Raw genomic sequence first — 72,089 nt, forward strand, 5'->3', positions numbered from 1 at the left:
TTCTCATCCCTTGTGAGGTTCTCTTGTTCATGCCTTCATCAACTTGTTGAGCGGCGTATTAGGATCCTCGACTATGCATGTTTGAATCCTTGTGTTGACTATTAGCTCCCAAGATCGCGACCTTGGACTTTTGAGAGAGGAAAAGGGCACCATTTCTCATTTTTGTTTATTTTCTCTTTTATTTAGTTACAAATTTGATTTTTCTCTTTGCATCATCCCTCTTGCCAACCAATTTGAGCCTAATGTTTTCCCATTCTTGTCTCAACCTCATTACAAGCCTAGCGACCTATGTTTACTAACCCCTATTAGTTAATGAAGCAATGGCCTTGCGAGGCGAGTGTGAAAGAGCGTCATGAATGTGAACGTGAATCATTTATGGAATTGGTTTGTAATTCTAGAGTTGAATATGTAAAGAAGTTTGAAAAAAAAAAAACCTTTATTTGATGAAATGAGAAATTTATTTATCTTGTATATATACTTGAATAAAGGGTGGTGATGCGAATGAAATCAAAATGTTTGGATATTCGTTTGAGTTGTGGTTGTGTTTTGAGTTTTGACCTTGAGGATCCCCCTTTCTCTTGCTTCACTTAGGAATTACCGCCACTATTTCAAATTGAATATTCCGACCTCTACCTTAAGCCGTGTCAGTACAACCCTTGTGAAGCCCCTTTGACTTTAAGAGTGCATGGTCAACAACCGGTGGAGGGAGATGGTTCTCAACCCTATGGAAAGAACGTGCATAGTTGAGATGTCGGGATGATCTTTTACTTCCTCAAATTAAATCTTTTTCCGGTTCCTTCGTGGAATCATGAGAAGCCATCTAGGGGGACGATTTGAAGCTAGTGGGGAGAACGCGGACCGTTTTAGAGGGGATTAGGGCGAAAGATGACTCACTAGTTCTCTATGCTTAGTTGAGGCTCGACTCTTGCAATCTCTAACATCTTGAGGTGTGCATGCATCACGTAGTTGAGAATAGCTAATACTCTTTGACGTTTTTGTCATGGTTGAGTCCAGATAAAGCAATTGTTCTTTGGATCTCTTATGTTGTTTTTCCCAAAACCATGCCATATTATGTTTGTCTTTGTGGTGTTTGATTTTCTTTCTCTCTTTGTCTTGCTTGAGGACAAGCAAGAGGCAAGTGTGGGGGATTTTGATGTGTGGCATTTATGCCACCATTTTAACCCTTTTTTACTACCGATTTCCCCCGGATTTGTCACTTGCTTATGCCTATTTTAACCCCTTTTATCTTGATTTTAGTCACTTTAGCCCCCTCTCGTATTTTTCCTCCCCTTTTTGTCTTTTCTTCTAGTTTTTACCTCCTTTTTATGTGTTTTGACAGCTCCCAGCGCTTATGTGCGATTCACGAATCAATAGCTCGAGTGGAGATGCCAAAGGAGCTTGGCAAAGGAGTGGAGATTCCAGGATGGAGAGGGCGCGCTGTTCTGATGGGCCGCGGGTGCGGGCTTGTTAGCCGCGGGCGTGGACAGGAAAAGTCTGAAGCCAGCGGAAGAAAGTGGAGATGGCGAGCCGCGGGCGCGGAGCATATGTGCCGCGGGCGCGGCACTTAGGCCCGCAGGCGCGGCTTTCTGGGTTTTACGAGGCTATTTACCCAGCTTGGAGAGGGCGCGGCTGCCTGTTCGGAGAGCCCTCTCCCTTGCCCTTTTTCTTCCTTTTGGTAGAAGACTATAAATAGTCCCTTGCTTGATTTTCTTAGCATCCACTATTCCATTTGCCCCAAAAAAATCATTGGTAGAGAGAGAAGTTCATGGTTTCTAGAGAGAGAAAACACTAGTGTTCAAGATTCAATCTTTGTAACCAAATATTCAAGCTTTATTCTAGATTGTTGCTACTACTTTGATGATTTGGTAATCTTTAATCTTTATAATATCAATCTTTACTTTTGTTTCTCTAGTTTTTGATCTTCTTTGTTTTATTGCTCTTACTTGAGTTTATTTCCATAAATATTCAAGCTTTATTAGTTTCTTTGATTTTCCTTTCAAGTTAGAATCATGTTAGGTTGTGTTGGTATTGAATACATGCTTATGTTAGTGTTATGGCCATTCCCTTCCTTCTAGCTTAGGTTTTTAGCTAGGGAAGGGGGTGAAAATCATGTGTATTTGAATATCTATTGATTATTGATTGGGACTTATTCTTGAGTTGATGATTGGAGCTATAATATGCTTGGAGTTAGTGTGTGCACCTCTAATCCCAATAATCTAGCCCTTGATTGAATGCATGAGAATGATTTAATCTAGGTGTGAATGATTTCGTCGACTTGCTTAAGTAGTTGCATGAGAATGAACTATTTTAGGTAGAGTTTATACTCCTAGAATCGGTTTCCTTTCGGTTTTCACTAGTACTCTTTGTTCATGATTGAATCCCCCTTTCCCTAGTGCTTTTGTCATTGTTATCTCTATAATCTTGTCCATTTATTTGCTTTTAAAAGTGTTTAATCTATTTCCCTTATTTCTAGTTTATTCTAGGCTCAATAGTAGTTAGTTTGTCCATAGAATTCTTCAACACAAATTCAAATACCACCTTTTGTTATTAGCAATTTCTCCTCGATTTCGTATTAATTGTGTTAAACCCCCGTTTCCTTGGGAATCAACCCTACCTTACCGCTATCTAAAGCAAAATTTGATAGAGCTAGGATAGGAGTTATAAATTGTAATTTTGATCTAGGATAATAAACTAACGACCTATTGTCCACCAACCAGTTGGGATTCCATGGTGAGGGCACTCCCTTTGGTACTCCTTGTACCTCTCCTAAGCTTCATAGATAGTCTCACTACCCCTTTGCCGAAAACCTTGAATTAGAGCTCTTGCCTCGGCCGTTTTCTTTTGAGAGTAGAATCTCCCTAAGAAAGTCGTGGTGACCTCATCCCAAGTCCTCAAAGAATTGGGTCTCACCTCCTTTTCAAGCCATTCTAGAGCCCTTCCTATTAAGGAGAAAGGAAATAGTTTTAGTCTCACAAACTCTTGAGTGACCCCATTCACTTTGATCGTGTTGCAATATTTCTCAAACTCGTTCAAATGTGCAAGAGGGCTCTCGTGTTTTGCTCCACTAAATTGTCTCCTCTTAATCAAATTTATCATTATGGGCCTAATCTCGAAGTCATTGGCTGGGGTGTTTGGGGGAGCAATCCCACTTAAAGCTCTATAAGCTCCCAGAGTTCCCATCTCCTTCAAGGGTCTTGGAGGTGGTGGTGGGTTGTCACCCATTGGATTTCTTTGTGGTTCCGGGTTGGACTCTCTTCTTGGGGAAGTGGAGGACCGCGAACGAGATCTCCTTCTTCTTATAAAGGTTTGCTCAATCTCGGGATCGTATGGCACCAACTCACGATGTTGAGTCCTACGCATACGCACTCAACAAACACAATTAGTAGCAAGGCTACAAGCGTAGCCAAAAAGGAAAACAACTCTTTTTGTGTGTTTAGTTTTTGTGAATTAGACTCAAGCAATCAAATAGCAATCAACAACACCGTTCCCCGGCAACGGCGCCATTTTGACAAGCGCTAAATCGATCGCACAATCTAGGATAGGTCAAACATATTTATAACAAACACCTCACTCAAACAAGTATAATGGCAAGCAAGGGTTCGATCCACGGAGAACGGGAATCAATTGCTAAATAATCGTAACGCTCAAGCTAAATCGAAATCAAGGTATGAGTGGTGATTAACTAACAAACTACAACTAAAGGTTGAATTCAAGGGATTAAATCACTAGGGGAATGGGATTCACTCAACCAATAGCAATTAGGCGAATAGGGAGGAGAAAGGATTATGGGATAGCAAAGACCACATGCAAGACCAACTTCAAACGATATGAAAACAACTCAAATCACTAAACTTAGATCCCTCATTAACTTAGCAACAAAAGATACATAATCATATTGCAATAGGTAATGAAACATTCAATCCACACTTCCATGTCGAACCAAACATTTCATGCCATCAAGTTCAATAATCTAGGTTAATTACTCCTATCATGAAGAACTAACAAGCAATCCCATATAATCCATTTTAATCACAATCCATCGTCAAAATCACTCCCAAACTCACATAATCACCATTAGGTTGGGTTTCACCCAACCCCTAGCTAAGGAACTACTCACACATCATATTGAAAAGCACAAAATCAAAGTTTAGGGTTCTATCTTGCTCAACAAACTTGGAATAGTAACTTGCTACAAATAGAACTAACGTTCAACAACAATCATCAAAGAACTAAAAGGGATTCAAATAACAAGGTACAACAAAATAAATAAGAGAGAAAAGTTACTAAAATGAAGCTTCAAAAATGTTGAATAATTGCTTAAAATATGAGAATAATCCTTAAAGTTTGCTTCTACAAATGATTAGATTTTTTAGAGTTTCTAAAACTAAATCAACTAATTTAATGAACTAAGGTGCTAACTAAGAGAGTTTTTGCTGAAAACTATTCTACTGTTTTCCTTCCCTTTAAAAACGATCTCAAAAGGACCTTAAATATTCCGTACAAAATTGGCTGAGATCGGGAAAAGGTCCGACCGAACTCTGGTTAGGTTCGGTCGGACTCAGGGTAGGTTCGGTCGAACTCTGGGTAGGTTCGGTCGAACCTCCCTGATCCTTGTTTGGTCGAACTTTTGAGGTTTGACCTCTCCTGCAAAATTGCTGAAAACTGGTTTGACACTGCCTTCATTGCACCTTGGAGGTTCGGTCAAACTTTTCAAAAGTTTGACCTCACCTTGGTTCGACCGAACCTTTCAGAGGTTCGGCCACACCTCCTCTTGCACTTCCTTTTCTTGCTTCCTCTCCTTCCCTTTTGCTCCTCTTGCCTTTGTCCATGGCTTCCATACTTGGCCAAGGGGCCTCCCACCGTGCATAGGACTGTCATGGAACCTGCAAAAGTGGAGCAAAGTTCACGAGAGCATGGGGATGATAAAATAATGCATAAAGATTATCAAAATAAGCGCAAATAAGCATTACTTTTCATCAACACATAAAGAAGCCATAAGAGGATAAATGAGGTGGAAAAACCTAAGAAAAATAGGAGGAAAAAGACCTAAATACTACCCCTAAGAGTGACATAAATGTCACTCATCACGTACCTAACAAAAATAACCTCACTATTCCTCCTAACTATGTAGTCGGGCAAGTAAGGGTCAAATCCTAAGAGACTAAGGTTCACCTAAATTATCTAGACTCAAATAATCACTAAGCAAGAATCAAATTAATGGTGGAATAAGCTAGGAACTAATGTATGGGAAACTAGAATAAATCAAAAGAATATAATGAATCAATAAGCTAAAACATCCAAGATCAAGTATCACCACAATTACGATCGATGCAATTATATATCTACCCCTAACATACAATTCCAATTAACATGGGGAAAAGTAAACCCTAATCAATACCAAGGACCTCTCTCGAGTATCAATGACTTCCCTAACATACAATCAAGCCTATTCTCATGGAATCATGCAAATTAGAGACATTAAACACTTTACTTCACTTCCCAATTATCAATTCAACTACTCTCGTGATGAATTTCAAACCCTAAATTAATTTACTCAATTCCGTTAAAACCCAACTCTCGTTATGATTGAAACTATGGAACAATAACAATACTAATTATCACTAATCTAGTATTGGCATAATCACAATCAATTTAGCATACACAATTGCAATAGTTATTAGAGAATTTAAAGAATTAATTTATGCATCAATCATAATTGGGCTACCCTAGATCTTGGAATAAGAAAACTACTCACACATATTGAAAGAAGCAATAACAATAATAATCAAGGAAAACATAATTCAAAACAAAAATAATTGAAAGAGAAAGGAATAGAGATGAATACCAATGATGCTTCAATTGAAATTACTCAAATTGTTAATCAACAATACCCAAATCTAACCTAGGAATTAAATTTCTAAAAAGTATTAAACTAGGGTTCTAGAGAGAGAAATAAAACTTAAGGAAAATAATAATTGTTCTAATGATGATTACAAGGGGTATTTATACCCTTAACAAGATAAAATTGCGAAAATATTAAAATCGGATTCCGCAAGCCTTTGCCCAGTCCAACCGGGCGAGCACCGCCCGATCAGGCGGATGGTATACGGGTTTCTCCACTTGCATTTTACTTCTTCTCCCTTGCGCCCGGTCCCACCGGGCGGGTGGTTCCCGATCGGGCGCGCAACTATGCTTCTCCAAATCGATTGCTGCCTTCTTGTTTCAACGCTAGGCTTCTACTCCTCTGTGTCTGGTCCCACCGGGCGGACCATGCCCGATCGGGCACGTAGGGATTGGAGCTGCAGCAATTACTCCGTATTAAACTCATCTTTCATTGCCCTGTTAGACCGGGCAAGCTAGGGTCAACAGGGCATAGGGGAAACCTTCTTCTTCACACACCAACCTCTTCTATAATCATCCAAAACACGTCCGATTCATCCAAGAAACTCTGTATTCCTATTAAAACTTATAAAAACACACCGAACACACTAGAGAAGAGATTGTTAGCGAGAAATGGCTCTAAAGAGCCTAAAACCATGCAAGAATATGATGTAATATCGGGATAAATCTATGTATAAAACGTGTATATCAGACACCATATCGAGCAAGAAGCTTGTTGAATATGGTGCTTGAAGTGTGAGCCCCCATCACTAATAATTCCCTTTTGAACACTAAATATAGGGAAAATTACCTTCTTAAGGGGATTTATGACCACCTTTCAATCATTGGTAGGAGAAGTCACGACTTCTGCTTACTTGGAGACATAATCCACCACAACCAATATATACTTGCATCCACTAGAAGAGACAACCGGTCCCATGAAATCCACCGCCCACACATCGAAGACCTCAAGTTCAAGGATACGAGTTTGACGCATCCCATCTCTCTCTGAAATGTTCCTCGTTCTTTGACATCTATCACATGTATTGACAAAGGGCCATACGTCCTCGAATAAAGTGGGCCAAAAGAACAACATTGCAAGACCTTCGTTACGGTTTTCAGGGCACTCCTGCAGCCTCCACATGGTGAGAAGTGACACATAGTGAGAACACTTTTAACTTCATGGTTGGGAACACATTTTCTTAAGATGCCATTAACTCCCTTCTTCAATAATATGGGGTCATCCCGTGTGTACCTTTTTGCTTCATGCTTGAGCTTTCTTCTTTGTTGTGATCTGAAGTCGAGTGGAACTACACTACAAGCCAATTAAATAACAATATCGGCAAACCATGGGGCCAATTTCTCTTCAAGAACATACAAAATGTCATCTTTCAAGGCATCCTCAATAGTTAAGTCATCCACTTGCATTCGATCACATCCCAATCTTGAAAGATGGTCTGCCACCACATTCTCGGCCCTCTTTTTGTCTCTCATTTCAACATCAAAGTCTTGAAGATGTAAAACCCATCTCAATAATCGGGGTTTAGCCTCTTTCTTACTTATAAGATATTTGAGGACAGAGTGATTCGTGTACATAATTGTATTAGACCCTATGAGATAAGCTCTAAACTTCTAAAAATAGTGCACAACCGCTAAAAAATCCTTCTCGGTGGTGGTGTAGTTCCTTTGGGCATCATTGAGAGTCTTTGACAAATAATAGATCACGTGGAGCTTCCCTTCTTTCCTTTCCCCCAAGACGGTCCCGACGACTTCATCACTTGTATCGCACATCAATTCAAAAGGTAAAGACCAATCGGGACCTTGGACAATTGGGGTAGAGCACAAAGCTTCTTTCAATGTACAAAAAGCACTTAGACAAAATTCATCAAATACAAATTCCTTGTCTTGCTGAAGGAGGGTTGTGAGAGTTTTGGCAATTGAAGAGAAGTCTTTAATGAAACGCTGGTAGAACCCAACATGCCCCCAAAAAAGACCTCACTTCCTTCACATTTGTGGTTGGTGGAAGTTTCTCAATTACATCTACCTTAGCCTTATCAACCTCTATGTCTTTTGGGGGATTTTGTGGACTAAGACAATAGCACTTTCCACCATGAAGTGGCATTTTTTCCAATCAAGCACTAGGTTGTCTCTTTCACACCTCTCCAATCAAGACGCGATTCTTAAGTGGTTCCTCCCACAGAGAAATCATCATTGAACACTTCCATATCATCTTCAATCATGTCACTAAAAATAGACATCATGCAACGTTGAAAGGTGGCAGGGGCATTACATAGGCCAAATGGCATCCTACGGTATGAAAAGGTACCATAGGGACATGTAAATGTGGCCTTATTTTGGTCCCTTGGGTCTATTGGGATTTAAAAGAATCCCAAATAGTCGTCAAGGAAGCAATAGAAGGCATGCTTAGTAAGCCTCTCTAGAATTTGGTCAATGAAGGGTAGTGACATGTGCTTGCATTCAACTAAAAATTTGTTCATAGTCTTCCCTTGCATACCACATTAGTCTTCCACACTTTTAAAGCTTGAAGCAATAAACACCACATTTAAAGTCTTGGCTTCGTGTAAAAATTTGTTCCTAACGAAGCAAATAGCCCATACCATTGCACACATTAGCAAATCTAGCATTTTTTTATTAGTGAGTACAATCAACATGAAAAAAATTACGTGAAACTATATTATATTTTCAAATTACGTGAAACTATATTCTCACCCTCAGATTTAGAGGTAGATCTTAACAACCCACCTATAAATGAATCTCTAAAATAAGCATGGATCCAAAGATGCTTAATCTTGAACATGGTTCCAAACCATTTATGAACTTGCAGGCCAAATTCTTCCAAAACAACATTCCAACCTTGAACAAATTCATAGGGTTCAATCTCCTTGTCTCAAACAACTACACTAAGTTTCTTCAAAAAATCAGTTTCATTACACAATTGTGGACCAAATTTATCAGGAACTGTACACATAATGTGCCACATGCATAACATGTGGTTGGCTTCATTGCACAATTGTGTGCATGGTTTGAGAGTGTCGGTGGTTGACTCTAGGAATTTCCATGCTAAGGTAGCTGGTTTAAGAACTTTAGGGTCCATGAAGCCTTAGTTCATTGCAAGTGGTAAGATGGTGTTGCTTTTCACGATGAATTTGATACCTTTGAGTAGGTATTTGTCACACAAATCCTGTGTGAGGTATTCTTGTTCAAGCCTTCATCACCTTTGTTGAGTGGCGCATTGGATCCTTGCCTATGCATTTCTTTTTCTTTGATTTGTCTTCTAACTCCCGATATCGTGACCGAGCCACTTTAGGGGAGGAAAAAGGATCTTTTCATTTTCGTTTGTGTTCCTTTTATTTTGTTACTTTCTTGTTTTCTTTTGCATTCACCTTCTTGCTACCCCTTTAAGCTTATTTCCATTTTTATTTTTCACTAGCCACATTACAAGCCCTACCACCTTAACCCTTAGTTTTGTGAAGTTAATTTTGGTTGGATGCTTGTTTTGACAATCAAGTGGATTTATGATGGTTTAGTTCAAAGTGTATGGAAAGTTTGAGATTTGAGATTGAAGTTGTTAGCATATGCAAGAAAAAAAGGAAGGAATGATAAGAGGAGCAAGGAAAAAGGATATATGAGAAAAGTGAAAACACACACACACACACACACATATATATATATATATAAACAAAATAAAAAAAAAGAGAAAAATTGTTTAAAATGTTGAAAATTGACCAAATTATTTTAGTTGAGATTGTTTTCCTAGTTTAAGCATTTGGGACAATGCTTTGTTTAAGCTTGGGGAGCGTTCCTACGCTTTTGTGTTTAACTTTTGTGTGTTTGTTGATAAGCTTGGGGGAGATGGCATTTTTGTTTGATAATTGGTGATTTCTTAAGTTAGTTTTTGAGAGATGGCCACTCTTTTGCTTCACTTAGGAAATACCACCAAATTTTCAAATTTTTACCCTATTTATACCCTAAGCCATGACATTACAACCCAATAAAGTTATTTAGACCCTATAGGGTTGAGTCTAGAACCGGTGGAGGGAGATAGTTTTCAAGCCTATAGAGAGGGATGTGCATAGCTAAGATGCCGAGATAACCTTCTCATCTTTTGTATTTCTTTATTTTCTTCCTGTTCCTTCGAGGAATCATGAGAAGCTAACTCAAGGGTTGATTTGAAGCTAGTGGAGAGAACGCGGAAGTATAGTGGGGACAAGGGTGGATTGAGTCTCCTAGAGTTCTCTATGCTTAGCATGTTCTATGTTTCAATCAACCATTGACATCTTATAGCATACATACATGTATTGTTTAAGAAGTCTCTTTTTCATTGACATTTTCTTCCTCTACCATTGTCCAACTCAAGAGCTCTTTGTGTTTTGTTTTCTTGATTTTGATTGTTTTACCTTGATTTTGGTTGCTAGAGTTACGGGTTAAACTCTTTTGGAAACCCTTACGAGACCTCACTCGTCCTCATAGGAGACTTTGGGATTTTAAGGGCTTGTTAAAGCTAAAAAAAACCGTGATTCCTACGACAATGATGAGTAAAGTGTATATTCTTTCCCCCTTTTTCTTTTCATCTTTCCTATCTTCCCTCTTGTTCTTCTTTGCCTTGGTTGTTCTCGAGGACGAGCAAAAGCTTAGCTTGGGGGAATTTGATGAGTATCATTTTATGACACACGTAGGGTAGGTTTTCTTCTAGTTTTAATCTCTTTTTAGCCCCCTTTTAGCATGTTCTAGCTTTGTTTTACTCCTTAGTCTTGTTAATCCTTTTTACATGAATAAATGTCTTTCTTGTAAAGTTTTCTTTTGCTTTCTTTTATGTGGTGTTTCCTTCTTTATCTTCTTTCCTTGGTGTCTTTTCCAGGTACTTAAGGAGTTGTCTTTGGAAAGGAATCAAGAGAAAATATAAGAAGGAGCAAAAGCATTGTGGCGCGCCTCTGGAGAGAGCGCGCAACACCTGAGTTGGCCGTGTGCGCTCTGGAAGGCACCGCGAGTGCTCCGTGCTGGGAGCACTTTTGGGGCATTTTGAGGCAAGAACTAGGAGCGCCTGCACCGCGCCTTAGCCGCGGGCGCAACAAATTAAGAGAGGGCACGCAGCTTCGGAGAGGGCGCACACCTCTGATCAGCCATTGAAGCAGGGCAATTGGAGCGCCCGCTCCGCGCCCTAGCCGCGAGCTTGGCAAATTTGTGCGAGGGCACGACAATTTCCCAAACAGGGTGCGATGACTGTTAGCCCCTCCGTACCCACATTTCCACGGGTGCGCAATTCTATGGAGAGGGTGCGCACGATTTTATTTTGTTCTTTCTATATAAATACTCTTGTAATTGCTTTTGGAAAACCACTTAGAAAATATCATTAGCTTAATATTTAGATTTTCTTTTTCTTAACTTAGCTTTGTAGAAAGAGAAAGTGAGGTTTTCACCAAGTTTGAACTTGGATTTTGAAGAGGAAGATTGATCATCTTGCTTGTAGACATTCACCTTCAATCGATGAACATTCTCTTACTCTTTTCTCTTTACTTTTGTTAATTGATTTTGCTTTTTCTTCTTTAAATGCTTATTAATCATGCTTTTGCTTGTTAATTTGATGATTAACTTGTTGATTGCAATGATTAGTGAGTAGTTTTCTTTGCTAAGGGTGTGGGGATGATGTAGTTAAAGCTTGATCATGCTTTTGATATAGAATTTGATTTGATTATGATTAAAGTCTTTGCATGCTTGATGTTCTTTAATTTGCTTTCAAAGTGCACATTGTATGTGAATTGAGGGTGAATAGATGCTTGATGATGCGATAGCGGACCTTTCTAGATTCATTATTGTCGATTTATGCTTGATTGTACCTTCTAGTATATGGTTCTAATGCGATAGCATAAAGGCTATGTTAGGAGAAACCTTTTTACTCGGATAGGTGGTTGGATTGGACCTTATTTCGATATTCAAGTATGCTTAGTTAGTGATCAATTAGATTCTATGTCTATGTATGTTCAAGTGGATCCTACATCTATCCATTCCCCTTAGTGCTTGCCATTTAGATTTTACCTTGTACTTTCGTTGCTTTTAGTGTTTTCTTAGTCAATTCTCGTCTTGTCGAACTAGCTTGAACGTTGATAGCATTTGTAGTGTTTAACCATTCCCTACGGATCGACCATTTGCTTACCATATACTTGTGTGTTTGGTTAGCCTAGGTTTATAAATTTTACTTGAATTAGGGATTAGGAACGACCAAATTTTCCCTTGTTCAATAAACCCCCAAGTTACTAAATCATGAGCCTTCCTCAAATCTACTTTAATAGTATACCTAGGGGCCTTGTTCTTATCATTATATCCTTTTAACATATCCTTACAAACTAAAGTGTTGTCCAGAATAGATTTACCTGCAATAAAATCCCCTTGACAAGAGTCCACAATATGTGGCAGCACTTCCTTTAATCTCACACATATCATCTTGGAAATCACCTTATAGATGACATTACAGCAAGCTATAGGCCTAAATTGTGTAACTTTAGAAGCGTTATCAACTTTTGGAACTAAAGTTAAAGTTGTGGCATTAATTTGCTTAAGAATCTTCCCACTCTCAAAAAAATCAAGAACAACTTTGACAATGTCATCACCAATTAAGTCCCAGGAAGCTTTAAACAGCTTGCTAGAGAGGCCATCAGGTCCTGGAGCTTTATCATCCTCAATATTCCATAAAGCATGCTTAACATCAGCCACAATAAACTTCCTGCAAAGACTTTCTCCCTGTTCTAAGCTCAACATAGGCCCCTCATCACACTACCATGCACTTTACCTGTAGCAAAACCAATAGTGCCTAGCAAACTTTTATAGTAGTTCAGAAAAGCTTCATAGATTTTGTCAAGATTAGTAACCAAACTTTCATCATCTGCAACTATTGAGAAAACACTATTTTGAATTCTTCTCTTCCTAATAACAGCATGAAAGAAAGCAGAATTCGGGTCCCCTCCCTTGAGCTAGTGAGCTTTAGCTTTCTGTTTTAAGAATTGATAACTTGCTCTATGAGTATTAGCAAACAACATCCTAGCTTCACTCTGCTGGGTAATTAACAATTCATTCCCATGATACGCTTGTAAAGCACTTTGAGCATCTCTCGACTTGACTTCTACAGCAGCATCAGAAGTCTCAATACAAGAATAATCATTAAGTTTAAAGTTTTCAACTTCTTTTTCACCTTTCTCAACTTAAGCACCACTTTTTAAATATAAGTGCCCTGAGTCACAGTCTGCCAGGCTTCCTGTACCCCATTCTTGAACTCAGAAGCATCCACAAACATGTTAAAGAATCTAAAGGTATTCTTAGTCTTGAAATCATTGCTAAACATCTTAACAACATAAGGACAGTGATCCATTAAACTCTTAGGGAAAAAAGTAGCCTTCAAACTAGGATGATCATCATTCTAAGCCTCATTCACTAACACCCTGTCAAGCTTAGAATAAACCATATCCACCCCTTCCTGTTTATTATCCCAGGTGTAATACATGCCCCCTACCTTCCAATCCACCAGACCACTTTGCCTCAAACATAACTTAAAAGGCTCCACCTCTTGCAATGTAATAGGTGTTCCTATTCTTTCATCAATATTCAACACATTATTAAAATCACCCCCCCAACAATAAAAGGGCCATTCATTGTGATCCCTATGCTCCTAATTTGATCCCACACCTCTGCTCTTAGAGCAACCTCATTTAATCCATAAGCCCAAGTACAAAATAAAGTGTACCCAAAAGTTTTATGGATGATTTTCATATGAATCAACTGTATCTCCACCCTTATCACAGTAACTTCAAAGATCTAAGGTAGCTAAACCACCCAAATCCTACCACCATCATATTTTTCATAATTGGCCACAACTGACCAATCACTCCCTAATTTGGAAAACACCTTCCTAAAATTCTTAGCCTTTACTTTAGTTTCTAGGATTCCAAATAAACCTAACCCATGATTTCTCATAAACTAGGGAACATCACAAGCTCTACTAGGCATATTTAGTCCCTTAACATTCCAAAAACCCCAATTATCCATCAACATTTTAAGAGCATTCCCCCTCCTCCAAAATACTAAACCTATTACCAGTCCTTTCAGCACTTCTCACTCCAAGCACACTGGTATGCACTGTCTTTCCTTTGTCCATCATCCGACCCTTCATCACACCATTCTCATCCTTCTCGACATGAAGTTGTTCTGTATCATGTGCCTTTTCCATATTTTGTCCCTAACTAGGCTTCTAGACTAGCCTCCATTCCTTCCTAACTGCTTTCTTCTTCTGGTTCCTAGCCTTAACAACATGGTTAGGGCATTCAAAACTAAAGTTTCCAATACCACCACACTCCTTACACAATATAGGTTTCCATTCATATACAACCTACTGTACCATACATCTACCTACTTCATCCAGAAATTGAATGGTGTTAGGAAACTAACCATTAACACCCACATGAACCGTCAACCTAGCAGAATCAAGCCTCTCCTTAGCAGCAGTAGCTATATCAGTCTTGATAGGCTTTCCTATAAGAGATGCTAGCTTCATCTATGTAGATTGCCCCTAGAATTTCATATCTAGATCAGGCAATCTGATCCAAACAGGAACCTCAGTTATTGAATCTTCTGCCAAATTCAATCCTGGAAACCATTGCTTCATAATGACAAGTTTCCTATCAAACAGAATAGGTCCCATACCCATAGCCTTTTCATATCCTCAATTGTTTTGAATCTAACAAGAAATACCCCATTAGGCCTCATTGAAACTTTATCCACCCCTAATTTTCCCCAAAATCTTCGAACAAAACCATTCATAGCATTATAAGATGCATAGCAAACCAAAGAATATTTCCATAAATCAATCTCTGGTTGCACATCATCAGTAGTGATTTGCAATTTTCTAATCGCATTTCCTCCATTACCATTTCTTACACTAACCCATTTCCCCATTTACCCCCTAACAGGTTCAACCCTTCATCAACTATATTCTGAAACAAATCATCTCTCCAAGATGCCCTACTAGCACCATTAGTAGAAGTAGATTGAAAAATGGGATTACGCATAACAAGGGTTTGCAAAACAGAGCATCGTGGATTTAGGTTTGCACAATTTGGGGAAAAATTGTGTGCACCATTTCTAGAGCTCAAGGAAGCATCAACAATCATTAATGGAGTAGGATTAACAAAGTTATCCCCAGAAACATCATGGACAGAAGTTCGAGGAAGCTCAACATCAATAGAGTTTGCGGAGTTATGAATTACCTGAAGTCATTGACTGAGTTGCTCCTGATGTTGTACACGATCATCCTTAGTCACCTCCTCTACCTGGATCTCTTCCACCATTGAAGATTCCAACCAGCTTTCCACACCGAAACTTTTTCCAAAGCTACACTTTAATTTATTCCTTTCTCTTAGTGTAATTCCCAGTCATGGGTTTCGATTTTTTCTTCGATTTTTGCTTTTTCTTTGATTTTGAGTTAGAATTCTTGCTCCCCTTCGATTTCTTACCCTTAGACATAGCTCAATCCGAGGATTTGAAGGTTCGAAAATGGCGAGTTTCAAGGTTTTCTATCTCTAGGATTTTCTCTCTAGGACTAAAGAACCTTATGTTAATTGTGTTGTTTCTTCAATAATATGGGCAGTCACTTCCTTGGGGATGTACATATAGCCATTCAAAAGACATAGTTTTGTAGGAGTGGATCCAAAAAATTTATTCTGCTCTAGTGGAAAGAGAGGGAAAGCATGGCTTAGGAGTGGTTCAATTCATTGCCACCTTGTGGGCAATGTGGTTACACAGGAATAATATTAGAATGCATTCCAGCAAGTTAGAACCAAATGGCATTCTACAGCAATCTCATTTGCTAGTTCAAAGGTGGAGTTGTGCTATGGGCAATGCTACTGATAGCTGTACAAAACAGAGGGCCGCTTCACAACAATGTTGGGTATAGAGAAAAGGCAACCTAACTTCCCCAACAATCTTAAAGTGGTAGACGCTTCATGGCGAAAACAAGTTAACAAGAAGCAGCATACAGTGGCAGTTGGCTGGTATGGGATGATAGGAGATGACTTCCACAGCTCTGGAGTGAAGAGGCTGCTAGCGTCAACTGTCTTACAGGCGGAGTGTAAAGCAATGGAATCCGGGCTACGTGAAGCATTAGGGAAGCATGAGCAGGTAATGATCAAGACAGACAACCAACAAGTTATAAGATTAATGAAGTAAAGCAAGCACCAGCAAGCATTAGGCCAATCATCGAGGAAATATGCAATTCAGCCTTACAATTTTCCTTTTGTCTATGAATTAAATTACCTAGGAATCAAGTGGAACAAGCCCATAGTCTAGCAACGAAGGCAACAATAATACAAACTTGTTTGACATGCTGCCAAAAAAAAAATAAAAAAATAAAAGGAGAAGAAAGGAGAGAGGGAACCCAAAAAAATCAAAGCGAAAAAAAGAAGGGGTAGGGGTCATTAAAAATCACGTGCAAGTCATGTGCTCAGGTTAACGCCGAAAATATGAGTCACTTGGCATTTTACAACAAAAATTTTATTTTGGGTGGTCTTAGACAACAATTTTTATTTTGAGTGGTTTTAGACAAAAAAAATTGGATTAAAAAGGTGGTTTTAGACAAAATTTCCTAAAACTTTTAAATGTAGTGGTAGTAAAAAAACAATTTCGTTTTTCTTAGGTGGTAAAGGTCAAAATTTTTTTATTATGTTTGTAAAAAAATTAGGTCAAACTAATACATGAATAGTAAAAAAAGTCTAACGTCCTAGAAATTTTGGGACGAAAAGAGTAAAATATAATTGTATGTGTGAAATTGAAACAAATACAAAAAAATAGAGACAGTAGAATAACAATTCAATTTTACTAAAGGGATATTCTATGTATGATATAATCATCTCTTAATCATTAAACATCTCCATTGGTGAGACTCAACTTTGAATATTGAAATACAAAATCAGTTGTTTTTTTTACCTTCAATGGTGATACCCAATCCACTTCTCAATTTAGCAATTCATGTCAAGTCTAATTTCCCAATGGTGATACTCTCTAAAATATAATAATGTCACTTTCAATTTATGGGCCATCAAATTCATATTATAAGTTTTTCAAAATAAAAATAAAACTTAAATAAATTACAAATATATTATAATATTGATAAAGGGCTCACATTTTTTGTCAAATGAGACTCAAAGTTGAGTATCTAAACTTAACAATTTTCTTAGATACCAACTTATTGATATCCTTTGCAAAAAATACACTCTCTCTCCTAAAAAAAAACTCCTTCAAGTGTTGAAGATGGTCTAAGAATAGATATCCTTTTTAGTCAATTATTATTCTCAAAATTTAAACCTGTCCTGTTTGGCCATATGAAATACACGAATAAAAATAAATACTTCTAAATAATTTTGAACACTGCCAAGCAACTGGATGTTTGCTGGATCTACATCTGCACCCTGGTCACCTTATTTCTAAATATACTACATATTTTTCAAATTCATTCTCTCTCTCTCTAAACTAAACCCTTCTTCTTCTTCTTCCTCTTCTTCTTCTTATTATTATTATTTCCGATGCGATGTCATCATCGCGTCGTCCCCCTTACAACATCATCCCAATCCACGACCTCTTAGCCGACCACCCATCTCTCCGCTACCCCGAAGTTCGCGCCGCACAATCCGCTCTTCGAACCACCGGCGACCTGCGCAAACCACCTTACATCCAATGGGACCAACATTACGACCTCCTCGATTGGCTAGGCTTCTTCTTCGGGTTCCAGTCCGACAACATCCGCAACCAAAGAGAACACCTCGTGCTTCACTTGGCCAACGCTCAAATGCGCCTTCAACCTCCCCCCGACAACATCGACTGCCTCGACCATGCTGTTCTCCGCCGGTTCCGCCGTAAAATTTTGAAGAATTATACCCTTTGGTGCGGGTATCTTGGTCGGAGGTCTAGCATCTGGATCGTGGAGAATCGTCGGCGAGATGATGATTTACGGCGGGAATTGTTGTATGTTGCTTTGTATTTGCTTGTTTGGGGTGAGTCTGCTAATTTGAGATTTGTTCCTGAATGTTTGTGTTATATCTTTCATCATATGGCATTGGAATTGAACAAGATATTGGAGGATTATATTGATGAGAATACTGGCAGACCTTATATACCTCAAATTACTGGGGAGAATGCTTTTTTGGATCAAATTGTGAAACCCATTTATAATTCGATTAGAAAAGAGGTTGAGAGTAGTGGGAATGGGACGAACCCTCATAGTGCGTGGCGAAATTATGATGATATTAATGAGTATTTTTGGAGTAGGAGGTGTTTTGATAAGTTGAAGTGGCCAATTGATGAATCAAGTACTTTCTTTGTGGTTCAAGGGAGGAAGAGACATGTGGGTAAAACCGGGTTTGTCGAGCAACGATCGTTTTGGAATCTGTATCGTAGTTTCGATCGTTTGTGGGTGATGCTGGTGTTGTTCTTGCAAGCGTCGATTATTGTTGCTTGGGAGCAGGAGGTTAATGGGAGAGGGTACCCATGGTCTTCGTTGAGTCATAGGGAAGTTCAAGTAAAGTGTTTGACTGTGTTCTTGACATGGAGTGTGATGAGATTTGTACAGTCCCTTCTTGATATTGGAATGCAGTATCGATTGGTTTCGAGGGAGACTTTGACGGTTGGAGTTAGGATGTTATTGAAGTGTGTTACTTCTGCTGTGTGGGCGATTGTTTTCGGGACTTTTTATGCAAAGATATGGACGCAGAGGAACAATAATAGGGGATGGTCTGGTGCTGCTGAAAGGCAGATCATTAATTTTCTGCTGGCTGTTGCGGTTTTTGTACTTCCTGAGGTTTTGGCTTTGGTTTTGTTTATCATTCCCTGGGTTCGGAATTTTGTGGAGGAGACGAATTGGAAGATATTTTATATGATTACTTGGTGGTTTCAGACCAGGATATTTGTGGGTCGTGGACTGAGGGAAGGTCTTGCAGATAATATCAAATATACTCTGTTCTGGATTTTGGTGCTTGCTTCCAAGTTTGTGTTTAGTTATTTCCTACAGATCAGGCCTATGATTAAACCGACGCGTATCTTGGTGAATCTTAAGGATGTTGAATATGAGTGGTATGAATTCTTCCGTGGCAGTAACCGATTTGCAGTTGGGCTTTTGTGGCTTCCTGTTGTTTTGATTTACCTGATGGACTTGCAGATATGGTATTCTATCTACTCATCCTTTGTTGGTGCGGCAGTGGGATTGTTTTCTCACCTGGGTGAGATTCGAAACATGCAGCAATTAAGGTTGAGGTTTCAGTTCTTTGCTAGTGCAATTCAATTCAATCTCATGCCTGGGGAGCAGCTGTTAAATTCAAGTGGGATTAAAAACAAATTTAAGGATGCAATCCATCTGTTGAAGCTCAGGTATGGGTTTGGTCGCCCTTACAAAAAACTTGAGTCTAGTCAGGTGGAGGCAAATAAGTTTGCTTGGGTATGGAATGAAGTGATCAGTATTTTCAGAGAAGAGGACATCATAAGTGATAAAGAAGTTGAGTTGCTGGAGCTCCCTCAGAATACATGGAATGTTAGGGTCATCCGTTGGCCTTGTATACTTCTTTGCAATGAGCTGCTTCTGGCACTTGGTCAGGCAAAAGAGCTGGTTGATGCACCTGATAGGTGGCTTTGGCATAAGATATGCAAGAATGAGTACCGCCGGTGTGCTGTGATAGAAGCATACGATGCTATAAGGTATTTGCTGCTTGCAATTGTTAAAAAAGGTACTGAAGAACATTCTATCATTATGGTCTTGTTTCAAGAAATTGATCAGGCTATTGAGATTGAGAAATTCACCAAGACATATGATTTGAATGCTCTTCGAAAAATCCATGAGAAACTGAGTGTTCTTGTGAAGATGCTGATCCAACCTAAGAAGGTTGATCTCAGCAAGGTGGTGGATGCATTGCAGGCCCTTTATGAGACTGCCATACGGGACTTCTATCTAGATCAGAGACCTACCGAACGCCTGAGGGAGGACGGTTTGGCTCCTCGATCTGCTTCTGGAAAGAGCCTGCTTTTTGAGGATGCCATTGAGTTGCCTGGTGAGGATAATGAGTCCTTTTACAGGCAGCTCCGACGTTTGAACATCATTCTTACCTCCAAAGACTCTATGCACAATGTCCCAAATAATCTTGAGGCTAGACGGAGGATTGCCTTCTTCAGCAATTCCCTCTTCATGAATATGCCTCATGCCCCTCAGGTGGAAAAAATGCTGTCTTTTAGTGTTCTGACGCCTTACTACAGTGAAGAGGTCATGTACAGTAAGGAACAGCTGCAAAAGGAGAATGAAGATGGGATTTCTACCCTATTTTACTTGCAGACTATATATAAGGATGAGTGGGAGAATTTCATGGAGCGTATGCATCGAGAGGGTCTGACAGATGATAAAGAAGGTTGGGACTGTAAGCTTAGAGACCTTAGGCTTTGGGCGTCCTACAGAGGTCAGACCCTTTCTCGCACTGTTAGGGGGATGATGTATTATTATCGTGCCCTTAAGATGTTAGCTTTCCTGGATTCGGCATCTGAGATGGATATTAAGGAAGGGGCACTTGAACTTGCTACTGCGAGACAGAGCAGTGGTTTGGGTGGTTTTGGCTCTGCAAGGTTACCATCATCGAGAAGTGGGGGGAGTCTGAGTCGAGCCAGTAGTTCTATCAGTGAACTGTACAAAGGTCATGAGTATGGAACTGCTTTAATGAAATTTACCTACGTGATTGCATGCCAGATATATGGTACACAGAAGGCAGAGAAGAAGCCCCAGGCTGAGGAAATACTGCAATTATTAAAGCACAATGAAGCCCTTCGTGTTGCTTATGTTGACGAAGTTCCCACAGGAAGGGTTGGCAAAGATTACTACTCTGTTCTTGTAAAGTATGATCAGCAGTTAGAGCAGGAAGTGGAAATCTACCGAATCAAGTTGCCTGGTCCTATTAAGCTTGGAGAAGGCAAGCCAGAAAATCAGAACAGCTCCATTATTTTTACTCGTGGGGATGCTATTCAGACAATTGATATGAATCAAGATAATTATTTCGAGGAGACTCTCAAGATGCGGAATTTGTTGGAAGAATTCAGGCATAAGCATGGTATTCGCAAGCCAACAATTTTAGGTGTCCGTGAACACATATTCACTAGTGGTGTTTCTTCTATTGCTCGGTTCATGTCAGCCCAGGAAATGAGCTTTGTGACCTTGGGCCAACGTGTTCTTGCCAATCCTTTGAAAGTTAGAATGCATTATGGTCATCCTGATGTCTTTGATAGATTTTGGTTCTTGACTCGTGGAGGAGTTAGTAAAGCATCCAGAGTCATTAATATCAGTGAGGATATATTTGCTGGCTTCAATTGCACACTACGAGGTGGTAATGTCACTCACCATGAATACATTCAGGTAGGCAAGGGAAGGGATGTCGGCTTAAACCAGATATCAATGTTTGAGGCTAAAGTGGCCAGTGGAAATGGTGAGCAGGTTCTCAGCAGAGATGTATATCGTTTGGGTCATAGGTTGGACTTTTTCAGGATGCTGTCCTTCTTCTACACTACAGTTGGTTTCTTTTTCAATACAATGATGGTAGTTCTGACCGTTTATGCATTTTTGTGGGGCCGCCTATACTTGGCTCTGAGTGGGATTGAGGCTTCTATTGAGGCGGACTCTAGTAATAGCAATGCAGCACTTGGCACGATATTGAATCAGCAGTTCATCATCCAGATAGGTCTGTTTACGGCTCTTCCGATGATTGTTGAAAATTCTCTAGAACTTGGATTCCTCAATTCTATCTGGGACTTCATTACCATGCAGCTACAACTTTCATCTGTTTTCTTCACATTCTCAATGGGTACCCGTACCCACTACTTCGGCAGGACAATTTTACATGGAGGTGCCAAATATCGTGCTACTGGACGTGGCTTTGTTGTGCAGCACAAGAGTTTTGCTGAAAATTACCGACTGTATTCCCGCAGCCATTTTGTGAAAGCAATTGAACTGGGGCTGATACTCACAGTGTATGCTGGATTTAGCCCTGCAGCAAAAGGCACATTTGTGTACATTGCTCTGACCATCTCAAGTTGGTTCTTGGTGATATCATGGTTACTGGCTCCCTTTCTGTTCAATCCTTCAGGTTTTGACTGGTTAAAAACTGTGAATGACTTTAGTGATTTCATGAACTGGGTCTGGTATAGCGGTGGAGTTTTTGTGAAGTCTGAGCAGAGCTGGGAGGCTTGGTGGAATGAGGAGCAGGATCATCTGAGAACAACTGGCTTATGGGGGAAGCTTCTGGAGGTTATACTGGATCTCCGATTCTTCTTTTTCCAGTTTGGGATTGTATATCAGCTGGGTATTGCTGCTGGAAGTAAAAGTATCCTTGTTTATTTGCTGTCATGGATCTATGTCTTTGCTGCTATTGGAGTCTTTGTTCTAACATCATATGCTCGATATAAATATTCTGCTAAAGATCATATCTACTACCGTCTCATCCAGTTCCTGGTTATTGTCTTGATTATTCTTGTGATAGTGGTGTTGCTGAAGTTCACTAGTCTGGAAATTGTTGACCTGTTTACAAGTTTCTTGGCATTTATTCCAACTGGCTGGGGTATTATTTCTGTTGCCCTCGTGCTTCGAGGATTTATACGGAAAACTGTTCTTTGGAGGGTTATTATGGCCATGGCTCGTCTGTATGACATCATGTTTGGTGTGATTGTAATGACTCCTCTTGCATTTCTCTCTTGGATGCCTGGTTTCCAGTCAATGCAGACAAGAATCTTATTTAATGAAGCGTTCAGTAGAGGTCTACGGATATTCCAGATTCTAACGAATAAGAAGGCATAGAGATTCCTGACTTGAGAAAGGTATGATCAGATTTTTGATATAGATTGATTTTTGATCATTTCACTGCATTAGAAATATTAAATGCAGTTAAACACAACTATTGGTGATCTAACAAAAATAATTAGAACTAAAATGCATTGGATAAAACTGATTGAAATTTCCAGCAAATACAGTCCCCCAGAAAAAGAGGGTCAGACCTTGTTGAACATGAAGAATGAATATTGTAATGTACCAAAAGTCTTAGAGGCTAAAGAACTTACAGTTATTCTTACCCTGTCCATTGTCAGCTACATTTTTACACTTTGTTAACAAATTTGATAGTTGAGATTATTTTTATATATATGTGTGGTTGGGTAAGTATGTGTTAAATTCCTATGAACGTATATTTATTAATAAGATAAAGGAAAATTTGCTAATTACTAGCGCGTATTAATGTCATTTTGAAAATTACTACGCGTATTAAAAAACTTGTGACTTAATACCACAAAAGGTTTTAAAAATTTTATTTTACTACCAGGCTCCACTTTAAGCCAATTATGACGTCACTTTAGACCCTTAACTCACGTTTAACCTCTGGTTAAGCTTTTAAACGTCCTTAAAAAAAAGAGAAATAAAATCCCTCTAACCCATGGTTACCCCACTAACCCAACCCATTTTCTCTCTCTTCTACACTTTGACTTCAAACTCCATTGAAGAAGACTCTCTAAGACTTCATAATTGAAGCCTTCAACCCACACTTGCATTTCCAATCCATCGATTAACCTTGTCCCCTTAAACATCTTCTTGTCACATTTATAAAATAAAAATAAATAAAAACAAATCAAATCACATATCATGCTTATTTGAGAGTTTAATTCAAAAAAAAAAAATACAAAACCAATGTTAATCAACCAAAATCGCAATCCAAAAACCCTAAATTGTGCTAGGAATTGGGATTAATCAGATAGTAATAAGCAGAATGGTAGTGGGATAGAGCAGCAATTGGTTGTAATATTTAATCAGAGTAGTCAAATATTACAGTTAGGCCTTCTTTCGAGTGGAAGGTGCTCTCCAAACGCTACTCAATTTCTGGATGCCCTTTACATCATCCAAGCATCCAATAAATACTGCTTACAGCAAGCTTCTACAAGGATCCACAACATCCCTCCTTGCTAACAGAATATTATTCCCTAAACAAAAAGACTAACAAACCCCTGTAACTCCCTAACAGAATTACAAAAGCTCAAACAGAATTATTGAAAGCAAGTAAAATATCTCAGGGCTGAAAGACGCACGCAACTTCCTTCACTTAATGGGCTGGCGCTTCTTCCTAGCATAAGTCACCAGAATTCGAGGCTTGGGCTGATTGGGCTGATTCCTTGCAAATTTCAAAATCCCTAAAATTCGGAAAACCGTAGAATTGAAAATTGTAAAAGATTAATTTTTGAAAAGGAAATTAAACTTTTACCTGGATCAATTAGAGGATAGATGGGAAGAATTAGTGTGAATTTAGAGCAGTAAACTTGGAGGGATTTTACAAATGGTGAAGAGGGAGAAAGAAAGGAAAGTGGGTTTAGTTATGTTAGTTACAGGGGGTAACAATGGGTTAAAGGGATTTTAATTTTCTATTTTTTTAGGACATTTAAAAGCTTAACTAGGGGTTAAACATGAGTTAAGGGTCAAAAGCGACGTCATAATTGGCTTAAAGTGGAGCCTCGTAGTAAAATAAAAATTTTAAAAATTTTTGCGGTAGTAAGTCACAAGTTTTTTAATTCACGATAGTAATTTTCAAAATGACATTAATACACGGTAGTAATTGACAAATTTTCCTCCGATAAGTGAAACTATGCATCTCTTTTCTTTTGTTAAATATTCTCAATCAATTTTGAAATCAAGATAATTCTTACTTTCCCAATCCCTAAATAATAGGTTACATATCAGTAATCATGTTCAAGGAACTGTGTTAATATGCTGCAACTATCTTCAACATTTGAAATTATACGTCTCTACTGAATCAATGTAGTCTTTCTTTTGAATTCATTATCATGGTTGGTATGGGCAAGTCAAAGTTTTGACTAGTATATTTTTGAAGTCATGCTCTAATCGTTAGGGTTTTCGCCCTATTAAAGTACTCGATTATCTTATTCCACCTTGATTGTCCTTTACTACAATGCATTCCACATTGCTGGTCTGTTTGATATTCACACTTTAGGATGTGTGCTATTTTATTTATGTAACCAATCATTTGTGTTGTATGTAAGAAATTAATTAAGAAAAACCAGCGTTGGGTGTTTTCGAATTTATGTAATTTTGGTTATGACTTTTTTAATACGTGCTTGGTGTCTGTAATTATGAAATTAGATGTATCTGATTGGAAGTATGTCACCTTAATGCGCTCTGATGAAGCAAAGGCCAATTATTTGGATAAATGTATTAAGTATTTTGATTTTGCCTGAGCTTCTGATTGAGCTCTCTTTTTTCTTTGTTGATGCAGGTTCTGCACAGGCGTTATCATTGAAAATTTCTTGAAGAGTTGATGGTGGGAGGTTATATTTCTCAGTTTTGTGTAGTGTGAGGTGTTCTGTTGTGCTGTAATTAGTCCAATTGTCCTTTTGTCTAGTAACTTTAAGGGTGGTATCTATCTTTAGTTTCAACTTTTTTACCTGCTTGCTCTTTGGTTCTCTTTGGTTCTGCTTGAGTAGGAGGATAGATTCTAGTTTTGCTTGCACATTGTATCTAGCCGTTTGTTAAATTCTTTCTCACCATTCTTTTGTTTAGAAGTACAGTCGTGAATTTAAGCACAACTTGGTCTTGTGTTCTTAGCTTTTATGGTCAGTTCATAGCTTAATTCTTGAAACATGCAATACTGCAGCAGCAGAATTCAGCAGATCGGCATTACATTCTCTTTTCTTTTCCAGTATATTTATCTTCTTGCTGTTGTACGTTGGGGCCTTGTCTGATAATTGTTGAAAGCCTTGGACGGATTGGGTACTTGTACAAATATTTAAGTTTTTTTTTATTTATTTTTTTAATTATTTTTAATGTACTCCCACCGTTTTCTTTTGGTAATACTCCGTACCCATTTATTTTTGACATTGTTTTTCCTAGGAGAATTGAGTGTATAAAAGAAAGATTGATGAAGTAAGAGGGTAAAATATGGCTGTGCTTATAGAAAAAAGAGGGAGAAATATAGTACTTACCCAAAACAAAATAAAGTAGAAATTGATGCCTCAAATATTATTATCTCAAAATTATGTTCATATGATTATATCTTTAAGAAATACGAAGTATATCTTTTGGATACAAAGTGAGGAGTATGACATTTGAATTTTGAAACTAGTTGATCAATGGGCTTCCTGTGCTCATAAAGTCATAATGACTAGTAAATTGAGATAACACATGAAAAGGAAAAGGTAGATTCATTGAAGGCAAATGCACTTTAATTGAGGTTAGATTTTTTGGACCTACACTGAACTTACTGGTGATCAAATGAGTACAGACCATAAGTGATCTACCAGATATAAATTCTTGATTTAGGCAAATTTTCATTATATTATTGAAACACGGGTTAAAGTTATAAAAAAAAAAATAAAGTTACCCTTTATATAATATGAAAGTTACCATTTTTATAACAAAATTTTACGATTAAAAAATATTTATAATTTATTAGATTAATCATATCTATATACTATTTTAAAACAGGAACATTTACTTGATAATCATATGAAACAAACATTTCCCATATTAGTATAATCGCATATGGTTTTGTTTCAAAACCTGAGATTAGTGCGGTGCGATGCACGGTAGTAATAATCTTTTTCCCATAATGAATTTTGATATAATAATATAAAAATGAGGCAAATCATGTGGAATAACCAAATACAATGCATATAAAAAAATAAAATAATAAGACAAAATTCATTAAAACTACAATTGAGAAAGAAAAAAATTTATTGTTGATTAGTTGAATTGAAAATATTTAATAGTATACATTATATTACATTAATAATGCATATTATTCCCAATAAAACTATACGGAGTACAATCAAAACATTAATCAAAGACTTATTTATAAATGCCTTTTAATAAACATCAAAACATTAATCAAACAACAAACTAAAATTTACAGTAAAACTATTGGCACAACATACATGTAAATATATAAATTACAAATTAAATAATGTATCATCTTTATATCCAATAAAATAATTTCAATAGAAATAAATACTACTTAGATCATTAAAGGCAATAACAATCAATAATTAGGCAACACTAACTTATATTATTAGTTGTACATTTTCTGTCTATGGATTGATGCTCTACATGATATCGTCACTCTTTGTTATTATATAAAAATGTGTTTGAAAGCTATCCAATAATTCTAGTTTGATCATTGTTTGTTTATTGCCTTAAAATTTTATTTGTCGATGATAGCTATTTATCCAATAAAAATAAATAAAAAAAAAAAAAGAAACACAAGAATATGTCACTTGTCACTATGTCCAACGCGTTTTTTTTAAAATGCAGCTTATTTATGAATGTCGAATGTGATAAAATTAATATCTCAATAAAGTGTTTTAGCAAAAGATAATAACTTTTTTGTATTTACTAAGATATTAACTTTTTTAAAATAATGTAACAACAAAAAATTGATTGATATTTTACATTTTCGAATTAGACATATAATATAGTTGTCGAACACAACATTTATTTTATGGTCATATCTAATACTCCATTAGTCTAATAAACAAAATAAAAAGAAATTTGGAAAAAAAAAAAGTTAAAGTGATGTTTTAAAGTAATTTCTTTAATATCAATTACTTCGATATGAATCAATTTTATTATTACTTTTTCCGTAAAACTCAATAATACTCGTTAGAAAGATAATTATGAGTTGGAAAACTATTTTAGGTAAATGTGCATGGAAAATTTTAGAACACAATAAAGAGAAATACATTTTATATAGAGATAATATATAAGTTTGGAATAATATTATTATAGTTTTATTACAAAAATATTCCAAAATAAATTTTTTTTGCTAAAAGGGGAGGGGGAGTTTTGGAGGGAAAAAAGAGCACCAGGATGTGACACATGTCACTCCCAGTGTCTGTTTTAGTATAAAGTTATTGATTACACATTAAAATACAATCAAACTTATATACTTAATGGGGTTAAAGTTACCATAAAAATTGTTAAAGCTACCCTTAAATTGACCATTTTACAATAAAATTAACGTAAGTCCGCCTTACACAAAACTTATTGTATAAGACATCTACGCAGAAGTATTGATGCATAGAGCCTATGTGCCAATGAAACAAATAGGATGTCAATTTTGTGAATAATGGGAACATGAGAAAAAACAGTGGTGGAAAATTTTATGGCAAAAAGTACCACTACATACATAGTGGTACATTATAATACACAAAAATGTACCACTGTACCACTAAGAGAGAAAAAAAATAATAATAATAACCCCAAATAGCCCTCTCCTCCTATGTGCATGTGAAACACATAGGCTCTATACGCCGCACTCGAAATCTACCGATTGATGGGAATATCAACTTTTAACGATAAAATTATTTAGGATATTGGGATCCTTTTTTCATTTTTTAATTACTAATTAAATTTGGTCTAGTGATAAGGTTTGCATCTCATAACCATGAGGTTGTGGGGAATCAAACCCTACTAGAGGCACTTTGGGGTGGGGATTCCCTTACCCTTCCCCCCCCCCTCCCCCCACTTCTAAAGTGCCTAACCCGCTAACTCGGAGTGGGAGAACCTGTGAGAGGTTCTGGCCCGGTATGGCCCTTCTCTTTACCAAAAAAACAAACTTATAAGTTAAATGGTTGGCATCACATTCTGTTCAAGTTTCAATGAAAAAGTGGATTTAAGTAGCAATAATAATGGTTGTTTAGTTTTTAAGCCTTAAGGTAGTTTGTAAAACCCCTATTAACATAGGTATTAATTGACAAATTTTCTTATTCGATTTGGGATTAGAACATATATATCATGTTTTTTTCTTTCGAATTTGGGCAGCTCTTGATATATCAAAAGAAGTTATTTCTTTGTTCTTACATTTTGAAATTTGTATTTTTTTTATACCTATACCAAAAAATTTATTGACAATGATTCAATAAATTATTTGGATCCTTTTTTTTATTGGAAAAATTAAAACTAATAATCCCACCTTTAGGTCATCTTCTCAAAATAATTCCACCTTTTGAAATTTTGGAACTAATCCCACCTTATTACCCCATTCTCTCAAAATGGGCCATTGACCGGATCTCTAACTTGGTAACTTGTAGAAGTAGGTTACTTGCCACATGACAATTTCTAATCGGCCTAACTTTATTTATTTTTAATAATAAAAAAAAAAATTTAGCCCCTTATCTTCCCTTTCCTGTTCCTATTAGGGGTGAGCATGGGATGGATACCCGCACCGTTATTACTAACGGTTCGGGTAACCGATAACCAATATTACTAAAAGTGATATCCATTAACCGAACCGATAGGTTTGGTTACTCGAAATTCGAGTACCCGGATTTTCGGATGGGTTATCGGGTACCCAATAAGATATCCAATAATGATAATTAAACTTAATAATGTAGTTATTATGATATCATTACACTAATTAACAACAATAACACATGATCTTAACCAAATTATTTATAATATTACTAATCATTGATATTATAAAGTGATTATGAAGTAAGGTAAGAGTTTAAATTTTGAAAAAATAGATTTAAGTAGGAAAAAAAACGACTTTTTCACCATATACCCTTGAGTTATTTTTTTTATTCACCATATACCCAACGTTTTTTTCAAATTTACCAAAAACACTTAAGTTTTAAAATATTATCACCAAATGCCCTTAATAACTAACGGCAGCTAACTTCGTTAGTCATTAAGGCTAATTATGCCACGTGGCAACCTGTGATTGATGTTCATTTAAATTAAATAAATTTAAAGATAATTATTTAATTAATTATCAAAAAATAAAAAAACCACCCACCTTAACCCAACCGCAGCCACCGCCACCACCCTATCCCCGTGAAACCCCCAACCGGCGTCGAATCTGCCAGAACTCCCGCTCCGGCGCCACCTTGACCTCGACACCCAACCGTCGGTACCCCAAAACTTCCCCTAAACCACCACACTATTTAATCGAACACCCACTCCTTTCTCCCTCGAAAAATGCACCCCTCCCCATCGCCGGTGTCCAATCATGCTTCCTCGCGCCGGCGAACCCCACGCCATCTCCCCCTGCCCCTCCCTCTGCCATCTCCACCCCCAGAACTACCACGCCAAAACCCCAAATTAAAAAACCCTAAAATCGAAATCTAGGGTTTCGATGTAATACCATATATTTTACGATTTGATAAAATATAAAATTAGAGTTTTTATATATACATATATATTATTTTGACAAAATTTATATTTTATTAAGGATTTTTAATCTCTTTTATGAGAGGGTATAAATACCCCCTCACCCTAATAATCTTCACTAAGAAGTGTTCAGCCGTAAGTTTGGATTTAACCCATAAATCTTATAACAAAACTTTATTTAACTTTATTTTTCTCATAGTGTTGTCATGCGTAATAAGCCTACATGTATGAACACATTTTTGGTTTGCTCGATCGTCAATCGCAACCATCGTTTATTATACTTGAAGTTATAGCATAGTTCGTTGTTTCATGGATCTTTGACCGTGTTTCAATGTCTGAGTATCGATCATAAGGTAATCACACGAATTTATTAATCTTGGAGTTGTATGTTTATAATTTATTGTCTCGTAATCACACAAACCTATTTGGAGATGTTTGTATTATTATAATATGTAATCACACCAATCTTAATCTTTGAAGTTGTTTAATTATAAATTATTGTTTGTATTGATTGTACAGGGTATCATTGTTTTATGATTTGTTATTTTTATGATAAATAACAAATCATAAAATTAGTATGTGATTGTTATGTCGTATCTTGTATTATATGATTTAAATGTCGTATCAATTGATTGTGTTATTTATACTAGGGTTTTTAATGTTGTGGCTCTAGGGAGTATTATTATTTGAGGTTTTAGGGTTACTAATATAATATTGGGTTGATAATTAATTATATTTGGGTATTAGTAGTATTGCCTTATAAGAGTTGAGATATTTTATGAATCGAATTGTTGTTATATCATTTGGGAACTTGTGCCATTATTGAGATATTGTTTATTAACCTGTGAATGGTTATTTGATCAAAGTGTGAGATCAAAAGGTTGAGAATATATTATTTTGTTCTTGGTTTGAGGCTCAGCGCTATATACCTTAATCCTTAAAATGTTGGTAAGGAGATGATAATGATGAGTTAAGTTATGAGGTACAATCTTTACTATTTTTTTTATAGTTCCCTACAGTGGAATTTGACCCATATTGGTCATGGTTTAATGTGTTTTCTGGTTATTGAGAGTATTCAAGTTTTTATACTTGTTGGTTTATTTATTCGAAATATTCATGTCCAAGGCTAGGTATAAAACAAAGAGCGTGGCACATTTATGGGATAAATGAGTTAATTGTGTAAAGTTCCGTATTATTATTCGAGGTTGAGTTTGAAAAAGGTTATTTCTAGAGTGCAATGTGTAATGTAGTTTTAAACTACATTGTTTAAGTGAGTTAATTATGTTAATTATTCTATTGTTCTTTGTATTTTGATCAATGGTGATTACTCAGCTTTTTGCTGACGTGTGTGTTGTTTGTTTGCTTTGCTACTTGTGTTTGCGGCCATGTCTTTTTTTTTTTATGGTGGCCCTGCAACGATCAATTTTGGAATTTGTCCTTAATGGTGAGCAGTCAAGATTGTAACAGGTTATTCAAGTGATCGTAGCTAAAGGAGCTCAAGTGTTTCGATTAGTATTTTATAACGAGTTTGTAAAGGTTTATTAATAGCTCACTTTGATTATTGAGTTGTAAATATTGGGATTTTGTAAGCCTTAACACTTGACAAGTTGTTGAGTGTGGCAGTGATACCTCCGATTCAGGTTTATGCTTCCACAATTTTATTTAAAGGTTGTTTGTTTTTCTTTAATTCTTGTTTATAATTAGTTAGTAAATCGGTGGTGTTACATTCGATTTTAGGGAAATCGATTTTGGGGTTTTAGGGTGTCGACGATGGTGGTTTAAGGGGGGAAAAGTGGGTGAAGATGGGGGAATTAGCTTCGTCGGCGCAGGGGATGGGGTTTACTTAGGCGCCGGGTAGAGGGGAGAGAGGTTTTTTTGAGTGGAGGGAGGGATTTTAGGGTTGCGAGGAAGGTGGTTCTAGGAAGGAGAAGGGGCGGCGACGGGATAAGGGGGGGAGGGTGGCCGCCAGCGCCGAAGAGCACGTTGGTCGCCGATATGGGGTAAGGGCTGGCTGTTGTGGGGTGGTGGTGCGGTGGAAAAGTGGCTGGGTTTAAGTTTTATATTTAATTTTATTTTTAACTTTTTTTATTAAATAAAATAATTATAATGGATGAACCAATTAGAATATGCCACGTGGCATAATTAGCCTTAATGACTAACGGAGTTAGCTACCGTTAGTCATTAAGGGCATTTGGTGATAATTTTTTGAAACTCAAGTGTTTTTGGCGAATTTGAAAAAAAAGTTGTGTATATGATGAATAAAAAAAATATCTCAGGAGTATATGGTGAAAAATCCGAAAAAAAAACAAAAAATTGCTTATCGGATCGAATTGGGTAACCGTTAATTTTAAAATGATACTCAATAACCATACCCGACAATAAATTATCGGAACCGATACCCCCGAATCGTTATGGTTATTGGATCAGGTATACTAATTTTCGAAACGGTTACAGATCGGGTTTTTGATTTTTCGGTAGTTTTGCTCAGCCCTTGTTCCTATCCCCTTTCCTCTTCTTGATCGCCCCTTCTAAACCAGCGCCACCACCGACCCTTGCTGGAGCATCCTTACTCACTTTATTTTGCCGGATCATAAGTGGAATTGGAAATGAAACTAACAAGCAAACTACTTTTGCCAACTCCATAATCACCAATTAACAAAACTTTGAATGATAAATCATAATTACTAGCTACTTCCACTATTATTAAAACTTGAGCCCATATTTTTTTCTCTACTCTTTTTTTTCTTCTTTCTTAAATGCAACTGATGTTTCTTTTATTGCAATAATAATTGAATACCGGTTTTCTTGCTTCGAGGTGAAGTAGAATATTTGCTGGATGCAGCGGGTTTCGGTTGGGATTTAGGTCCGGTGCAGCGGGGTTTTGGTTCGATGTGGTGGGTTTCGAGGTGAGGTCTGTCCGACGGGTTTCGGTCTGGTGGGTGGGGTTTCTGTCCGACGGGGTGGGGTCAGGTGAAAGGGAGTGTGCGATTAGGGTGTGGTTCGGTTCAGGTGAATGTGGGTGGTGGGGGTGAGGTCATCAAGGGTGGTACCCATGGTGGTGATGGAGCCATGGAGGGGTTGCCATGAAAAAAGGTGATAAAGTGGGAAGAGAGAAATTAAAAGAAAAAAAAAAATTACATGTTGAACCGATTGTAGGTAGAAAGGTTTATTGTGAGAAGATATGGGATAATAAGGTGGAATTATTTCCAAAATTTCAAAAGATGGAATTATTTTGAGAAGATAGTCAAAGGTGGAATTATTAGTTTTAATTTTTCATTTTTATTTTATCGTCTTTTCTTTTTATTTGTCGTCTTTTTTTTTGTTAAAATGTCTTTTATTTATTCAATTGTTAAAATGTTTTAGCAGGTCAATTATCACGATGTTAGCACATTGTTGTAATTGCTTGTTGAATAGCAATTTTTTTTTTTAGAAAAGTAAGAAAAATTATTAATCACCAAAACAATTATACCGAGGCATCTAAGCCCCTAGCCAAACTACTTTTCATCCAACCAATATATCTACCCCTAACAATACATGAGACTATGCTACTAAAGTACTAAGGGGCCGTTTGGTTTGGGGGTATTCATCAAAGGGAATGGGAATCAATAGGAATCATTCCCTTTGTTGTTGTTTGTTAGGTCATTTTTTCCATTCCCTTTACCCTCTCCATTCCCCCAAATCCCTCCAAGTTGATTCCCCACCCCCCTAGGTATTTCCATTTCATTCCTTAGCTACCACCACACCACCATACCACCACCCTCCCCACCACCGGAACAGCTAGCCACCCACCGAAACCCCTCCCCTCACCCTCGGAACAACCAGGCACCCCGAGCGAAAACCTCCCCACCAGCAGAACAACTAGCCACCACTGTACTACACCAGCTGAAACCACCACCACTCTCACCGAAAACCGCTGAAACCACCACTACATCCACCGAAAAACCACCAAAACTACTACAACTCCCACTGAAACCACCACCATTCCCACCGAAAACCGCCAAAACCACCACTACACACACCGAAAATCATCGAAACCACCACAACTCCCTCCAAAACCAGCGAAAACTACCACTCCCCCCTATCTCTCTCTCTTTCTCTTAAAATTCAATTCTGGAATTTTCTCCCAAAATTCACCAAGAACCCTAGTTTGTTTTCCTTATTTGAGCATTTGAATTCTAGATCTAAGACCTAAATTGTCGTCTTTTTGAAAATGAACAACATATTTATGGATCCAAGTAATGAATCTCCTTAATCAATCAATTTTTTTTCCGTATTGGAGCCCTCGTATTTTTGGGTGAGCATGATGGGATGCTTAAGAAGTGGTGGTTTTGGAAAGTTTTGATGGGAGTGGTGGTGATTTCAGGAAGTTTCGTGAGAGTGATGGAGGATTTGACTGTTATTAGTGGAGTGGTGGTCGTCTCGGGAAGTTTCAGTGGGAGTGATGGGTATTTTACAGGGGGGGAGAGCTGTGCGGGCACGGGGAACGGCGCCGAGGGGCGGGGGAGGTGCGACGAAGGGTGGCAAGTGGTGGGGTAGGTGCGTCGAGTGTTGGGGTGGCCGCGTGGTGGCTGGAAATGGTGGGAAGTGAAGCAATTAGGTAGTTATGTGGTGGTGGTGTGGTGGTTGGATTGGTGGCAGTGTTTCCCTTTGTTTTTAAAACAAACAACATAGAAAATTTAAGGTAATTTCATGTCATTCTTTTCCATTCCCTTTATTCATTCCATTCCGTTTACTCAGTATAAACCAAACAACCCTTAATTCTATAGCACACATCTATATTCACAACAATTGCATGACGTTGCATCTTAGCTTCCCATATAGCCTCATTCCTTTGCTGCCAAATACTATATACAAAGGCTAAGCATATACGAGTACATTGCAGAACACATTTCTGAAATCTGTTCTTTACACTCCAACCCCACCTATTGCACTCCTCTAGATTTCTAAACTATAACAGGGCTTGTAACCGACTATACTCACAATTCAAAAAACAAATGCTCAATAGTCTCAAAAGAACTATCATATAAAGGACAATTATCATCTTCAATACAGCCATACTCCTTCAATTTCCTTCTTATTCTAAGTCTTCCCCACATAGCCATCCAATAGTGAGTATTTGTTTGGCTATTTTGATGTTTTGTTTAGTAATTTATTTGTCCCTTAGCCAGTTCTAATTAATTTTCCAGATAGAGAAAGGGAGGGGTTTAATCTTCAATTCCATGTGAGTAATTGTGAATATTTTCAAGCTCGCTTGTTAGTGCCATTGGAGGCATAGGCCAAAAGATGATTACTTGGTTTCCGTCCCATGATTGTCCCCGCATAGTCATCTCCAAGACTTTCACTTGCAAATTTATAAGATTTTGTTTTCGCTAGTTACCTTGTGAGGCTCCCCATCTTTAATATTTAGGATAAGAAAAATCCTCCATTTTCTTGCACTCTCTGTTGATAAAGGGGACCTGCATTTTTTTGAAATAAATGAAGGAAATTCAAGGTAGTTTGATCCGCGCGCCCGACTGGGCAAGCACCGCCCGACCGAGTGCGAGAGCAATCGTGAAATCTGGAGTTCCGTCGCCTGACCGGGCGCAAGAGGACGTTGGACTCCAACGGTTTCCTTGGATTCTTCTTTTGGTTTGATTTCTTGTAACCCCTCACTTAAGAGGTTTTTATGGTGATTAACTCACCATGTTTTTCTGATTTTATTGACTCTATGATCTTCCATCTTCCTCCATCCTTCAATATAAATTGAAGGATGATTTAATCTAAAATGTGACTTGAAACACACTTGAAAAAACACAAGCTAAAAACATTCTCTCTTTGGGCATAAGTTTTCATAGACTCCACCTCTCACCCTAAAGTGCCTTAGTGTGAGAGTGGTGTGTAACCTTAGGGAACGATTCAACGATTACAATTGTGCACCCCAGTTGCGCCGTAATTCGTTTTCAAAGGCAGTGATTCTTCACGCCACACCGAATTTCCTCTTTGCTTTTGTTCTTGTTTACTTCTTGTTGTAGCCTTGAAATACACCTTATTTTACAACAATTTTGAAAACGAATTATGTATTTTCATTGGCTACTTATTGGGTATTGATCGAAAGATTGGATGATGTGAAGAAAAACATTTTTGAAGGGGAAAATGTTGCTCACGATTTTCTGGGAGCAGTCCCAAATATGGCCCCCGATCAAAGGTCATTTGTTATCGGATTTAGCTGAATTTTGGGAGCTTGTTCAGAACGTATGAGGCTTCATTTTCAAAGGTTGGATCGTTGATATCTGCTCACGTTTTGGTCTAATGACGATATCTTTGAGCTTCAGTTTTTTGGAGAGGATATTTGGGCGTACTACGGAGAATGCTCATTTTCGACACTTGAATTGATTCAAGGGAGGTCCTTTCTAAACTAATTTTAATTTAATTATGCTTAGCATGTGATTTTAATTCTAATAATCTTTTGACAAATATATGAGTTATAATTTTTTGGCATTATAATGTTGGATGATTATTTTGTCCGTAACGTATTATTTGTTATATGATTATTAGTTTATAGGCTAAAGTATAATCCATGTTACATATGTATTGTTTAGGGTAAAAATACCCTGTCCACGTGGCCTAATCATGTGCTGACACGTGTCATCATCAAAGAGGTTTTGAGAGAACTAACCCTCTAGTGACACGTGGCTCTCTAACCTATGAAAGGAGAACTGATCTCCTCTCACTATAAAGAAAGGAAAATCCTCATTTATTGCACATTCATATAAACACACAAAAAACTCGAGCAATATTAATTGCAGAATTCTCTTGGAATCCGAGAGAAAAACCTTTACATTACGCACTCTTATACATCTGGACACATTCTAACTTGATTGTCGGAGGCGGAACTCCACCCAACTGGAGTTTCCGTGGTTTTTTAGGTACAGACGGTTGACGCGCATTCTTGGAATTGTAACTCTCCCGAGGGACTCCAAAACCCCAAAACATTTGGCTTCTTCTATGGGGAGATTACTTCTGAGATGGAATCAGAGTCTGTACCGCCTGCTGAAGGTGACTGGCCTACGGCCGAAGCCGAGGTCCACACGAACCAAGATAGTGGTGACGACTTCGAAGTTGACACCTATGTGGCCCCAGACGGGTCATTCAGAACAAGACGCACCCGTTCCAAGGATACAAAGGAACGGGGCGAAGATAAAGCTAGTCCAAGAAACCCAACCGTCCAGCCGACGGGTCATTCAGAACAAGACGCACCCGTTCCAAGGATACAAAGGAACGGGGCGAAGATAAAGTTAGTCCAAGAAACCCAACCGTCCATCCGGCTCGGCGACCCTTGGCGGCGGAGGGTGCTGCCCCCGTAACTAGAGATGAACTCATGAAATTCATGATGAGTTTTAAAGGGGAGATCAAGGACCTGATAAACAAGTCAATTGGCACCAACAAGGGTCAGTCGGCCAAGAAGCCTTCTCCCTCCGGGAAGAAACATGTGAAAGATCGTGTGCCTACTTCTCACCCTAAACCAAAGGGGGCGGATGGGCCCATGATCGACCTGTCAAAACTTCGTTTTCTTGAATCAGGGAAAAGGAAGGTCATCCGGCAAGTTCAGCGGGATGGATAAAAAAGGACTTATTCAGATGCTTGGATGTTAATCCAGCATAAGAGAAGTCAGCAATTGTCTGAGTTGGCCTCAACGTCGACTTACCCAGACAGTTTCCAGAATACTTCAATGAAGTATTTGGAAACAACCCGAGAGAGTCAGTCCACGGGATGTTCGCATGTACTGGCCCTCAGATTATCCAGCCGGCTTTGTATGTGCCCCAACAGCCATACATGTTGTATGGATCACCATACATGTAGCCGACCCTCTTGGGGGTCAGGCGGCACAAAATGTCCAGCCCATGGACTGGCAGCTCCGGCTGCTAAACCTTGGGGAACAGCCGTTGGCGTTCTCTAGGGAGATAACCGAGGCGGCTCAGCCTGCCAAGGTTAAGAACGTGTTGGTTGGTACCTATGAAGGTACCACCAACCCAAAAGACCACCTAATGGCTTACACAAACCTCATGTACTTACAGGGGTTGGATGACGCCGCCTGGTGTCGATGCTTCCCGGCTACGCTGAAGGGCATAGCTCAACGATGGTTTGGCAATCTGCCAGCCGGGTTCATCAACAACTTCAAGACGCTTGCATACCTGTTCGCGTCCAACTTCTCTATGAACATCCCTGCCAAAAAGACAAGTCTCGACTTGGGGGCTATTCAGCAGGGAGATAGAGAAGGACTAAGGTCCTATGTCAGGCGGTTCAATCTGATAAGAATTCAGATTCAAGGGCTTTCTGACGAAGTTGCCTACACAGACTTCTTCAAGGGTCTGAAGGATGGGTCGACCTTTAAGTTCAACCTGGTCAGAAAAAGGGTTGCTACCCTCCAAGAAGCATTGATGGAAGCCGAAGCCTATATACAAGCGACGAAGCTCTGTTCCATCAAGTAGCCGTCGGACCCTAAAAAGTCCAAAAAAAAGGAGAACCGGTCTGCTCAGCCGACTAAAAAAGAAGAGAGCAAGAAAAGAAAAGAAGTCTGGGTGGCGGACCATTCTGGTCAACCGTCCCAGAAGAAAAAGAGAGAGTTAAAGTCATACGTACCCAAGTACGAGTTCAACAAGGACTGCTCCTCTATCCTCATGGAGATCAAAGACCGGTTGACCATTGAAAAATTAGCTGCAATGAAAAGTCCCATCAAAAGCCAGGACAAGAGCAAGCATTGTCATTTCCATGAGGATAAAGGTCATGACACCAATGGCCGCTATAGCCTCAGGTGGTTACTGGATCGTCTGGCTAGTAAGGGGGCTTTGAAATCCTATATGCTGAAGTCCAAGGGTAACCCCAAAAGAAACAGTGGACAGCCGTCCAAGAAGCCTGACAACCTTGCTATAAGCTCTGACACTAATGAAGAGCAAATCTTTACTATGGCAGGCGGCTTTTCCGGAGGGGGTCCTACCATCCGGGGTACCAAGGAAAACATTATAAAGTTGGAGGTCAACTCAGTGGATGAGGGTCAGGCGTCGAAAGACACCTTCCCTAAGGTCATCATCTTTGAGAAGGACCGGGGCAAGGTTAGGCGGCCTCATGATGACCCTATAGTCATCGAATGCAAGGTTGCCAACCAACGAGTGGGCCAGATCCTTATTGATACCGAGAGCTCGTCTGACCTTATCAGATATCGGTGCTTGGCGAAGCTCAAGTACAAACCTAGCAGCATGCACAAAGTCTCTCACCCCTTAGTTGGCTTTGGGGGAAGGGTAGTGTATCTGGTGGGGAGGATCGACCTACCCATCCAGCTAAGAGAAAAGGGGGAGGGACGACACATGGTCGTCAAGTTCTTGGTGGTCGAGGAATTGACCGCCTATAATATAATTTTGGGTCGTCCAACCCTCAACGATTCCAAGGCAATCATCATCCCATCCCTCATGCTGATCAAATTTGAGAGGGATGATGGTCAATGGGTTCCCTGAATGGGGATTAGAAGACGGCAAGGGAGTGCTATCTCTCAGACGTCAAGCCTACTGTGGCCGCAGCCGGCCAAGGCGAGGAACCTGTTGACCTTGATGACTTCAAGGAAGCCGCGCCTGCTCCCAAAGCAGCCGGCAAAAAGAGAAAGGCGGACCACTTGGTGGCCGTAAAAAAAAGAGAAGAAATAGCAATCATTGATAGGGGAACGGCCAGATGATCTCCGTCCCCAGCGGGCTGGTGAAAATATTGACATTGTTCTTGACGATAGCCGTCCGGAACGAACCGTTAAAGTGGGAACGGTTTCTTTTGCCAAGTTGGGCGCAAATTTGCACCAACTGTTGAAAGAATTCAAAGACATTTTTGCCTTTGAAGTGGAAGAGATGTCAGGCGTCAGCCCGGATCTTGCTGTCAACAAACTCGCCGTGGATCCAAAAAAGAAGCCGGTTTGGCAAAAGAAGAGAGATCACGACAAGGAAAGATCTCAAGCGGCAGCCGTCGAGGTCAAGAAGCTGATGGATGTCGGGTTCATTCGGCAATGCTACTTCCCGGATTGGGTAGCATCCTTGTTAAAAAGTCGAATGGTACTTGGTGGATGTGTGTTGATTAAACAGATCATAACAAGGCATGTTCGAAGGATAGCTATCCACTTCCAAAGATCGACAGTTTGGTCAACTCAACAGCCGGTCATGCCTTGATGAGCTTCATGGACGCCTATTCAGGCTTCCATCAGATACCCTTGTGGAAAAAAGATCAAGAGAAGACGACATTTGTCATTGATCAAGGGTTATTCTGTTATACGGTGATGTCGTTTGGGATGAAAAATGCGCCTGCTACCTTCCAACGAATGATTAATACAGTCTTCATTAATCAAATTGGGAGGAATGTGGAGGCGTACATTGATGACATGATATACAAATCTAAGCTACAGACGGATCACCTTGCTAACCTCCAAGAAACATTCACCACCCTCAGGAGGCACAGGTTCATGCTTAATCCCAAGAAGTGTGTCTTTGGTGTTGAATCTGGGAAGTTTCTCGGATTTTTGATTGATCAAAGGGGATAGAGACCAACACGGAAAAGGTACAGGCGGTAATTGACATGAAGTCACCCCGCACTGTCAAGGAAGTTAAAAAACTTACCGATTGTCTGGCGGCATTGGGGAGATTCCTCAGCCGGTCGGGTGACAAGTGCCTCTACTTCTTCCAGGAAATAAAAAAGAATACTATATTTGAATTGGAGGAAAATGCTGAGGCGGCATTCCAGAAATTGAAAGAGCACCTCCATTCATTGCCACGGCTGGTTAGCCCTCTAGCAGGAGAGGTTCTCTTTATGTATTTGGCCGTCTCAGATCATGCCCTCAGTGCCATTCTCCTTGCTGAGAGAGACAACATTCAGCTCCCAGTCTATTTCATTAGCCATGTTCTTTGGAATGCTGAGCTGCGGTACCCCTTGGTTGAAAATTTTTGCCTTACTCTTTTCATGGCAATCAAGAAGTTGAAACCATACTTCTTGGCACATCCGGTGGTGGTCTACACAGACCAACCCCTCAAGCGGCCAATGACAAGTTTGGTGTCATCTGGCATAATGCTCAAATGGGCTATTGAAATGCAAATTCTGGAAATAACCTTCGAACCTAGAAAGGTAGTGAAGGGTTAGGAGTTTGCCGACTTCATTATAGAAATGACAAGGCTGGCTCAGCAGGACAATGTTGATCAGGTCTGGAAGGTATATGGAGATGAGAGTTCTACTATGAACGGCTGTGGTGCAGGCGTAATTTTCAAGTCTCCGGAAGGAGACAAGTACGAATATGCACTACGGTTCAAGTTCCAAGCCTCGAATAATGAGGCGGAGTATGAGGCCCTACTAGCCGATATCCGTATGTGTAAGGCGGCAGATGCAAGAAAAGATGACGCTTGTTCTGATTCGCAGTTAATCGTTAGCCAATACCATGGTGACTACGAGGCCACCCATCCAGCTATAATCAAATACCTGCAGGCGGTCAAAGACGAGGTCGAGACACTTGACGAATTTCATTAAAGTCAGGTTCCCAGGTCAGAAAATAATCAGGCAGATGCACTTTCTAAGTTGGCATCATCCGCCTGTTGTGATACGCCTAGATCAGTCTTTTGGGAAGTCATGGAAAAAAGAAGCATTGAACATGATCCCATTGGAGTTCTTGACCGAAGCTTGACTTGGATGGATGCCATCCGGGCTTATCTGGCATATGACACTCTGCCGGATGCACCTTCAGAAGCGGTTGTATTAAAGAAGCGAGCCACAAGTTTTGAGATCCATAATGGAGAACTCTTCAAGAAGGGTTACCTCTAGCTGTTTCGGGGTTTTTTAATGTCCTGCGAGAGAGTTACAATTCTGAGACTGGATCCGTGCGCCTGTACCTGCAAAACAACGGAAACTCCGGTTGGTAGGAGCTCCGCCTCCGACGATCAAGTTAAAACGTGTTTAGGAGTAAAGGTGCGGAAATTAAAGGTGATCTGGTTCCTCTAAGGGGAGGAGAGATCAAGGTGTGCAATTAATGCTAAGTCTGGTCTAGCAAGCAGTATGCACGAAGGGTTTAGGCTTCTCTTGGTGAGATGATTAATTAATTCAGAATGAGTTTAATGAAGGCTAATTACTATATTTATAGCCTCAAAGTACGTGCTCAATACTAGGTTAAATGGTAAACCTAGGACTGATTGGGCTTGCCTCGGGATTCAGGCCCAGTTGGCCGTTATCCAGGTTGGCAGATAGTGGGCCACGTGGCGTGGCGCGATTGGTCCACGCTGGACCTCCTGGAGTATGACACGTGGCAGTCCTTGATTGGCCCACATGGCTGACACGTGGCAGGAGCTGATTGGGCACGTGGGGGAGGGGGAAAACCCCCGAAACATTTTCCCCTCACAGGGGTCACGTGGCTCGTCACGTGATGCCTGTGATAGGTGTCGGCCCGTAGCTGGGCGACAGCCTGTGACAAGTTTCGGCCTACGGTAGGCCGTCTGTTTTTCCCGCCTATTTCCTTCTTTTTTGAATTTTGGATATGACCCTACGCATTCTCATTTTACCCTATATAAGGTCGTTTGACCCAAGTCTTTTGTTCACATTTTGTGAACTTTGCAAGAGAACTCGGAACCCTGAACTTGTGCTCTGAGATTTTTGGACGACTGATAATCAACCGACTGTTTTCGCTAGCCGACTATTTGTGGTGACCAGCTGCTTAAGACTTCCATCTCCTTTCTCAGAGAACATTCTTCAGTAAACCGTCTGTTTTGCTCTTGCACTTTTTTCATTTCTTTGCATTTTTCTTTTGAAAATATGGTATCGACCTAGGTTAGTGATTAGTCGGTCACCGAGGACGGCTGAATCTAGGACTAGGAGTGCCGCCTGCCCCTTTTTGGACCAATCTCTGCCCTGTGCTCCAAGTCCGACTGTCTCTGTGTCTATGCAGGACACTATGGGCAGAACAAAGAGGACGGCCAGATATACAAATTCAGATGGCTCCTCATATTATGTTCAGATGAGCGAGCTCTCGAAACGGTCGCCTGGTGACCCAAGCACCCCAAGTGACTCAATTTTAGAAGAATCTGAGGTTCATGCGGCCAGTCCTATGGTTGTAGAATCTGAGGTTCATGCGGCCAGTCCTATGGTTGTAGATATGTCCGGCCAAGAACTGGCCCTTTTGGAGAACGAGGAGTCGTCCTCTTTTGGGAGTTCAAGCGACTTTGAGTCTAGCTCATCCAGCCGACATTCTCCAGACTTATAAGAGAGGCATTCTCGTCTCCATTAGGCGAGAGCATCTCATGCTATCGAAAAGGGGGATGGCTGGGCAGAGTTGTCTGCTTCTCATAGGGAGTTGAACACTCCCTACTATTTCCATTTCCCAAAAGGCCGAATTAAGGCCATGGCCAAGAGATTAGGAACCTTTCAAGCGGACCATTTGATGGGCCCTTGTTATTTTTTAACAGTGCTAGATGTTGAAGATACAGTGGTCTGGCCTGAGGGATCTAGTTATGGGGACGCCTGTTTTGGCTACTACGAGGCGGCCATTAAGGCTGGGTTGATATTCCCCTTGCTTCCGTCTGTTCAACAAATTCTGGATGGGTACGAGGTGGGGCTCTGGCAGTTGGCCCCAAACTCGTGGTTCAACATACTGGGCTATGTGGCCGGCTGTGAAATGCATGGAGTTGCTCCAAATTTTGATGCGTTTGCCCAAATGAACTACCTGAGTCGGACCCCTCAAGCAAGCGGTACCGGCTGGTACCAGATTTCCAGCCACAAGGGCTATTTGATGACCATGGGGAAAGAGAACAAATGGAAGGATTGGAGGAACACCTTCTTTATTGTCTCCAGCCCCAAATAAATCTTAAACAAGAGGTACAACAGGTGGAACAGGGATCCACCTCTCTTCGCAGGCGGCTCTGGCCTGCCGCCTGTTCCTCGTAAAGCTAAGGAAGAGATCCTTGATCAAGGTCTCTTCAAAGTAAAGATCAAAGCCAACTCTGCTACAGGGGTACGAGAGCTAATTCCCCTAAACTGCATACCCAAGTTTAGTTGGTTGTATGACGAGTGTTTCATGGCCGCATGTGGCCTTAGTGAACGGACCACAAGAGGTAGTCGACCCTTATTATGTTCTTGCGTTTTTTTGTTTTTCTTGAATTTTTACTAACTCTTGTGATGCATTTTGTAGGTGAAGCCATGGACAAAATCTCTGCTTCAAAGAAAGCGGACGCCCTCCTTCGCGCGGCTATTATTGGCCAGAAGCGTCCCTCTACCGACTCTCCCTCAAAGGAGAAGTCCAAGGTGAGCTTTCAAAACTTCACATTCTGTGTTTTTCCCTTTTTGATCTTACTTAATAACTTAGACTTCTTGTCGCAGAGTGGGGTACCCAGATCTTCTCCCTCCCAGCAGCCGAACCCCAAGGTTCGGAAACAGACGGCTGGGAGTACGCCTGGTTCTATTTGGAAGCAGCCGGATGAAAAGCAGGCGCGGACCCCTCAAAGTGGGTCTAAACAAACAACCGTCCCTAGGGACACTCGGCCTCCAAGAGGTATGGTTCTAGATTTCTTTGTCAAGCTTTCTGAGATCAGGCGGCTAGTTGCTTTCCCTCTTATCTAATCAATTTTCCATTCTTCCTATTGCAGGCCGCCAACAGGAGCCGGACTTGGTCTAGATGGCCAAGTCTATGGTCAAGGCCATTCCCTCATATGACAGGGAATCAGTCAGGGGAGTCGGCACCCTTGACTTGGACTCTATCATATGTCTACTCTCTGAGGTAGACTTGATGAATTTTCTTCGACATTTGGAAACATTGGCATTTAAGTGCCGCCTGTTTCTTGAAAAATTTTGACGCTTGTTTTGTTGATTTGCAGGCCTTGCTTCGTGTTCATGGTCTCCGCCGACCCATCAACGAAAAGAACAAGGAGGTAAAGGCTGCGAAGGCCATGGCCACCTCTAATTGTGACCGGACAATGTTTCAAATTGCTCAAAATGAGGTTTTGACAACTGACATTCTGTATTATCAGGCGACTGCCACCTTGCAGGTCAAAACCGAATTGGAGGCGGCCAAGAAGAAAAACTTGGAGCTGGAGAAGGCGGTTAAGGACCTAAAAAACCAGTTTCAGCCGCTGAAGCATGCAAAACATGCGGCCGAAGAGCTTAAAAAATCGAACCAGCAGCTCAAGGAGCGTTTGTCAACCCAGGAGGCGGCCCTGACCAAGCAACTCAGCGCTAAGGCTGAGTCCGAGAAGATGGCCCTAGCCCAGGATATGATGGAGGACTCTTCGGCCATCATGAAGATGACTTGGACTGCCCTCTTCCCAGACTCAGACTATGAGTAATGGGAGTCCAAATTCACCGCCTGCACTGAAGATTATAACATCAAGATTATGCAGCAGGCGAACGATGAGGATGAAGCGAAGGATGAGGCGGCCGGCTCCTCTTCTGATGGTGAGGATGAGGATCAAGAGGAGGAGGAGGCAGATGTCAACAAGGGGGAAACTGAGAAAGAGGAGGCGCACGCCAACCAAGAACAGGCACCGGCTAAGGAGGCATAAGAGAGTGTGCTTGAGGAGCAGGCGCCCATTGCCGAAGCTGATCAGGCGGCCGCCGTTTCTAAAACCCCTCTCTCCAATGCTTAAACTGCTTATTTTTCAACTCATCTTCGGCCTGCGTGCCGTCTTTTTTTTTTTTTTTTGTATCTCTTTACCCGACCAAGGGGTCGGGGTCTATGAATGTTTTTGCCGGCCTCCTTGGCCGGCTGTTTATGAATGAATTTTGGCGTCCGTTTAGTCATCTTGTCCAACAATCTTCATTTTGTTATTTCCCTTTGCTAAGTGTAGAATGTCTTTACTAGCCGCTTGTTTATCATGCCGACTATTCTTGCTTGTTGTCTTCCTTTTTGCATCAAAATTTGTTGTTTGAATGTTGCTAAGTATAGAAAAAATCTTAGTGGCTGTCGCAACCGACTGATATTGTTGCCCCTGGCCGACTGATTGTATCTTTATCAGTCAGTCGGTCATGAGTTCAGTTGGCCTTCCCTTGAAAGATTGGGATAGTAGACTTTCCAGACTTGGATTATTTTAGGAACATTACCCAGGCCGCCTGTTGGTCGCGATTGGGCACAAGCAGCTGTCTTGAGGGTTTTAAGCAATGGTTGTAGTAGGCGTAGTTGAGGGGCTAAGTACCAAGATCTTAACAAGGTTCCCCAAGCCTTGGACCATTGTGGGTAGCCGCCTAGTTGAGGAACATTCGTCCTATTTCAGTAGGCCTGGCGTTGTTCTTATATGGAAACAGGTCATCTGTAAACGGGACGTTCCTTTATTAGGTCTATAGGGAATAGTAGTGAACGACCGCCTTTTTTCAAGAACAGGCGGCCCTTTCATACTTTTGGTTCCATTCTAGGGAGGGCGACTGGTTATCTAGTCACCACCTCTTTTGGTTGAGTAGTAGGAGGGTCAAGCAGTGGAGGCCGCTTGACTTCCTTTATTCGCCAAGTTTTGTTGGCTATTAACTCAAATTGTGCCAAAATGTTTCGGTAGTGTACAGGGCGCTGACGTTTGGTAGAGACAGGCCGCCTGTTCATGTGGACGAGGCGTCTAGTCTGTACAACTACGCCTATATTGGTGGACCTAGTTGGAATAGTGGCCAAGTACCCTTGTTTGCCAAAAAACAATTGTTGGACGAGGCGTCTAGTTTTGCTTGGCTATTAACTCAAAAGGTACCGTCTGCATTTATCCCAAGTAATGATAGGCGGTCATCCGACTCAGATGTGAACTGACTACCACTGGTTCGGTTAGTAGTAGAGTTATCTTTGTCTCAAGTGTAAACGGGTACGAGGTTGTCCTTGGGGACAGTCGTTCGGGTCCGTTTGTTTGTGGTTTATAGAGTATTATTCCACCCAAAAGGGAGTTGCTCTCTGCGACGAATCTCATTCGGAGGGATGTCACCGGACGCCTGCTATGATGTTGGGACAGGTCGTATTAGTTTAATTTTGAGATATGAAAGGAATGGTGTCCTTCCAACAAGTGTATTCTTCCGATAGAGGGTTTAGAATTATTACAGAGCTAATTCTTCAGTAAGGTCAAGTGATCGGAATGCCTAGGTGGAGGCCGCTTCCGATCAGTAATATCAATGTGCAATTGATGTTACAGCTTAATGTTAACTGAACCCTTCGATTCGAACCCAATCGAACCACCGATCCGAGACGACGAATTAATCCGAAAGGATTTAATGAGTCAGCAGAGTTTTACGAATACAGACGTCGGAAATCGAGCCTAGGGCGTCGAGACCGAGCGTCGCAAAATCACAAAGCGACAAGTATGAACATAGCCCTACCACTACACTGGCCTAGCCATGTGGATGCTAGGCTAGTTCAGGCTAGCATGCACCTAGCATGGATAGGCGCAAGCCTAAGCACACTAGGTGTGCTAGCCGCACCATCGCAAGCTCAAGGCGCACCATTGCAGCCTAGGCGCACCATCGCAGCCTAGGCGTGCCATGGCTGCCCATCGCAGCTAGCAGCATGCTGGCATGGGTGCCTGGGTGCGCATGGCAGCTATCGCAAGTGCCACAAGCACCAGGCAGCCCATCGCAGCTAGCAGCGTGCTAGCCTGGATGCGCAAGGCAAGCTATCGCAACACTATAGCACACCATCGCAACAAGCTTGCCTGCGCACATGCGTGCCTTCGCATGGCACTGCATCGCAGCATGCGTTCTTGGGTGCTAGGCACCATCGCAGGCACCACGCACAAGCACAGCACCATGGTAAGCCTTGTGTGCGTGTGCGTGTGCGTGGAGGGCATCGCAGCAGCAGCATGCGAGGGTGTGTGAGGCTGGCGCGCATGGCTGGCAAGGCAGGGGCCAGCATGCGTGGCTCGCTAGCAGCACGCATGCTGGCCATGCTAGCAATGGTGCAAGGGAGATGTTGCGAAGGTGTGTGCGTGGTGTACAAGGCAAAAGGGGGGCCAGCATGCGTGGCTCGCTAGCAGCACGCATGCTGGGTGTGCGAGCATGTGCGAAGGGTGAAGCATGGATGCGTGTGGTGCGTGGGATGCCAGGGGCAGCACCAGCGCCAGCATGCACCAGCGCCAGCATGTAGCACCAGCACAGCACAGCAGCAGCATGCACTGGCTGGCTGGCTGGGTGTTGGGTAGCAAGGCGATGCTAGCTGGCAGCCCTAGCTGGTACGCTAGCTGGCAGCTAGCTAGCCGTCCTTGACCCGGTTTAGGGCATTAAGTGTGGGGACCAAATTATGGCCTTAGGGATCAAGTTAATGGTCCCCCCAAGCCTTGGTCCTCACTTGGCTTTCTCTATTATTGTGCCATGTGTCGATTTGTGATTGAATTGATTAATCATTTAATTTTGGAATTAAATAATTATCATTTTACCAACTCTCCCACATTGATGGGAGATTGGAAATCAAGGGATCATTTCCCTATAAATACCAAGCTTGGGTATTGGGAAATGAACAACCTTGAGTGGAATTAAAAAGGCAACTCTAAGAAAGAGTAAACCTTTGATTCGTAAAACTCATAGTTATTTTGTCCGGGTCTTGACTAACCTTCAAGACTTAGGACGCTTGGGTCGGGTCGAGGGTACGATCCGTCGGAGATCTCGTCTTTTCGGGATTTTGATGTAAGAGCTCTTTGGGAGCGAAGCACGCGTCAAAGGTATAATTCTTGTTCTTAATCTTGTTTGATTAAGTTTATTATGCTTGTTAATTGCTTTAATTAAGGGGCGGGTCTTGGTTGGTTTCCTTCCGCGTAGTGTCGGGTCACTACGAAACCCTACAAGATAGGATCAGTCGGCCTGATGCCTGGGATGATCATCCGGCCATAGGCCTTGTTTAGTTCATAGTGAACGTAGATGCTAAGTTACCTTAGACTTTGGAGTATAGGAGAGTAGCCGTCTGTTTTAGGTTCAGGTGGCGTGCCTCTCTAATAAGTAATACACATTGGAGAGTAGCCGACTGCAAATGTACAGGCTGCATGCCCCTCTAATGAAAGAGTAAAATACACTTTGGAGAGTAGCCGCCTACAAATGTACAGGCGGCATGCCCCTTTAATGACCACAAAGTATTGAAAATAATTGCAAGTTTTATTAATAACCTTTGTACAATTACATCATTCAGAAGTAATACTTCTTCAAATTGTCTACATTCCATGTTCTAGGTAGGAGCCGGTCGTCTGGTGTTTCCAGGCAATAGGTCCCGTCTTTAACCTCTTCATAGATCCGGTAGGGTCTTTCCCAGTTGGGAGTTAGCTTTCCCAACTCATTAGCCCTACCGAATGCTTCCATTTTCCGTACTACAAAGTCCCCCACTTTTAGTGGACGCCTGTGTACTTTCCTGTTATAAGCTCTGGTCATTCTCAAACGGTAGACCTCATGGCGTAGGGCTGCGTTGCCCCTACGCTCGGGGAGTGAGTCCAATGCTAGGCGCATGGATTCCCAATTGGTCGCCTCGTTATACAGCATGACACGAAGAGTCGGCTCATAATGCTCAATGGGTAGAACAGCTTCTGCCCCATAAGTCAGGAGGAATGGGGTTTCCCCAGTCGCCCCTTTTTCAGTCGTCCTTATGGCCCAGAGAACATGTGGTAGTTCGTCTGCCCATAGGCCGCTTACTTTTTCAATCTTTTTCTTGATACCGTCAGAGATAATCTTGTTGAACGCTTCTACTTGGCCATTTGCTTGAGGTCGGCCAATTGAAGCAAAGTTGTATGCAATTCCTTAATCCCCCAGCCAGTTCTTGAGAACAGGCGTCTCGAACTGAGGACCATTATCAAAGACCATTGACATAGGCACCCCAACTCGTGTAATGACGTTCCTCCAAATGAATCAGATAACGTCCTTGGTCTTGATACCTTTGACAGCCTCGGCCTCTACCCATTTGGTAAAGTAGTCGACTACTACCAGGATGTATTTCCGGCCGCCTGTTGTAGGTGTATATGGACCCAAGACGTCCATGCCCCACTTGGAAAATGGTAAGGGGCTATGTATGGCCGTCTGATCAGTGGCCGGACGATGGATTAGCTTTACAAACCTCTGACAATTGTCGCATTTTTTCACCATCTCCATAGCGTCTGCTTCTAGGGTTGGCCAGAAATATCCCTGCCGCCTGGTTTTATGAGCTAAGGACCTGCTGCCTACGTGGGAGGCGCATTATCCCGAGTGCAAGTCTTCTAAGATCTCTCGTCCCTTTTCCAGGGTGACACATTTGAAGAGAGGTTGCAGATAACCCTTTTTGAAGAGTTCCCCTTTATGTATTTCAAAGTTGGACGCCCGTTTTTTCAGTAGGACCGCCTCTAAGTGAGTAGCTGGCAGGGTGCCGTCTGTTAGGTATGCCTGGATGTCCTTTATCCAGGTGGAGCTTCTGTCTAGGATCCCAATAGGGTCCTCCTCGATGCTTCGTTTATCCATTACTTCCTAGAAAACCGTCCTTGGTGTGTCGTAGGAAGCTGATGATGCCAATTTAGAGGGGGCGTCCGCTTGGTTATTCTCAGACCTGGGCACTTAATTTAGGTGACATTCTTTAAGAGTCCCAGCCTCCTACTTTACCGCCTGTAGGTACTTGGTCATAGTCGGATGTGTGGCTTCATAGTCACCATGGTATTGGCTTATGATCAATTGTGAGTCTGAACAGGCGGCTATCTTCCTTGCCCCGACCGCCTTACACATGCGGATACCAGCCAATAGGGCTTCGTATTCCGCCTCATTGTTTGAGGCTTGGAACTTAAATCATAGTGCATACTCGTATATGTCCCCTTCAGGAGACTGACATATGACGCCTGCACCACAACCATTCATTGTCGAGCTCCCGTCCACATAGACTTTCCAAATTTGCTCAAAGTTCTTTGGATTAGTCGGCCTGGTTAGTTCCACTATGAAGTCAGCGAATGCTTGCCCCTTCACTACTTTCCTTGGCTCAAAAGCGATCTCTAGACTTTGGATGTCGATGGCCCATTTGATCATCCGACCTAACGACTCCATGGTTTTCAGTGGCCGCTTGATTGGCTGGTCCGTGTAAACCACAACCAGATGTGCCAGAAAATAAGGCTTCAATTTTTTAACTGCCATGAAGAGGGCAAGGCCAAACTTCTCCACCATAGGGTACCGTAACTCAGCATTCTTTAGGACATGACTGATAAAGTAAACCGGGAGCTGGCAGCCGTCCCTTTCAACAAGGAGGACGACACTAAGAGCATGATCAAAGACTGCTAAATACATGAATAGCACTTCCTTGGGTAGGGGGCTGACCAACCTTTGAAAGGAGTGCAAGTGTTGCTTCAATTTCTGGAAGGCCGCCTCTGCATCCGGCCCTCATTCAAATATGGTCTTCTTCTTGATAGCTTGAAAAAAGTAAAGACACTTTTCGCCCGACCGGCTGAGGAATCTCCCTAATGCCGCCAGGCAACCCGTAAGCCTTTGAACTTCTCGGACAGTGCGGGGTGACAGCATGTCTATGACCGCCTGTACCTTCTCGGGGTTAGCCTCTATCCCCCTTTGATTGATTAGAAATCCGAGGAACTTCCCAGACTCAACACCAAAAACACATTTCTTGGGATTGAGCATGACCTGGTGCCGCCTGAGTGTGGTGAATGTTTCTCAAAGGTCAGCTAGGTGGTCCGTCCGGAGTTTAGATTTAACAATCATATCATCTATGTACGCCTCCACATTCCTTCCAATTTGGTTGAAGAAGACCGTATTTATAATTCTTTGGAAGGTTGCAGGCGCATTCTTTAGTCCGAACGGCATGACAGTATAGCAAAACAACCCCTGATTTGTGACGAAGGCCATCTTCTCTTGATCTTTCTTCCACAGGGGTATCAGATGGAAGCTTAAGTAGGCGTCTATGAAGCTCATCAAGGCATAGTCGGCTGTAGAGTCGACCAGGTAGTCGAACTTCAGGAGCGGGTAACTATCCTTGGGACATGCCTTGTTCAAGTCTGTGTAATCTACACACATGCGCCAGGTCCCATTAAACTTATTGACAAGTACTACATTTGCTACCTAGTCTATGAAGTAACACTGTCAAATGAATCGCGTCTAGCAATTTCTTAACCTCGATGGCTGCCGCCTGGTTTCATTCTTCACCATGGTTCCTCTTTTTTTGCCTGACCAACTTCTTTTTAGGATCCACAGCAAGCTTATGTACGGCCAGATCTGGGCTTATGCCTGGCATCTCATGAACTTTAAATGAAAATACATCTTTGAATTCCCTTAGCAGTTGGTGTAGTTCAGCACCAAGTTAAGCAAAAGCAATCGTCCCGACCTTAACAGTTCTCTCAGGGCGAGAGTCGTCCAGGACCATGTCTACATGTTCACCAGCCGGCTGAGGGCGGAATTCATCTGACCGCTCCTCGGCCAATGATTGCTATTATTTTTCTGTTCTTTCGGCCTCTAGATGGGTGGAATTTCTCTTCTTGCCGGCTGCTGCTGAGGCAGGCACGACTCCCTTGACTTGCTCAAGGTCTGTAGTCTCCCCACTGGGGCCGGCTGCCGCCACAGTGGGTTTGATGTCAGAGAGATAACACTCCCTGGCCATCTTCTGATCTCCCCTAAGGGAGCCGACTGTTCCATCATCTTTCTCAAACGTGAGAAGCATGAGAGATGTAATGATAACAGCTTTTGAATTATTCAGGGTGGGTTGCCCTAAGATAATAATGTAGGCCTACAGTTCTTCGACCACCAAGAATCGAACCACCATGTGAGGACCCTCCCCTTTCTCACCCAGGCGGACAGGCAGATCCACCCGTCCAACTGGGTGTACGACCCCTCCTCCAAATCCCACTAAGGGATGGGAGACCGAGTGTATGTTGTCGAGCTTGTACTTGAGCTTTGCCAAGAACTTGTTGCTGATGAGATCAGATGAACTCCCAGTATCTATGAGAATTCGGCCAAATCTTTGGTTGGCCACCTTACATTCAATTACAATGGGGTTGTCATGCGGCCCCCTAATTCCCCCTAAGTCTTCCTCAGTGATAACAACTTCTGGAAATGAACTTTTGGAGATCTGTCCCTGGTCGACGGAGTTAATATCTAAATGTCTTATGTTGTCCTTGTTGACCCGGATAATAGGGCCTCCTCCTGCGAAGCCGCCTCCTATAGTATAGACTAGCGCTTCGTTAGTGTCGGAGCTTTCAGCAGGTGTCGTCCGTTTTCGGTCTGCTTGTTTCTGTTTGGGGTGTTGGTTATCCTTTGATTTCTTGACATAGGAGTTGAGATCTCCTTTGTCTTCCAAGTGGTCCAAGAGGCGCTTGAGACTGATGCACTCATTGGTGTCATGACCAATGTCCTCATGGTAATAGCAATACTTTTTCTTGTTCCGATTGTTGACGGAACTCTTCATGGCGGCCGGCTTCTCAATTGAGAGTCGTTTCTTGATTTCCTTTAGGATGGCATAGATATCCTTGTTAAACTCATACTTGGGGGAGTATGGTTTAAATTCCTTCTTTTTCTTCTGGGACGGCTCTTCAGAGAAGTCGGTCGCCTAGAATTCTTTTCACTTTTTCTCTTATTTATTGGCCGACTACTTTGGCTGGCTCTCTCTTGTGTCGAACTTTTTGTGGTCCGACTGCTTTCCAACATTACAGATGTCGGTCGCCTGAATGTAGGCGTCCGCCTCCATCATTGCTTCTTGGAGGGTGGTCACCCTCTTTCTGACAAGGTCGAATTTGAAGTTCGACCCGTCCTTCAAACCTTTGAAAAATTCTGTGTAAGCTACTTCATCAGGTAGTCCCTGTATTTGAATTCTCATCAGATTGAACCTTTTGATGTAGGAGCGCAGTCTTTCCTTCTCTCCCTGCTGTATGGCCCCCAGGTCAAGGGTGGTCTTCTTAGCAGGAATGTTCATTGCAAAATTTGATGTGAACAAGTAGGCGAGAGTCTTGAAATTGTTAATACACCCGGTCGGCAAGTTGTCGAACCATTGCTGAGCGATGCTCTTCAATGTGGCCGAGAAACACTTGCACCATGTGGCATCATCCAACCCTTGGAGGTACATAAGGTTGGTGTACGCCAACAAATGGTCTTCAGGGTTGGTAGTGCCATCATATGCCCCTACCAACACATTTTTCACTTTGGGCGGCTGGGCGGCCTCTATTATTTCCTTAGAGAAGGCGGATGGTTGTTCTCCAAGTTTGAGCAACCTAAGTTGCCAGTCCAAAGGCTGGACATTCCTTGACGCCTGTCCTCCAAAAAGAGTAGGCTGCATGAAATATTGGGACTACAGAACGTATGGTTGAGGAGGCACATACGGGGTCGCATGATGTTTCTGGGAACCAGAACGAGAGGAGGCTCCGGCCGTCTGGCTCTCATAATTTGATTTTAAATACCTCAGGAAGGTATTATGTAGATTGTCTTGAAAATCAGAGGTTGAGGCCGACTCTGACAGTCGGTCATTCTTCTTCTGCTCGAGCAACATTCGAGCATCATAGTATGTTCTCTTTGACTCGTCCGGCTGAATATGACGGATGGGCTTTCTCTTCCCTGGTGAGGGGAAGCGGTACTTAGTTAGTTCGATCACTGGCGCCTCCCTCTCCCTAGGTCTAGGGTAAGGAGTCGCCTCCCGATCCTTTACAGGCTTCTTCCTCCCAGACTGGGAGGGTCTTCTAGCCGACTGTTCCTTTGGTGGGAAAGTTGCCTTTTTGTTGATAAGCTCCTGAATCTCCCCCTTGAAACTATTCATGAAGGTCATGAGTTCGATTCTGGTGATGGGGGAAAATCCCTCGGCTGCCTATTGATGATCAAGAGGTTGGCCGGCTGGTTTACTAGATCCAACCGGGCAGTATTCTCGTTTCCTCCTTTCGGTGGGACGGGTACGTCGAGCTCTTAGGGTCCCGTCAGAGGCCGTATGAGTCTCGACTTCAATTTCATTGTCAGTATCCTGGTCCGTCTGAACAAGTGGGTCGTCCATGGGACGCTTCTCACTTAGAATCGGTACAGACTGTGATTCCATCTCGAAAGTACTCTCCCCACAGACGGCGCCAAAATGTTTTGGGGTTTTTTTATGTCCTGCGGGAGAGTTACAATTTCGAGACTAGATCCGTGCGCCTGTACCTGCAAAAAAACAGAAACTCAGGTTGATGGGAGCTCCACCTCCGACGATTAAGTTAGAATGTGTTTAGGAATAAAAGGTGCGTAAAGTAAAGGTGATCTGGTTCCTCTAAGGGGAGGAGCGATCAAGGTGTGAAATTAATGCTAAGTCTAGTCTAGCAAGCAGTATGCACGAGGGTTTAGGCTTCTCTTGGTGAGATGATTAATTAATTCTGAATGTGTTTAACGAAGGCTAATTACTGTATTTATAGCCTCGAAGTACGTGCCTAATACTAGGTTAAATGGTAAACCTAGGACTGATTGGGCTTGCCTCGGCAATCGGGCCTAGTTGGCCGTTTTCCAGGTTGGCAGATAGTGGGCCACGTGGCGTGGCGCGATTGGTCCACGCTGGACCTCCTGGAGTATGACACGTGGCAGTCCTTGATTGGCCCACATGGCTGACACGTGGCAGGAGCTGATTGGGACACGTGGGGGGGGGGGAACCCCTAAACATTTGCCCCTCCAGGGGTCACGTGGCTCGTCACGTGATGCCTGTGACAGGTGTTGGCCCGTAGCTGGGCGACGGCCTATGACAGGTGGTCTTGGAGTATGACACGTGGCAATCCCTGATGCTTTATTTATGTTTTCTTGTACAAAGTCCCATTTAAGCAATGCACGACCTGGTATACGTCTGCTCTAAACTAAGTAGATATAATCTAAGTATCAAACTTAGTAGCTATTTATAAGGCCAATGGCCAGATAGTTTTCAAACCGCCTGCTCCAACAAGAACAGGCAACCGGCGACGCCTATTTGGGTGAATTCGTCGAAGAGAGCATCTTCGATTTGGGTGGTACATTATTTTATAAATCATAACTCAAGCGGCTTTAACCGGCTGTCTAGATTAAAGATAACTCACGGCCGTTTGAATAATAAATTGAAACCTAGATACAACCGGTCGTTGCTTCAAAGCAACACAAACGGTAACTAATATCTTGGTCAAATATAACCGGTCTTTTCCCAAAGGCACTACAGCCGGTTACAAACCCAAATTACGCAAGGTCAAAACCTTGGCAGTTAATTCATAACCTGATTATGATGCATATGCCCGGCCAATGGCCGCCTACATCTTAACAAATGGCGATTGCAAGTTACCTAAAGGGTAACTCGCGGCTGGATTAACGAATAACCTAGGTTAGCCCTAAACGTCACCGTCTACTAATCCAACTTGGAATAATTCTAGTTTTAATACGGTCAATGACCGCCTGTCTATTTGTCCGGATGCTTGTTTGGATGGCTGCTTGCTTAAGGTTGGGCAATATTAAACAAACAACCGTCCAGGGGCAAGTAAAGCCAATGCATCCGGCATACCGCATGTACTGAATCAAATTGCAAAAAGAAAACGATTTGTACGAGCATACTAGAAAAATTGCAAAGATTGAAGCATATTATATCAAAGGCAAATATGGGAAAAACCGACTCAATCGGCGAATTCCATAAATCAAAAAACATTGTCAGCCTGAACTACGTCCGGGGAAAAGAAGAATACATGAAATACTCGGCTCGCAGGCCGGGGATAGAAAGAAAAACAATCAAGTCACTGCTGCTGCTGGCGAGGCTGAGACGTTTGGCCTTGGCCGGAGGGAGGAGCGTTCTTGAGTTTGTTGGGGTTGAGCTTCATTAGCCTCACCCGGTGCTTGTTCTTCCGCCTGCTCCTCCTCTTCTTCCTCGACAATGCTGGCCCATTCCTCAAAGGGAGTCGGCTTCTCTGATCCGAGGACCTGGGCATCGAACACCTCAGTGGTGTAATTGTACCACAGGTCGAAGAAAGCCCAGTCGGTGTCTGGGTGGATAAGGGACCAGGCCATCATCATGCGCTCTTCACAGTCGTGCTCATTCTCAGAGATTAGACGGTCTTGCTCAACTGCCAGCTTTTTCTTGTGGTCCGCCTGAGTTTGGACGAGTTCATTCTTTAGGCGGTTGACGTCTAACCGCAGCTCAGCGTTCTCCTTTTCAGCATCCCCCAGCGCCGGGGTCCCCGGCCAGAACCACACGTGCAAGTTTCCCTGCATGTGGCTCGTCCGTGCTTTCCGAGACGCTGCCATAGGGCAGTGCGGGATCCTTAGCTATGTTGCTACAGTATTGATGCTTGCTGGCTTTGGATCAAAGTCTCTTGACATCGGCCTGAAGGTTTTTCACTTGCAGCTCAAAATCAGCCGTCTTCTTGTTGGTCATCTCAGCAGCAGTTGTGAGCTCCATGATAAGCTCCTCCTGTTTCATCTCCCGGCTTTTAGTTTTAATCTCATACATTAAAGTGTTGTATTGGTAACATCTATGAGATCGGTTGCCCTTCTATTGGCATCCCTTACCTCCTCCTGCTTCTTCCTTAAGGGGACCTTCATGTCGTCTACCCTTAGCATCACCTACAAAACTAGCCGGAAAAGGGTTAGCCTCTCATTTATGGTACAACCGGCAAAAGGGTAAATTGTACAAAAGCACCTCAACCAGCCAATCACCTCAGCAAGCAGCAAGTTGATGCGGTCAATGTTGACCTGGTTGTAACACCCCAATAATTCTCTTTAAAAGAAAACCTGTAAAAAACCTGTGAAGCCTGTATAACCTGTAAAACCTGTATAACCTGTAAGACCTGTATAACCTATAAGACCTGTATAACCTGTAAGACCTGTAAGAGAATTATTGGAGTGCTACCGCCACGTGTTTAAACGTTAAGGCTAGTTTCAGAAATCAGCAGCGGAAAACTAACTTAGTTTTAAAAAGAATATAAGTTTCAAAACTGGAAGTCAAAACTCAAAGTCTTACAAGTTGGAACCATAACGACCCTTATTCAAAATCCAGTAAAATAAGAAGTAATGGAACCAACACCAAAATAAAATTCAATCTGTGTTATGAAATTAGCTAACTGGTTAACCAACTCTCCACTCAAATCCCGTCACCCTGATGCAAGACAGTTTATGCAAAAACCTGTGATGAATCTGCTCCCCAATATTTCAAGTGTAATAATTGGATCATCACAAGGTCATTGAAGGCGAAGGCCATGACCAAAGAAAACACACAAAAGCACGCAATCAGCAACGCTGAGCACATACAAGCTACGAAATATAGTAAAAAGTCCTAGCATGATTCTAACAAGCATTCCATACACTCACAATATTATCATTGACTCGAACACATGACTCAATAGTTACTCATTACTAAGTTTTTATTTAAATAGCATTGATCACTTTATTAATTGATTGGATTAAGCAATAGACCGGGTTGTCCCCCTGTGCTCTGTTCCGGAACAATAAATAAAAAAACCCTATGCCTCCTTTCGGAAAACATTAATAAACATCCAATGGCAGACGAGCGCGACTCCGTGGCCATAGCTAGTATGAGATCTCATCTAACTCATTATAATTTTAAAAGAATTTAAAACAAGAGACTCGTAGATCAGACGGCCTTTGAAAAAGTGCACGGCTAATACCCCGTGAACCCCAACCCATGTTTGTCATTACTCTAGATGTGCACAGATCCAGAGTTTTATTGCTCATCCTTCTTGCACTTTACGTGATTTACCAGTTTAAAATTTGGTGATAACTCATAGGCAAACAAATCAACCAATAAAACTCATTCAAGTTTCCAATTAAATTCTCAATTTATCAGTGACAAACAACATTTATTATTGCATCCTTTAACTACCTCGGTGTATAAACACCTTAAGTGCATAAGGCACCACAAATTCTCAACTTTGTTTTATAAGACTTTAATTCTTCCTTTACTCATTCTATTTCAATATAAACGAACAAGTAATCAAAATAATTCATTATATCTTTGCCTCTAAGCTCACTTTGAACATTATTGCATAAATACTGCTCATAAGGAAAAATCAATGCACATTTCTCAAGCATGACTTAAACTAACCATCACATTCATCATCAAACAACTCATTACCAAACAATTCCAACCAATCCACAAGTTCCCTAGCATGATTCTAGGTTTTTCCAAGTCCCTAAACATGCTCCTAAAATCAAGGTTCCTCGTATTCTTGTACGTACCTTGAGTAGAAAAATTGATTGGCCACCTTAAAGCTATAAGTCACCTTCTACGAAGTCCTCTCCTAAACAAAACAACAGTAGTTCAATCAATCACCCAAGCAATATATATTTTACAGCAATACCAACTACTTTAAAATCCTTTAAATCATTGAAATCATGCTCTTAAATTATTCCCAATAGCCAAAGTTAATAATTAGTACCTGAACTATGAGTTTATATGCTAAAATCATAAAAGTATAGCTTATAGCATAAAATTTCAGCACTTTAAAGTAACATTATAAATCTGAAAATTTAGTTTAAAATTATAAAACAACTGCATAAACGTTTTCATTTGAAATAATCGTTATATAGTACGTTAGTATGTTGGGAACTTGAAAATCCATCATATAACCATGATTTAAAGCTATTCAAAGTTAAAGTTAAAATCTGAAATTTCAATTTAGTAGCAAAATATAGGGATACATATATCCAAACTTGAAGTATATGATTAAATTTCAATTACATTCATAAATACCCAATTAAACTTTCAAATTTCACAACTTAAACCTTAATATATGTATATAATTTAAAATTTGAAATTTAGTTTATAATCAAGGTAATTAAGTTTAAACATAATTTTATACATACTATAATCAAATAATTTAATCCTCCTGTATTGAACCCAAAATTCAGCTTTCTTTAAAGTCTAAAAATTATTGTACTCATCGAAAATTAAGGTTAGGATCTTAATTAAACACGAGGTAAGTACTTAAATCAATCATTCATGTTTTAAACCCCCAAATCATGAAAAATCAATATTTAAAACCCAAAATCAGATTTTCTGAAAAATCTGAATTTTGTTTACAATCATCAAAATTTAAAGATAGAACCATGTTTAAATATAAAGTAATTAGGTAATTCAATTATTCATGGTTTAAGCCTAAAATTTGCGAAATTCACGAAGAATTAAACCCTAATTTCGTAGCTAATATAATCTGAAATTATTCACATGCTTAGTATATCATAAACTCAACAAATTTACAACATAACTCAATAAATTTGCAATATTTATCATGTATATGCATAATCAAATCAAAAAAAAAAATTATATAAAGATTAAATTTTTAAAGAAATTAAACAAGAAAAGAGGAAGATAGAAGAGAAGGGGAGTAAGGGGAAACCGGCTGGGCACGGTCATGCTAGGCGGCTGAGCGCCTGCGGGCAGGCGGTGGCAGCAGGCTGGGCAACGGTGGTGGTGGTGCTCGGTGGCTGTGACTGAGGGCAGCGTTTTCTCTTTTTTTTTTTTGTGAGTGTTTCGTGAATGAGGGCAGGGAAGGAGGGAAAGGGAGTAATAAGGAGAAGCAATTAGGAGGGTTTTTGGGAGGGGTTTACTTAATTAAAAAAAAGAATGAGGAGGAATAAGGTAAGTTTACTTAATTAAGAATAAAAAATATGGCTTAAAGATTTTTCTTGGTTTTATTTGTCAAATCTTTCCAAAAGAAAATATTTATAAAGTATAAAATTATTACAAAATATTTGTATATGAAAAAAATATAATTAAAATTTGCTAAGGAAAATATGGGGGATTACAATCTACCCCTCTTAAAAGAAGTTTCGTCCCCGAAACTTAACCCAAAATCCATAATTTCTCAAAACTATTACGTTTTGTATTGCTGTAAATTATTTGCTTCTCAATCATATATACCTAACAACTTAACAACATTAGGCAAAGTTTACTTTCTTTATTAGCATGCAAACACATCAATACTTGGCAATAAGCAAGATCATGCAATCTTAGAACAATAGATGACGTAAGGTAAAAAAAACGAAAACACAGTGCATTCTACCCCTCTTAAAAGACAAGAGTTACGCCCCCGTAACTCACCTCATCAAATAACTCGGGGTATTTCTTTCTCATCTCGTCTTCGGCCTCCCAAGTAGCCTCTTCGTACTCATGGTTAGACCAAAGAACCTTCACTATTTTCACATCTTTGTTCCTAGTACTTCGCACCTTGTGATCTAGGATTCTCACTGGTCTTTCTTCATATGTCAAAGATTCATCTACTTGGATTGTCTCTGGTTGCAACACATGAGTTTCACTAGGCACATACTTCTTCAATTGGGAAATGTGAAACACATCATGCATTTTCTCGAATTCTATTGGCAAGGCCAACTTATAAGCCACATTTCCCACACGTTGTAGAATCTCATATGGTCCCACATACTTAGCACTTAGTTTCCCTTTCTTACCAAATCGCATCACGCCTTTTGTTGGTGAGACCTTTAGAAAGACCTTATCCCCAACATTGAACTCATCATCTCTTCTCTTCAAGTCGACATAACTCTTTTGCCTATCTTGTGCTTCTTTAATTCTTGACTGAATCAACCTCACCTTGTTCACCATATCCTCAATGAAATCCGTTCCCAAAGTAACACGCTCACTGCAATCATTCCAACAGACTAGGCTTCTGCACTTCCTTCCATACAATGCTTCAAAAGGTGCCATCTTGATACTCGTGTGATAGTTGTTGTTATAGGAGAATTCAATCAAGGGTAGGTTGTCTTCCCAACTCCCTTGAAAATCCAAGGCACATGCTCGCAACATATCCTCCATGGTTTGGTTGGTTCTCTCTGTCTGACCATCCGTCGCAGGATGAAAGGCAGTGCTCATCTTCAAGGTAGTCCCAAGGTTTTCCTGCACTTTCTGCCAAAACTTAGACAAGAATCTCGAATCCCTGTCTGACACAATGTCCTTGGGAATTCCGTGCAACCGAACCACATTCTTCACATAAGTACTTGCCAATTGCTTCTTTTTCCAGGTCTCTTTGATTGGAATGAACATAGTTGACTTGGTAAGTCTATCCACAATCACCCAAATTGTGTCATTCCCACTGCGAGTCCTTGGTAATCCAGTTACAAAGTCCATGGAAATAGAATCCCATTTCCATCCTGGTACCTCCAATGGTTGCACTTTCCCCATGGGTCTCTTGTGATCTATCTTCACTTTCTGGCATGTCAAACACTTGGACACGAATTCAGCAACTTCTCTCTTCATATTCGGCCACCAATAGAACTCTTTTAAATCCTTATACAGCTTATCTCCCCCAGGGTGAACTGAGTAAGGTGTGTTATGGCACTCCTTCATGATTCTTCTTTTTATATCCTCACACTTCTGCGGTATGCACCATCTCTCCTTGTATCTCAGACTCCCATCCTCATGAATCTTAAATTCAGTCTCTGCACCGCTAGTCACTCTATCCCTAATCCGCTGAAATGACTCATCCTCCCCTTGTTTTTCCTTAATCTCCTCGAATATGGACGGTTGAATCGTCAAAGCACTCAGTATTCCTTCTAACTCCCCTTAACTAACGATTTCAAGGTTCATTCTCCTCATATCCTCACACAATTCATCAGCCACAATTAAAGCATTAACATTATGATTCGCCTTCCTACTAAGGGCATCTGCAACAACATTCGCCTTTCCCTCATGATACTGGATGTGTATATTGTAGTCCGCGAGGAACTCTAGCCATCTACGTTGCCTATTATTCAGATGATCCTGGGTGAAGATGTACTTCAAGCTTTTCTGGTCTGTAAAAATCCTACAGGTGACACCATAAAGATAATGTCTCCAAATCTTCAAGGCGAACACAATAGCTGCAAGCTCCAGGTTGTGTGTAGGATAATTAACCTCATACATTCAATTGTCTCGATGCATAGGCAATCACTCTCCCATTCTGTTGCAGTACATATCCCAGACCATGCTTTGAAGCATCGTTGTATACCTCGAATCCGTCTCTCCCATCGGGCAACACTAGTACTAGTGTTGTGGTTAGTCGCTCTTTCAGGGTTTGAAAAGCTACTTCACAGCTGTCGTTCCACTCAAACTTAGTTTGCTTCGTCATAAAAGCGGTCATGGGTCTAGCTATTCTCGAAAAGTCTTTAACAAACCTTCTATAATACCCAACTAATCCCAAGAAACTACGAACATCAGTCACATTCTTCGGAGTAGGCCACTAACTCACTGCCTTGATCTTTGCGAGATCCACTGATACACCTTCTTTAGAAATGTAATGCCCTAGAAATGCAACCTTTTCCAACCAGAACTCACACTTTGAAAACTTAGCATACAGCTTGTTACTTCTAAGAGTTTCCAGAATGGTTCTCAAATGTTGAGCATGCTCCTCCTCATTCCTCGAGTACACCAATATGTCATCAATGAACACAACCAGGAATTTATCTAAGTATTCATGAAATACTCGGTTCATCAGGTCCATGAATATGGCAGGTTCATTGGTTAACCCAAATGGCATGACTGTAAACTCGTAGTGCCCATAACGAGTTCTAAAGGTTGTCTTTGGAATGTCCTTGTCTGCAACCTTCAACTGGTGGTACCCCGACCTCAGATTGATCTTTGAAAACACACTCGCCCCCTTCACCTGGTCAAACAAGTCATTTATCCTCGGTAAAGGGTACTTATTCTTCACAGTCACATTATTTAATTCCCTGTAATCGATACATAGCCTCAAACTCCCATATTTCTTTCTCACAAACAAGACTGGTGCTCCCCAAGGTGATGCGCTAGGCCTAATAAACCCCTTATCCAATAATTCCTGCAATTGAACCTTCAGCTCACTCATCTCAGTTGGTGCCATTCTATAGGGTGCTTTGGAAATAGGTGCAGCTCCTGGAATTAAGTCGATGGTGAACTCAACTTCCCTTTTGGGTGGCATCCCCGAAATCTCATCAGGAAAGACATCTAGAAACTCATTCACAATGGGTACATCTTTAATCCGTCTATTCTCACTCTTACTCAAATCCTAGACACAACTAAAGTACAATGGATACCCCTTACTCACCAACTTCTTAACCTTTAAAGTAGAAATGATCCCAATGCCCTTCGGCTCCCCAAAACGTCTATAGGATACCGTCCTAACCAAAGGATCACTCAGGTGCACTCTTTGTATCTCATAGTCTATCTTAGCCTTGTATAAGCTTAGCCAGTCCATTCCCAGAATGACATCCAAGTCCCCAAAGTTGAACTCAATAAGATTCGATGGAAAAACAACCTCTCCTATTTTCAAAGGCAAGCCTTTGAATAACCTATTGCAATGAACAAGTTTGCCAGTAGGCAAACTGACTGACACATCGACATGACTCGACTCAGATAAGTTTAATTTGTGTACAACAGAAGTATAGATGAAAGAGTAAGTTGCTCCAGAATCAAACAAAGCTTTAACAGAAACAGAGTGAATAGAAAAAGTACCAGTGACTACATCTGAGGACCTTTTTGCCTCTCCTTTGCTCATCACAGACAAGCGCCTGGGAGTGTTGCTCTTTCCTTGGTGTCCATTGTTGCCATTGTCCGAGTTGTTTTTGCCATTTCCAGGTTTGTGGCTGCCATTACTGTTACCATTGCCGAACTTCCCATTCTGACCATTGTCCCTACTTCCCTGGTTATGAAAGTTGTTGGGCCTCCGTTGGGTATTCCCACTGTTTTCCAGTTGGTTCTGCTTGGTATAACATTTGTACTCCCTTTGCCCCTTCTTGTTACAAAACCTACAAGTCATCAAATTTCCCTCACAGTCTCTCCCAAGGTGGTTTCTCCTACACCTCTTGCAGTTGAACTTCCTCTCCCCATTGTTAGCATTAGAAAATCTACTAACATTCTGGTTATTCCTCTCAGATGAGCCCCCATTTTTAAACCTCTTGAAGTGACCTTGGTTTTCAGAGTTCCTAAAGTCCTTCCTCTTCTCTCCGACCTTAGCACTCTCCCCCACATCCCTAGAATTCAAATAGTACATGTGTGCAGCTCTCTCATACACCTTATCCAAGGTCTTAAAGACTTTCCCAGCTAGGTCTTTCTGTAACTGTTTGGTTAAACCCTGCTCAAACCTCTGTGCCTTCAGTTCCTCAGTCGGGACAACTTCAGGGGAAAACCTAGAAAGGGTCATAAACTTATTATAGGATTCCGAAATCGACATTCGGCCCATCTCTAAGTTAATGAACTCCTGAGCCTTCTGCTTCTTCAAGAATGGGGGGTAAAACTTATCCCTCAATGCAGTCTTAAACACTTCCCACCCAAAGTTTTGTTTGGCCTTAATTATTTCAGCATTATCTCTCCACCATATATCGGCCTCATCCTTAAGGTACATAGCAGCCTGATCAACTTTCATACCTTCGGGACAATTTAGTGCCACAAACAGCTTATCAAACTCCTGAACCCAGTTTTCCAAGAAGGTAGGGTCAGCACCTCCCTTGAAAACTGGTGGCCTAACTTGGGCCAACTTCTTGAACATCTCAGCATGGGGATCAGGTTGGTCAGCTCGATTCCGATTCAAATTCTCAGCCAACATGCGGATGGCCTCAGCTAATGCAGCAATATTTGCCATTCTAGTTCTATGCCTGAAATAAGGTAAACGTTTGCTCTAGTTTAAACAGAATTCGAACATCGTGCACGTATATTCATTTAGTCACAATATTACATTTTATCACGTAAATTGGTTTAAAAGGGTACTTTGGTCTTTGCACCCCTTTGCCCCAAGAAAAACCAAACAGTAACAGCACAATCCACACGCAGTAATAAGTAAAGAAAAATAATTCCCATCCCGCGCTACTCTTACTCAAATTAATTATAAACAAGAAATGTTCCTCAAAATCACGAAACTTATTGGTCCTGAATCAAACATATAATCAGAAATGGAATTCTTATAATAGAATAATCACTCTTATTATGACTCAAGTGTAAGTATATATTAATCCCAATTTAAGCTTTGTAGCTCTAGCTACTTATTAAAATCCAATAGTCAATATCAAAACTAAATAAGGTTCTAATAACCATTATTGATAGCAAAACCTTACTAACTATACTCTAATAAGCCTAATTTCTAAGGGACCACATTAGAGTTCTTGTCTTTCTCTTCTTCATAAGTATTAATATCAAAAATATGATCATTCTCATCTTCGGAGTCCTCAATAACAACTTTATGAAGCGGATTCAAATTCCTAGTAGTCCTTTTCCCAGCTTGTGGCTTTGGTGGTTCTAAGTTCTCCTCTTCATCTGATAATTCATTAAGGATTCTCCGAACAGCCTTCTTCCTGTCTTTCTTCTTAGTCATCCTGTACTCGTACCAACGTTGGTATGTCACCTCTCTTTCATCATTCTGATCTGGATTTAAGGTCCACTCATCCCAAGAGTATGAGCTGTAATCGGTCTCCTCTTCTTGTTTAGGCTGAGTCACCTTCACTATATTCTTATCCATCTCTCTACGTTATCCCAACACAACAAGAATTCACAAGGCATAACATGAACACATCAAGAAAGAAATTTAATTAGAAATTTATTAGTTAAGCAGCTTGCACAATAATTAAATGAATGCAAGGTAATCAATATGCATGCATGCCCTTTCTAATTCTACCCAAATCTCACCAAATAAATAATTCAAGTTTCAAAATTGGACGTTTTTCCAAAGTGAGCCAATTTTGGCAAATATTAACCAAAATGGTTGCGTGGCAAAAGTATTTACCAAACTAAGCTTCCAGGCTAAAACGATGTCTCGGTCAGCGTTTTATGCCTGGGTTTTTTTTAAAAAAAAATCAACCTAAAAACGCTGTCTAGGACAGCGTCTTTGTTGTTGACCTTTTTTTAAAAAAAAAATTTGTAATTGCCTTTTATTTATAAAAATGTTTTTAAAAAACAAAAACAGTTATACCAAAGACGCTGTCCCAGACAGCGTTTAACTCTGGAACTATAAACGCTGTCTCAGACAGCGTTTAAGGTTATTAATGAAACGCTGTCTGAGACAGCGTTTCTGTCATTTTTTTTTTCCCTCCTACAGCGTATTTCATTTCACTTCCTCCTCCTTCATTCTCAAACCCCTTCTTTCCCAAACTCTAACTTAATCCCCCTCTCTCTCATACTTGTGCTCCTCCGTGTAGACCGCCGCCGGCGCCGCCACCTCCACCGTCGCCCGCCGTCACCTCCACCGTCGCCCTCCGTGTAGCCCACTATACACTCCCCTCACCCTGAAATAGGTATTCATTCAACTTTCTTTGTGTTTAAAATTCTAGGGTTTATGTTGGTGATTTCTAATTTTTTTGGAATTGGGTTAAAATGTTGATGAGGTTGAGTTGTTAGTGTTAAAAATGTTGAATTGTTAGTGTTGGTATTGTTGAATTATTAGTGTTGGTAATTGTTGAATTGTTAGTGTTGATAATGGTAGTGTTGATATTGTTAGTGTTGATAATAGTTTGGATAATGTTGAATTGTTGTTGTTGGTTTTGTTGAAAATTGTTGACAATGGTTGATAATTATTAGGTTTTGAACAATTGTAATTACCTACATTGTTGTGTAATAATGGTGATTTAGGGGTTCTTAGTAGTTAATTTGTAGAGTATGTAAAATTTTTTTGTTTGATTGTGGTGATTTAGGGATGATTTAACGGCTTTACGTAAAATGTGTTTTGGTTGTTATGTAGAATATGGCTGGACAAAATGTAGCGTTGTTATGTCGATGGGGAGGTGAAATTTTGTGTAATGGATCAAATGTGGAGTACAGTGGAGGGAATATGGACCTTATAACACTTGAACCGAACATGACTGTGACTGATCTGATGAATGAGGGTCACAGTTGTATTGGTTCAAACCCTATGACTGTTGAACTGAACCTTAAAATGAGGTGTGATACTGGTCATGGGGTGCAAGTGTTACCTATCTCTACGAACAGACATTTGAAAGGTTTGAGGAGCATGGTAGGGATGAAGGGTTTTCCCAATGAGATATATGTAGAAACAGTGCCTATATGTACCCAACAAAGTACTCGGGCAGAACAGCAAGCTACATATGTCTCTGATTACAACATCGCGTCCTTCCAAGAGCCCGCAAACCACATTCCATCGAATTCATATGGGATGGGTTCTTTCACTCGAATGATGCAGGACGACCAATTTCACTTGCCTTTTAGTTCTCATATAGCTTCACCAGTACATGCGGGGGGACGCGTGACAGTGTTCGGCCAGCCTGCTCCGTCGTCATCGAACACCGTGGCATCTTCGCCGATGCAATTGCATAGCTACTCTCCTATGCAAGGTGATGATGGTTCACCGTTTCGGGAAGAGCCAAATCATTTTGATGATGTTGTGAATAATGAATTGTCGGTGTATGATGTGTATGCGGAAATGGATGATGAGGACGAGAACGGAGAGGGGGATGATGAACCTACACAGGTGGAAGATGGTCAGCCGTTGGTTAGAACTCCCATACCTTGGTTCAGTGAGGTACCCGAGAACTATGAAGTTGATCAGTATTGGGCCGAATCGGGTAGCCACACCTCTTTTGTTCCCGGGGGAGAATTTGAGAAGGGAATGTATTTTGAGAGCAAGAAACTGCTTCAAGAAATGGTGAAGATGTATTCTATTCAAAGGAATCAATTCTACACCACAGTGACCTCGAATGATGGTGTCCTACATCTGCGATGCAAGAAGAAATGTGGTTGGATGCTATGGGGTACCAAATCGAGTGAGCACTCACGTGGTTTTACCATAGTCACGTACAAAGGCCCGCATCGGGAGACATGTATCAGTGAAGTACTATCTAATGATCACCCACACTTGGATTCGTCCGTAATAGCCGAGTATGTGAAGTCCTTTGTGCGGAAAGATCCTTCGTTGAAAGTGGAATTCATACAGGAACTGATCTCGAAGCAATTTCATTTCGATGTCCTGTATCGACGAGCGTGGTATGCCAAGGAGAAAGCTATAGCTGAGATATTTGGGGATTGGGAGAGTTCATATGGCAGACTTCCCCACTTCATGCAAGCACTCCTACGGTCGAACCCGGGAACATGTGTCGTATGGAAACACAAAGCTTTAGTGGATGGTGCATACTACAGCAACATGGAAGTGTTTGAACGAGTGTTTTGGGTCTTCGGTCCTTGTATCGATGGCTTTAAACATTGTATGCCTGTTATCTGTATCGATGGGACGCACTTGTACGGGAAGTATAAAGGAACACTGTTGGTTGCTACGAGTGTTGATGCAAGCTTCCAAGTATTTCCTATTGCATTTGCGGTGGTTGAAGGGGAAAACACTTCCACCTGGTCTTGGTTCCTAGGTTGTATTCGAGATCGTGTCACGCAACGGGATGGCCTTTGTGTTATTTCTGATCGGCATCCTGGGATCATTGTAGCAATGAATGATCCTAATGTTGGATTCACCCAGCCCCGAGCGTATCACAGGTTTTGTGTCCGCCACATAGCCTCTAACTTGAAGACTCACGTGCGAAGTAACGACATGAGAGACATGTTCAAGGCCGCTGCGTACCAAAGGCTAGAAAGAAAACTTCAAGCTGATCTGTGTTTCATTGGTGAGGCCTGTCCCAAGGCCATTGAGTACATTGCTCAACATCCGTTCCCTATGTGGTCTCTGTTTCACGACAGTGGTCGCAGGTATGGTATATGTACTACTAACTTCTCGGAGACATTCAACAATGTGCTGAAAGGAGCTCGGTTTCTACCGATTATGTCCCTTGTCGAGTTAACCTTCCACAGAGTTAACAAGTATTTCACTTTGAGAAGGGAGTCTTCTGAGGCTAGGTCTGATCAGGGACTTCCATACCCCCCAAAGGTCACTACCATCCTCGAGAAGAACACCGCTAAAGCCAGATATCATAGAGTGGATGCCTATAACCGGCGATTGCATATTTACCAAGTGACAACAGAGAGGGGAGAGAGAGTTGGTAATAAAGGAGGCCACAAGCATACGGTGAACTGGCAGTTGAGAACGTGTACGTGCAACAAACCGAAGATATTCCACCTCCCATGTTCTCATGTGCTAGCAGTCTGTGCTACATACTCACTATCAGAACGGCCTTGGGTGGACCCTCTGTTGCAGTCGGCCGCCTACATGAACACCTATGCACCACAGTTCTGGCCGATCCCCTGCGAGACAACCTGGGCACAGTGGGCACAGTACGTAGGCCCTAAACTCATTCCGGACGGCACAATGATACGTGGAAAAGGTCGTCCAGAGTCGAAGCGCATACGCAATGAGATGGATGACAGCAACCGGCCCCCAACCAAATGCAGCCGTTGTCACCAGCAAGGTCACAACCGCACTACTTGTCCATCTAGACCAACATAGGACCTAAGTGTATATGTGTTATTTGATATAGTAGTATGTAGTGGTATTATTTTGATGAAACAGTTATAATTTTCTACATTATGTGTTATTGTGTTCAATTCGATGAATTTTATTTTGTACGTTGGATGTTCGAGATTTCCTGTTTATGCCTTTCAATCGAAATTAGTATTCAATATATTGTGTTAGTGTTTGGTGTGTAACGTTTTCAATGAACAGATATCATGGACGTACGGGATAGGACACCCGGACCTGTTGACCCTTCTGTCCTGACACTACAGGACACCCATCGGAGCGTCGACGTATGGAACCTGACGGTAATAATTCATCTTTAACGTTTTTGGATTCTTTGATGTACTATCTTTTGTTACTTATAAATGCCCCTGTGTTTTCAGGGTGACGTAGCGAAGCCACTACAGTGCAGGCACTACGGACCCCCTGGGTTGTGCATGATCGCTGCCTTGAGTACGTGACGTACGCTGGCTTTGGCGGTGTACATCGCTTGGGATTCAGGGAGATCGATCGACACCTTGTCACGGCGTTAGTGGAGAGATGGAGGCAGGAGACGCACTCCTTCCACCTACCAGTTGGGGAGGCGATTGTGACATTGCGGGACGTGGCAATACTGACGCGCCTTCCAGTACAGGGGACTGCGGTGACGGGATCATTTCTAGTCGATCCCGTTAGATTGGTTGTGCGGGTTCTCGGGGTGCAGCCGGGTCCCAACGATGTTAGGGGCTCCGCCTTGAGGACGGTCTGGTTACGAGATACTTTCCAGGGCTTGCCTGCGGACGCCGATGACGCCACAGTACAGAGATACGCTCGAGCGTACTTGTTCTTCCTCATATCCGGCGTGTTGTTCGGCAACAAGAGCGGGAGCCACTTGCAGCTTATTTACCTACAACTGTTAGACCACGACTGGGAGCATATCCGTGGATACAGCTGGGGTAGTGCCTCTTTGGCGGTGTTGTATCGCCAACTTTGCAGAGCCTCACGGAGTGGTGCGCTCGAGATTGGAGGACCTCTGTTTGTGCTTCAGGTATACTATGTATATTATCACAAGCGAATTATGCAATGAGTAATGTCATATTTAACATAGTTTTGTGTTTTTCTATTGAAGCTATGGGCTTGGGAGCACATCCACGTAGGAAGACCAGGTAGGCCTGCTGTACATCGTCCGGGGCAGCGGGACCAGGATGACCAGTATAAGCCGTACATCGCTCCGCCTCGCCCTGCAGCTGATGAGGCTTACGGTTGCAGGTTTGTAACAATTGTCATTTCTTTTCCCATATACGATTTCATTTTGTAAACATACTTACCAAATTTGTTGCCCCAGGTGGATGGTCCCCAGACTCACACAGGCACATGCGGCGACGGGTCTCCCATACTACCGAGACGCCCTTGATCGACTCACTAAGGATCAGGTACAAACTCTGAAGACATTTGTAATCATTTAGGTACTGTGTATACTGATTGTGGACTAACTTGTTTAAGATGTGTTATTGCAGATCACATGGGATCCGTATGTACCGGAGTTGATAGATGTCATGCCTGCACATCTACTGGAGCATCAGGGAGAGTGGCGTGCCCGGGTCCCCCTGATCTGTTTCGAGGTTGTGGAGAGTCACCTACCTGACCGCGTCATGCGACAGTTCGGACTGCAGCAGCCTATTCCCCAGAACTGTGACACTGTCGTGCGCCTTCACGACATTGACCGTCGGGGAAAGACGGAGACAAACTGGGCACTGGAGCATTGGCAGTATCTTCAGCTATGGGAGCAGCGGTTGGGTCATGTC

At 41.3% G+C, this 72,089-nt stretch overlaps 2 protein-coding genes across 2 annotated transcripts in view; both read left to right on the forward strand.

Annotated features, from left to right (window-relative positions):
* The first annotated feature begins 17,322 nt into the window (after positions 1-17,322).
* LOC110694831 (callose synthase 12-like) lies at positions 17,323-25,629 on the forward strand. Its single transcript, XM_021871999.1, has 2 exons — positions 17,323-22,770; positions 25,224-25,629. The coding sequence occupies exon 1, from the start codon at positions 17,468-17,470 to the stop codon at positions 22,748-22,750; it is 5,283 nt and encodes a 1,760-aa protein (XP_021727691.1). The 5' UTR covers positions 17,323-17,467; the 3' UTR covers positions 22,751-22,770; positions 25,224-25,629.
* A 46,210-nt stretch (positions 25,630-71,839) lies between these two features.
* Positions 71,840-72,089, forward strand: part of LOC110694819 — a 1,424-nt gene continuing 1,174 nt past the window's right edge. The window contains exon 1 of the mRNA XM_021871985.1: positions 71,840-72,089. This exon is cut by the window's right edge and continues 147 nt beyond it. Coding sequence (XP_021727677.1) covers positions 71,841-72,089 — 249 coding nt within the window. The 5' untranslated portion in view covers position 71,840.

This window comes from Chenopodium quinoa, unplaced genomic scaffold, assembly GCF_001683475.1.
Source record: "Chenopodium quinoa cultivar QQ74 unplaced genomic scaffold, ASM168347v1, whole genome shotgun sequence".
Classification (NCBI taxonomy): domain Eukaryota; kingdom Viridiplantae; phylum Streptophyta; class Magnoliopsida; order Caryophyllales; family Amaranthaceae; genus Chenopodium; species Chenopodium quinoa.

Coding starts and splice junctions, on each gene's coding strand:
- LOC110694831 (XM_021871999.1), top strand. CDS start 17,468: ATGTCATCATCGCGTCGTCCCCCTTACAACATCATCCCAATCCACGAC.